This window comes from Enoplosus armatus, chromosome 24 (genome assembly GCF_043641665.1).
Source record: "Enoplosus armatus isolate fEnoArm2 chromosome 24, fEnoArm2.hap1, whole genome shotgun sequence".
Classification (NCBI taxonomy): domain Eukaryota; kingdom Metazoa; phylum Chordata; class Actinopteri; order Centrarchiformes; family Enoplosidae; genus Enoplosus; species Enoplosus armatus.
Window position 1 is genome coordinate 5303920 of NC_092203.1, and position 60948 is coordinate 5364867.

Genomic DNA, 60948 nt, shown 5'->3' on the forward strand with positions numbered 1-60948 from the left:
ACTAGATCCACTACATCCACTGTAGATACTTCCACTGATAGTATTATCAGTATTATTAGTAAACATAACATAAACGAGGACAGTGAGTGATTTGAAAATGCTGAATAAATGATTGTTAACCTAACTCATAGACTTATTGATGTCATGTCTAATCTCAGGTTTCGGGAGTTCAACATTTTGGGGACAAACACGATTTTGATATAATTTTATTGGAGGTTTCTTCTTTCTTTTCCTCAATCAAATAAGGCATTCAACTGTGGGATCAGAAAACTTCAAATCCTTGAAACAGTAAGTTTGACAGAGAGCAGAGTGGTTTGTCTCTCGATGAGGGACGCAGGGATGAAGACCGGCTGAAGTTGAACCGCTGTAGTGAAGTAAAAAGTCATATCTGCCTCTGAGATTTAGTGGAGTTAGAAGTATCCTAAAATTGAATACTCAAGTACCTCAAAGCTTAAGGAAAGTACTTTACACCACTGGTTAGAGGGCAAAAAGCTGAAGAATAAATGCAGAAAAATAAATGTTAAATGTACTCTTAACATGAAAGCGTGCAGATTGGAGACATGGAGACCCTGAGACACTCATTTCTCTACCAACAAAAACCTCCTTTCTAGTCTCTTATTAATCATCAACACGTTTCCAATATTCACCTCATGGTGTATGTTGCAGAAGAGGTTTACAATTTCATCTAATACTAATTTTAGGTCTAAAAGAAGCATAATTACTTTGCGGACAAAACTCTAGTTTTGGTGTTTTTTTTTATTTTTTGTGCGAGTGTGTGAGTGTGTGTGTGTGAGTGTGTGTGTGTGTGTGTGTGTATCTTCCCTTCCTGGGAAAAATGAAAGAGTGGCGTCTTATTTACGCTGGATTTTGATGTGAGTTTGTTGTTGTTTGTTGTTATTGTCGCCCATGCCTCGGCCTGTTGTGGTCTAACGTCTGTCAGGGCCTCCATCCTCTGGTCCAACACGCTGACCACCGAGCCCGAGGTGAGGCCACACACACACACACACACACACACATATTTTATAACCAACACGAAGGTGTCCTTGCTACAAATGTTTGCTTGTCTTTATGAAATGTACGATTTTTTTTATCAAATATTGGCTTCAAAAATCCACGTCAGGTACGTTTAAGATGCATGTTAATCAAGTTTCCTCTTCTTCTCTCCTCATCCTCAGAATCAGAAATACTTTATTGATCCCCGGGGGGAAATTGTACAGTACCGGTGCTCCCATTCAAGAGTAGAAGTAGCATAATTTAGAGGTAAAAGTATGTACAAAATATAAAAATAAGAAACAGAAGATAAAAAATATACACATTTACAATATTTAAGTGAAAAATAAAGTAAAAAATATATACAATAACAATGTATATGTGTGTGTGTGTGTATATATATACGTATGCATTGCACTGTTGTGTATGACTATATATGTATTGCACTGAAACATTTAAGAATAAATAGTGAGGTACTATATGAACAGGTTCTGAAGTTCTTCCTCGCCCCTCAGCTGGCGGTTCTCCTCCGTCACCGAGCGAGGCCTGAACCAGGAGCGACTCAACACGCCGGCTGACAAACCGTTGGGTGAAACCCAAAAGTCCGACTAAAGCCACAGATCGACGCCTCGATTCAACCAGAGCTCAGACCGATGGTAAAATGAAGTGTAATGTAAAACCTGAATGTTCCTCTGTAGGAGCCAAAGCCCAGAGGAACCCAGAGGGACGAATCCCCTGCAGTTCTGCAAGGTGAGCTGGTATTTAATTAAAAATATAGGAAAACTCTGAGGCCTTTTATGATTCTAGGTTTGTATTCTGCAAGTCTGCATTGTATCTTTGCTAAACTAAGCCCCTTTTCATTTGTCCGCCAGCAGAGTGCCAATGAGAAAGCTTCCCCCTTCTGGATGTGGATCGGAGGAATCCCGCACGTGATTCAAAGAGACCTGCTGTCCCTCTGGAGCGACGGGTGAGCGCTGTCGTGGTTGTGCTGCAACATCCACAGGGAGAGGAGTGAACCTCTCTGAGCGTGTTGAGCGTTTTATCTGTCTGTGTGCAGCTCCATCACGGGCTTCATCGGCAAGGAGGGGGTCACCACCACCTGGATCGAACACCACGTCCACGGTGAGCATTACCCACAGTCCAAAGCGACACTTTCACAATGCTTGTTTGTCCGACCAACCATCCAAAACCCGAATATATTCACTTTACTTTTATTTGTGATGAAGAGAAGCATCCAATCCTTACATTTGAGAGGCTGGAACCAGCAAAGATTTTGGATTTTCGCTTAGAAAAAGGAGAAAACATTATTCGATTGTCAAAATAGTGGTCGGAAGTCAACACTTAGGGATTAGACGGGAGGTTTAAAGATGATGTGGTGAAACATAAGATGGATATTACATCCACCCAACATCCCAAAAGACAAGGCCTCTGGGAAGTAAGTCACCAAACTCCAGTGGTACATTTACTACATTTAAATACCGAAGCCTTTTTTTTTTTTTTGGAATGCAAATGAACTCGTTTGAAGTATTCTTATTCTTTCTTGTTCCAAGCTACAGACATTCATTTCTAGAGCATTTTTAAAACTAATTTATTTAAATTACAAACAAAAATCTCCCTACTGCAACAACAGGGTTGCTGTCAATTTTTCAGTACTTATTCATTTTACTAGTAAAGGATCTGAACACGTCTTCCACCACTGCCAAACTCCACCCAACTGATTACTTTACGCTGTTTGTTTAATTAACCCAGTACCAATACGTGTAACATTTTTTTATACAAAACTTCATTCACATTTTTAAAGTTTAACCTGTGTATAACCGACTTCCAGCAGCAGAGCCCACGGACGCAGAGACGTCGACGCTGTGGTGAGTACCGAACCCGGAACCATACCTTTAATGTAAGATCCATGATGCAAAACTGGTGAGGCAAATAGGCTCCTAATGAGACTATTTCCTCAGTAAGAGAGACGGTTTATTTGTAGAGTCATGTTGCTGGGGGGTCATTTTAACTTGAACTAGTAAATATATATAAAATCAAACTTTTTCACGTCCTGGAAAGTTAAAGAAGTGTGGATTCATGGCTCACATACAAGAGTCATGATGCAGCTGCACATGGCTGACATAAAGACTCAGTCACCTTCAGATGCTAAATTGTTGTCACTGCTAACGAGACATTACCCATCCATCCTTGGCTTGTACCTTTCTTTTTTCCTTCTTAAAAAAGAAAAAAGGAAAATAGACAGATTTACTGAAAAAGACTAACTGAATAACCTTTTCTTCTTCTCTTCCCAGGTTGAGGGACGAGTTTCTTGACTTCATCCACGTCTTCACACTGTACTTCCTGTCAGACTTTGTGTTCCTTCAGAGGTCACAAGGTAATATGGCTCTTAATGGTGAAGGCAAAGATACTGTGTGAGGGGAATTTGATTGTGTATTAAAAGTATGATTTTATGTTTGTGGGAAAATTAAAACATACTTACATGTCCTGAAGCACTTGTGTGATGCCCCCCCACCCACCAGATCAATAAAGTATTTCTGATTCTGACTCAACCTGAGCTTTTCGTTTGTTCATTCGCCGTGGTTTCCACGAAGGCGATGAAACAGTGGGAGTGCTGAAGCAACTCAACCACTTGATGAGTTATGTTTTTACTCTTGAAGAAAGTTGGTGCTGATTGTATGAAAAGCAGAAATCAAATGTCCTGTTACTGGAGACGATCCTGTGGACATTTGAGGTCCAACAGCCAGAGGAAAGAATGAAACAAAGAAACAAAGAGCTCAAGGTGTCTTGTGGTGGCTCAGGCTGTTAGAGCCTGACTGGTGTTTTGAGGCTGTGGGTTCAATCCCTGCTTTTAGCTCAGACTTCTTAAGTCGGAAGTCTAAAGGGAAAAGTGAAAAGCTCTAAGAGAGAGCATTCAAGTATCTGAAGTCAAATAGCTCAGTCTGTTGGGACAGTGATTAGGAGGTCTGAGGTTGTAGGTTCAACTCTTATGAAACTCGTGAGTGAATTTTAAAGTCCAACACCCCAAAGTGAAGAAATAAAAGCGCCCGGAGAACATATCCGAATGCGAAGGGGACTTGGTGGCGTGGTGGGTTCGCTTGCAGCCGCAAGATTCTAGCGGTGGCAATGTGTGGTTCGAATCCCGCCCGTGGCTGATAACTGGAGCATCACTTGGTTGGTGGTGGGCAACACGGGCGGTGGGTGAGGGAGGGGGCCGTGTCCCCTCCCGAGGTCTCGGGAGAGAGAAGCAGGGGGTTATGGGAAAGGTGGGAGGGCTTTAGTTACATTATAAATGTGCTTTGCAACAATTACACTGACAGTCAGCCATTTTATGAGGACTGGAGCACATGCTACAAACATTTGGGTGAGTGCCATCGCATTTCAATCAATTTAAATGTGCAAAGAAATGACATTCCATGTAGTGCTTTCATCAACTTGCATATTATGTCAGTATGCATACTGAACTAACCACAAATTGCATTTAAATAATTTAGCATGCTTTAATCCCACATGTTCTATTATTCTGCTAATGCTAACATCAGATGCTACTTTAAATACAAACAGTCTGTCAACATTGAAAACATTCTGCCGTGGTTTAGCGTGTACCTGTTGACCATTGTCAAAGAAAAGTGTCACATGCAGCCAGTTGATTGATAACAAGATTAACGTTTAGTTAAGAGTCAATAAGTTTAAAAAACGGCAGTCAACGAGCCCAGGGCCTCTGAGTCTTAGCATGTTAGCTTGAGCCAAACAATAGAACATGTGGGATTGAAGCATGCCAACTTAACAGCTGAATGCAATTCCTGGTTAGTTCGGAATGCGTGCGGACATAACGTGCAAGTTAATGAAAGAGCTACACATTCAATCTCATTTCTTTACACATTCAAATTGATTGAAATGCAATCGCACTCACCCCAAACGTTTGTGGCACGTGCTCCCGTCCTCCTCACGTCCTGGCAAAATGGCCGACTGTCAAACCAGAAGTGGAAGAATCCATGTCAATTTATACAAGGGGAAGCCTGGACTGTACCAAGTGGGCCAGAGTACAGAGGGGGGTGTTTGGTCTATTTTAATGTTACTTTTTTGGTTTTGTTATTGGAATGTGAAGTGAACACACTGTACATACGGATTAATTAAAGGAAAAGTGACTTTACAAATGTAAACACTTTGTGAAATACAGGCCATTTGTTCCCTTTCAGTCAGAGTCACTCACCTCCAGGCCCTCCAGCTCACTCTGTTCATTCTGCAGCCTGGACAGAAAACACCAACATTTACAAAACACATTAACCCTTCAACACGAGTGTGTCGCAGGAGACACGTTTGCGCAAGCGCACTTTGGATTACGACAACGGTTTCTGAAAGCTGAGACGTTGCGCTTTACAGCCAGGTTTACAGCCAGGTTTACAGCCTCGAAATGTCCGCCTGGACTTTTTTGCTTTTGTTATTTTGACTGAGAGGTGCGAGTGAAATTACCGTAATGACACCACATTGGCAGTGAAGCGCAACGTCTCAGCTTTCGGAAACTGTTGGAATTTTTCCGATAGCACAAACCGTGACGTAATTACGGTAATCCAAACGTGTTGCTGACGACACACTCGGTGTTAAAGGGTTAAGTTCTGCATCAGATGCTCACCAGCAGCAGAGCAGTTAGTGGCACCCCATGTGACTTTCTGCAGCTTTGCACCCTTCTCTTGTTCTTCGGCCTTCAGTTTGTTGCAGACCCACGAGAGCCTCTCCTGCTCTGATAAGACGGACCCCAGTTTAGACTGAGCGAGGAAGAGAAGAGACGATAAATAAAAGTTGCCAATTCTTTAGCTCCTTCTCTGGCTATTAAATTTAGTTCAAAATGTGGTTTGGATTTTCAAGTCAAAGCAGGCCTTGAACACACAAGTCCCACGTTTAAACAGAGCTAATACTGAATCTTCTAAGAACCCATGGTTCGTGTTGACAAATGAGCAGCACGAATGTTCAGGATCACGTGTCTAAACCAACAAATGAAGCGAGTTAGTTTCTAAAGAAAGCAGTCGATCAAAGATCCGCAGTCCACCGGATGAAAAGTCAGGATCAACGAAGTGATTACAGTTCGTCCTGAGGGGAACGTGTATGTCCACGTTTCATGGCAACCCATCCAATAGTTGTGGAGACGTTTAGAGAAGTCAGCGTCTCTGGCTCAGTGGCTCAAGATGCCTCTTCAGACGTCTTGAGGACACGGTCTCTGAACAAAAGGGTCTCCCCCCAAAGAGACCCTTCCGGATCGTACGCGTGGATGTTGTGTAGCTCCCTCACACCAGGAGAAAACTATCTGGACAGTCACGAGCTAAAAGCGTCTTTCTCAGACAAACATAAACAAGGGATACACAAGTTAATTAAACATTCATTTTAAGTTTGCAATCGAATATTAAAATAAAAGACAAAGTTTGTTGATGCACGTCGGTTCTGTTCTTCCAGGAGGTGTTGTCTGTCTGTCCGTCTGCCTGAATCCACGTGACGGCACTATAAGTATAAGTTTTTTTTGCTTGTGACTCCCATCAAATAGCTCAGGCTGTTAGATGACTGACTTGAAGTCAGAAGGTTGCGAGATCAATCCCTTTGCTGATTTTGTAAGTTCAATGTCTAAGGAAAAAGCTCTAAAACAGATCATGCAGAATGTCTGATCAAATAGCTCAGGCTGTTAGATGACTGACTTGAAGTCAGAAGGTTGAGAGGTCAATCCCTTTGCTGATTTTTTTAAGTCCAATGTCGAAAGGAAAAAGTTAAAACCTCTAAAACAGAGCATCGCAAAGTGTCAGATCAAATAGCTCAGGCTGTTAGATGACTGACTTGAAGTCAGAAGGTTGCGAGATCAATCCCTTTGCTGATTTTTTAAGTCCAATGTCGAAAGGAAAAAGTTAAAACCTCTAAAACAGAGCATCGCAAAGTGTCAGATCAAATAGCTCAGGCTGTTAGATGACTGACTTGAAGTATGAAGGTTGCGAGCTCAATCCCTTTGCTGATTTTTTAAGTTCAATGTCTAAAGGAAAAAGGAAAAAGCTCTAAAACAGATCATGCAGAGTGTCTGATCAAATAGCTCAGGCTGTTAGATGACTGACTTAAAGTCAAAAGGTTGTGAGATCAATCCCTTTGCTGATTTTTTAAGTTCAATGTCAAAGTGAAGAAATAAAAGCGCCCAGAGAAGATCCTCATTTGCACTGCGATTTGGTGGCGTAATGGAAAACGTTGCGACTCGAAGATAGACGGGGTTTGAGTGATGAGTTCGACTCCCCCGTGTCCCGGACATTTCTACGGAAAACAAAGACCAGAAGACGGCCGGTGCGGCAGAAGACCACAAGATGGCCGGAGTGACCGAAGAGCAGACGACCACAAGAAGGCCGGTGTGACCGAAGAGCAGAAGACCACAAGAAGGCCGGTGTGACCGAAGAGCAGAAGACCACAAGATGGCCGGAGTGACCGAAAACCCGAAGGCCGGAGTGACCGAAGAGCAGAAAACCACAAGATGGCCGACAGAAGCACCAAGAGATAAAGACGAGCAAGAAAAGAGGATAGAAGGAAAACAAAACCCCTAAAAGGGACAATCAGGTTTTTTATTTTTTATTTTTAATATGAAGAATGTTTTGTAACATAACCCCCCTCCCCCTCCCTGGATGGGAGCACATGCTACAAACATTTCGGTTAATGCAGTTGCATTTCAATCAATTTGAACCAATAAAGAAAAAAGATTGAATGTGTAGTTCTTTCATTAACTTGTAAATTATGTCAGTATGCGTTCTGAACTAACCGCAAATTACATTTCGCTACGTTAGCGTGCTTTAATCCCACATGTTCTGTTGTTCGGCTAAAGCTAACATGCTAAGATTCAAATTGACATTTTCTGCTGTTTTTCCAAACATATTGACTTGTTGGCTGCTGGACTTGAGAGGAACCCATTTATTTGATTTGCTGTGCGACGCGTGCAATCTCCTAAATGTTCACGTAGTTGATTATCAATCAATCATCCAGGTAACTGGCTACAGCCGCATGTTACGGTGATTGACAATCAACAACATGAACGTTTAGGAGATAACACGTCACGACAAATCAAGTAAATCGGTTCCTTTCAATTCCAACAAGTCCATAAGTTTGAAAAAACAGCAGAAAATGTCGGTCAACGAGGCCAGGGCCCCTGAAGCTTAGCATGTTAGCTTTAGCCAAACAACACAACATGTGGGATTAAAGCATGCTAACTTAACTAACAGCTAAAGTAATTTGTGGTTGGTTCAGTTTGCATACTGACATGATTTACAAGTTAATGAAAGAACTACACATTCAGTCTTATTTCTCTATCCGTTCAAATTGATTGAAATGCAATCGCACTCACCCAAATGTTTGTAGCATGTGCTCCCATCCAGGTCACCTCCAGGTGAAATGGCCGACTGTCAAACAGGAAGTGGTAGAGTCCAAGTCAATTTGTACCCGGGGGAACCTGCCCTGTACTAAGTGGGGTGGAGTACAGAGGGTGCTGTTTGGTTGTTGTCAGACTTACAAAAGAAGCTTCAAAACCTGCAAATACAGACATCCAATGGATTTTTATAACTTTTATGAAATGTTTTGATCTGAGAATAAATACCTGAGCTGAAGCAGCAGAGATATACACGAAGAAGAAAGAGAAGGACGCCAAACACGTTACATTCTTTCAATACTGCAATTTTTAGGTTCAGTTTGGTGCTTCTTAGCCAATCCCCTTTAAATGAAAGACTTAAAATGGACTCATCCCAACCTGAGGAGGAATAAATAAGATAAAACGAAACAATCCGACAATCCAAACATTATACAGCGCCTTCTGTTGTGTTTTTAGTGTTTCCTGAGTTCTCTGCAGGACCACGTCTTTACATGCAAACCATCACAATTCATGTGATACATACACAACAGTGACAATAAACAGGAGTGTTACAGCATGAAGTGAGAGGAAGTGATGCAATATTTTAGTTTTTTAGAGTGGTAGTAGTGAGATTTTGTGTCCATGCATCATTCCAAGTTGTTTTAGTTATAATATTATATTTTTTATTGAAATAAACAAAGACATGTTTTCATGACTGCATTCTCTTGGATGTTTTGAGCAAAAGCGTATACATATTTAGTGGAAGTAGAATTTAGGTCTAATTTTCTGTTGTTGAGTGCGATTCCTTTGACAGAATTCAGACTTTGTTTTGGAGTCTTGAACCTCAATCTAAAAAAAGTAAAAGTACAAAACAAACTTCTTATATTTTTACTTATACTTATACTATAGGGACTTTTTATGACACTGTGGTAGATTCGGCTATCTTCTATGCTGTGGTCTGCTGGGGTGGGGGGGGGGCAGCACGGACAGGGACAGGAGGAGGCTCAATAGACTGATTAGGCGAGCCGGCTCTGTTCTGGACTGCCCGCTGGACTCCACTGAGGAGGTGGGGGAGAGGAGGATGTTAGCCAAGCTGACATCCATCATGGACAACACCTCTCACCCCCTGCACGAGACTGTGGGGGCCCCGAGCAGCTCCTTCAGCAGCAGACTGCTACACCCACGGTGTAAGAAGGAGCGCTACCGCAGGTCGTTCGTTCCTACGGCTATAAGACTGTTCAATTGCTCACAAATCTGCACAATTTGTACATACTTTATATTTTCTGTGTATATATTTATTTTTGTCCCCCATATTTTTCATATCTGTATTTATTATTTGTATATTGTTTTTCTTTTTAAAAAAATACTTCTAATTCTTATTGACACAGTGCTTGTCTGCTGTGTGTTTCTGCACCTTTCTGTCTTTGCTGCTGTGACTGTAAATTTCCCCGCTGTGGGATTAATAAAGTCTTAGTCTAAGTCTAAGTCTTATACCTCGTAGTGACCGACGAGACAACTACAACTATACACCTGTACGTCTTTACGCTCATTTATCCTCATCACACACACATACAAACACACCAAAGTGTTTGGGGGAAGATACATTCCACCATGTTGTGATGAAGACATGAGGAAAGTTTCTTTTTTTTTTTAACCAGGGCACAAAACCGTCTGTAACACCTGCTACGTCCCGTTTTCAGCTTTTCAGAATAAAACCAATGCTTTAAAAGTAAATGGCCGCGTCCATTACCTCACCAGCCGCAGCCGAATTTACCCAGCATTCAACTGGCGCCTGGCTACTTCCTACAAAGCTACAAAGCTGGTGACAAAACACAGAAGGACAAATGAAGTAAAAATATTTCCCCCACTCAAAGTACACACAGTAATATAATACAAAACCCGACAACATCTACCGCCGGGAGGAGCTTTTACACTGGAGGGGTGGTGTTTAAGGGGACTTAAGTTTCATCTAAGGGATTTCTTTTCCACTGTGCACTTTATTGCCTGGGTTGTTTTAATGGTCTTAACTGTTCTGTATGTGAACTTCCTTTCTGACCTTTCTCATTTAAGACGTTTTCTTATGTCAAGTGCAAACTTACTTCTCTCTCCCCTCAGAGCGTCCCGTCCAGGTTCTTCTCTGCGTTCTGCTTGTCGGGGGTGGCGCTGCACTGGTGGACAGCGTGGATTACTAATGTCCCCAGTGCTGAAGTGTTACCTGTCTTTGGGAACTGAGTTGACTTTGCAGGCCTCCGACAGGAAGCGAACCACCTCAGCGTGTCCTGAAACACACACACATCATGCACAGGCTCCACAAACACACTGATAACACCGATGACTTATCAATACATTAACAACGACCTCCTCACAGTGTTCCACCTTCAGCAGCTGCCACATGCAGGGCCTGGTCCTGGAGTCCTAGTCCCCCTGCTCCATATCCATGGAGGACGACGGCAACCTGGGCGAACATTGACTCAAGGAACGCAATAACAAAAAAAAAATGGCTTCCTACAATCAACCAGGGGACAAGAGAACAAAGGCAACATATGGGCGAGACACTCCTGATGCTAAAGGACACTAGATTTGTCGGTCCCCAACTCTGCTAACGACCGACGCCTCGCCAACAGCCTCAACGACTTCTACTGTCGCTTTGAAAGACAATGGGACAGTCCTGACACCATCCCCCACACCATCACCCACCAGCTCCAGCCCAACAGCCCCAACCCCCTCATCACACCTGGGGCTGAACTCTCACACCTCCTACCACCACAGCTGCCCCCCACTCCTCCAGCATCGACACCTCTGTCTGTCCTTGAAAGAGATGTGAACAGACTCTTCAAGAGACAAAACCCGCGTAAAGCTGCTGGACCAGACTCCATCTCCCCATCCTGCCTGAAGCGCTGCGCCGATCAGCTGTCTCCGGTGTTCACGGACATCTTCAACACCTCACTGGAGACATGCCACGTGCCAGCCTGCTTCAAGGCCTCCACCATCATCCCCGTCCCCAAAAAACCAGGGCCCACAGGATTAAATGACTACAGACCCGTCGCCCTGACCTCTGTGGTCATGAAATCATTTGAACGCCTGGTCCTGTCCCACCTCAAATCCATCACAGACTCTCTGCTGGACCCCCTGCAGTTCGCCTACAGAGCCAACAGGTCTGTAGACGACGCCGTCAACCTGGCTCTACACTTCATCCTCCAGCACCTGGACTCCACAGGATCCTATGCCAGGATCCTGTTTGTGGACTTCAGCTCTGCCTTCAACACGATCGTCCCGGCTCTTCTTCAGGATAAGCTCTCCCAGCTGAACGTGCCTGACCCCACCTGCAGGTGGATCACAGATTTCCTGTCTGACAGGAAGCAGCACGTGAAGCTGGGGAAACACGTCTCAGACTCGCGGACGATCAGCACCGGCTCCCCTCAAGGCTGCGTTCTTTCTCCACTACTCTTCTCCCTCTACACCAACAGCTGCACCTCCAGTCACCAGTCCGTCAAGCTCCTGAAGTTCGCGGACGACACCACCCTCATCGGACTCATCTCTGGAGAGGATGAGTCTGCCTACAGGTGGGAGATTGACCACCTGGTGACCTGGTGCAACAGCAACAACCTGGAGCTTAACGCTTCAAAGACAGTGGAGATGGTTGTTGACTTCAGGAAGAGCGCAGCCCCACCCGCCCCCATCACCCTGTGTGACTCTCCAGTGGACACTGTGGAGTCCTTCCGTTTCCTGGGCTCCATCATCAGCCAGGACCTCCGGTGGGAGCTGAACATCAGCTCCCTCATCAAGAAAGCCCAACAGAGGATGTACTTCCTGAGGCAGCTGAGGAAGTTTAACCTGCCACAAAAAATGCTGGTTCACTTCTACACTGCCATCATAGAGTCCATCCTCACCTCCTCCATCACCGTCTGGTACGCTGCTGCCTCCACCAAGGACAGACGCAGACTGCAGCGTATCATCCGCTCTGCAGAGAGGGTGATCGGCTGCAACCTTCCATCTCTTCAGGACCTGTACTCCTCCAGGACCCTGAGGAGAGCAGGGAAGATCGCTGCCGACCCCTCCCACCCCGGACACCATCTGTTCGACCCCCTCCCCTCTGGCAGGAGGCTGCGGTCCATCAGGACCAAAACCTCCCGCCACAAAAACAGTTTCTTCCCCTCTGCAGTCAACCTGACAAACTCTCACTGACCCCCCCCCCCCAGAACACAAACACAAGCTATACGTTATATTAACGTACATCACCCCTGTCCCCACTGCGTTACATTAACGCACTCACCCCCCTACTGGACACTTTATCTGGACACTTTACTTTATTCTGGTCACTGCACTGTTTGTTATTTATCTTATCTTATTTTTATTCTTATTGTTATTTTAGCTTTTATATTCTACTTATTTGTTATCAAAACAATAGCACCTTCAGAACACAGCAAATTCCTTGTAATGTATGTTACTTGGCAATAAACAGTTTCTGATTCTGATTCTGATTTGAGAAAAACCTGCAGAAAGAAATGGTAAAGTCTTGGGTTACCTCCTCAGGGCTGAGACGTCGTCATTTACCAAGAAGAAGAAGAAGAAGAAGTTCTCTGTAGTTCAGCCTTTATATAAATCCACATTTTCTCCAACTCATTTTCCAGTTATTTCAAATTCAGTTATTTTCCACCAGGTGGCGCCGTGGATTAAACTCCTACACACAAGGTCACGCAGCATCCTCCCACTGTGGGAGGGTGTCTCACAGACTGTCTGACCAATGTCTTATAGCCTGTTAGTGACATTTTAGACTAAAAACAAACCACAACAAGAGGAAACATAAGAGTACATTGTTGTTAATTTCTTCTTCATTCCCCAGATGTAGGCGATGATCCGATGATGGAAGGAAACTCCGCTGATACTGACTTTTCACATAATATTCTTTATTTGCATCAAAGATCAGGATCAACAGGCATGCGCATCTTAGCCTGGACAGCACCCGTAGCCGAATCAGTACTGCTGCCTCGAACACTGTTCAAGCTCGTCTTTTATACCTTTAGACATACATGGGGTCCTACTACAACACACAAGTCTGTAAACTTCCGCTCCCCATCTAGGGGTCAGGAAAAGAGACCTCTCAGAATGACCTTTCACATACCAAGACCTCTCCTAAACAACAATACATCTTATCTTTATGGGACCCCAACGTCTGCTAGTTGTTTTCCTGGAACATTGCATACGTGGCAACTTTGTACTGCATATCATTTATGAAAAGACTACTTTTATGATCAGTGTCAAATAATACACATCAACATCAGTGTAGTAGGAGGACATCACGTGGTTTCTGTTGAAAGACGATGAAGAAGAAGAGGAAGAAGCTGGGACTCACCCTCTGGTCTCCTCCCTCCCTCCCTGCCAGGATCCAGTCTCAGGTTGTCACAGTTGTCAAGTCACAGAGGGGAAACCAGGTCCTGGAAGAGGAGAGAAGCCGCACTTTAACAAACACGTCATGTCCGCAGGGGACAGACAAGTTGCTGTTGGTCGTGGTGAGTTGATACACAAAACGTATGAAGAGGACAAGTTGACGCTGTCGCCCAGCTTGTCGAGTGGAGGAGACCAACAACAACAACAACAACAACAACGACTACGACCAGCAGGGACCCACCGTACCGACACCTGAACCGAAGGCGGGCGACGTGTTGACGAAAGCGGAAGTCCAAACGTGTTTATCGCTCGAGAGGAGAGGTGGGAAGCGGACCGTCCGGAGAAAGTCGCACATGCCGCAGGAACGCGTCAGACTCTGGGGGCCTTGGACCGGGGGGCGGGGCCGCTCGGCACACGCTCTCATGTGATTGGACAGAAGCCGCCGGCGCTCTCACGGGTCACCGCGACGGAGCCCAGCTGACCGCGGAGAGGAGCCGCCTGTCATATTGTGCCTTTTCCACAGTCTGTATGGGGGTTGTCCCACGTTGGTCTGAGCCCCCCCCCCCCCCTTTACCTGCAAGTGGAAAGCCATGTCTGTCCCCTGAAAGACACTGAAAGAGCAACAACACTGTCAAATGTGAATTATGCACCTTGTAGTCTGGCACTGTGACCTTAGAGGAAATACTCAAATATTAGAACGTGTGCTTCGGAGAAATAAAAGCAGCTGCTGCAGCGCGAGGGAACGACCTCTCGGCTGCAGATGACCTTTGACCCTTACCTTCTCCAGACTCTCGCTCCTACTGGAGACTGGGACACGCACACACACGACTCACTTCAAGTTCTCTGTGCATTCGCATCGCTGCTGTTTTTAAATTGAAAGCCGATCACCAATCACTGTTGCGAATGCGAGGTCAATTAATGGATTGAGATAAGAAGTGGGCGACTGGCTGGGGATGGAGGGGGTGAAATAAGACAGTTAATGGAGCAGCAGTTCACCCACGACTCTCCCGGAGGCCCGAGCTCTGGAGCTCCTCCAAGAACCTCCCTCTCCAAAGTAGGGAACCTGATGATTGATTACCAATGGGGGGGATTAGATCTCATCCTGTTGTACGGCTCCAACGGGAAAAATAAGAGCAGTCTTGGAATCAAACTGTGTGTGTCAGTGTGTGCAGCTCTCCGGCCGTAGAGAGGCGGCCCTAAAATGCTAAAATCAGGTGTCCAGTTCACTGTGAAACTCTGTCGATACCTGCATGTCTGAACCAGTTGTTGAATAAATCTCTTCACTGCTTTTCCTCCCGAGATGTTACAGAGAAGAAAGGGTACGTCTCGAAACCTATATATTCAAGTAATACAACAACAATACTACTGCTGCGACTTCGTCAAACTGGAGGTGAGACCAGACGTCTCCAGTCTTGCCGTCCTGGGAAAACTGAGAGACTGGCTTGTTGTGTGAGTTTGTTCATGATTATTTCCTGTTGTTGTTGTTGTTGTCGTCGGCCATGTCTCTGCCTGTTGTGGTCTAACGTCTGTCAGGGCCTCCATCCTCTGGTACAACAAGCTGACCACTGAGCCCGAGGTGAGGCCACACACACACACACACACACACACACACACACACAAATATATGTTTTATAACCAACACAAAGGTGACATTTGTCACTTCTTTTGGACATTTTACAAACTGGATTGCCTGCAGCCGCATGTGGCTGACATGAAGACTCTTTCAGATACTAAATGATGTTGTTCTTCACCGCTAACAAGACCTTTTCCTTCTTCTCCTCCCAGATGAGTGCAGCGTTTCCAGACAAAAACTGAGTTTCTTGACTTCATCCACGTCTTCACACTGTACTTCCTGTCAGACTCTGAGTTCCATCAGAGGTCACAAGGCCGATCGTGTAATATGGCTCTTGATGGCGTTGTAGACCTCGAGGCTCTCCTTTTTTAACTTTGGATGCAGGTCCGTGCAGTAACCAAGCAGCTTGCAGGAACAATGGAGAGACTAAAGACCCCATTTGGACAGGATTAACATTTTTAAGGGGAGGTGGGAGATAAAATATTGACTGAAATGACAGGATGTGGTCCATATCAGACATTCAGCAGGACAGAGCAGAACATCTCCACAGGGGGGCGCCAGAGAGTTGAAGGGAGGCAAAGATACTGCCAAAGCTGATTCATAGGAAACTGTGTATTAAAAGTATGATTTTGTTTGTGGAAACAATTAAAACGCACTTACATTCCCTGCATCACTCAGCCTGAGCTTTTTATTGAAGTGACCGTATCATCAGCTGTGGTTTTCATAAAGGTGATGTAACAGTGGGACAGTGAAAGCAGTTAAACCACTTCATGACTCAGTGAGTTTTGTTTAACCGTGAAGAAACTTATGTGAAGCAGAAATCAAACGTCCTGTTACTGGAGACAATCCCATGGAAGTCAGCTGGGTTTTTTTCTACTCTGGTTGACTGAAAACCTTTAAAAATGATGCTGTTGTTGTCGTGGTGATAGAGGACTCCTTTAAAGGCTTTGAGTTTGTGAGTTTGAGCTTTGGATAATCTTATGAATTCTGAGAATCTTTGGCTGAATTTTAAAGGCCAACACCCAAAATGACAAAATAAAAGCACAGAAACTGGGGGTTATGGGAAACAAACACTGGCTGAAATATATTTCTAATGCATTATAGTATTAAAAATGTGTGTGTGTGTGTGTGTGTGTGTGTGTTTTGCAAGACATTTGTAATATAGTAGCTTCACACTCCCCCCCACTTCCTTTTTGGCCTTCAGCCATTTTACCTGGAGGTGACAGGGATGAGCTCACATGCTACAAACATTTGGGTAAGTGCCATTTGATTTCAATCAATTTAAATGCATTAACAAATAAGATTAAATGTTCTTCTATTGACTTTTAAATTGTGTCAGTTTGCATACTGAACTAACCAGAAATTACATTTGACTAGGGCCAGATTATACACAAAGTTAAATCAACAAAATAAAGACTAATCTGGTCTAAAGAGAGGACAATTCTTTTGGCAGTTTTAGTTTGTGTTAACTTTCAAATCAGGAGAAATCTACTTAAAACTGAATTTGATTGACTTTTACTCAAATCTACAGGCAAAGTATTAACGAATCAGATGTCTGCTTATTATGTGCATTATGTTCTGTAACAAGTTGGACTAAAACATGCTAATTTAGCTAACAGTAGAAAAAAAGCCCAGGGCCTCTGAGGATAAGTGTGTTAGCTTTAGCTGGACAAGTGGGACTAAAACATGCTAATTTAGCTAACAGATGAATATGAGCCCAGGGCCTCTGAGGCTAAGTGTGTTAGCTTTAGCTGGACAAATGGTTAGTTCAGTATGCAAACTGACATCATTTACAAGTCAATGAAAGAACTCCACATTTAATCATATTTTTTACATGTTTAAATTGATTGATATCAAATGGCACTTGATCAAATGTTTGTAGCATGTGCTCCCATCCTTGTCACCTCCAGGTAAGATGGCCGACTGTCAAACAGGAAGTGAGAGAATCCAATTTGATTTATACAAGGGGGAACCCAGACTGTACCAAGTGGGTAGAGTACTGAGGGGGGTGTTTGGTTGGTTGTTTTCAGACTTGGTAAAATCCTACAAAAAGAAGCTACCCCCCCCCCCCCCATTAACAACTTCTATTAAATGTTTGATCTGTGAATAAATATCTGAACTGCCTGCCACACTCAGTAATAAATCAAATGTTTCCTACGTTTCAACAGAATTTGGGTTGTGTATCGTTAATATCGCTGGTTCAGTTTGTCTGTCCAGAAAAAAACATCCAAACTTCCAACGTGCTACAAACAAACAAAACCTCTGGAAAAACGAGACATGTGCACGATACAGAGGAAAATAAATAATAATAATATAAAAGTTCCTTCTGTTTTGATTTTAGTGTTTCCTGAGTCCTCTGCAGGAACAAGTGTTTACATACAAACCATCATAATTCATGTGATACATTATAGTCAACAAGTTTTCTGCACTAAAAGCCTCGATTTTCAAGAAAGAAAAAAATCTTTAGATTGATAGCAATGACAATAAACAGGAGTGTTACGGCATGAAATGAAAGGAAGTGGTGCACTTCATGATTAACAATATTTTAGTCTTTTAAAGTGGCAGTAGTTGGATGTTTGTGTCACATTATTCCAAGATCGTTACTCAATCCTCACATTTTAGAAGCTGGAACAAGCAAAAGTTTGACATTTTTGCTTAAAAAAAAGACTAAAATGATTATACACAATCATCAAAATAGTGGTGAGAAGTCAACACAGGAGGCGGAAAGATCCCTGGAGGACTCAATTAACTTTAATTCAGTTGAATCCAACACCAAGAGTGGGGTGTCAAAACCGCTCAGAGATATGAGCTACAGAGGAAATACATGGTGGCTCAATGTGTTAAAACGCTCACGAGTGATGTTGAGGTTGTGAGTTCGATCCCTGTTTGACTCTGTGAGTCTTAATAAAGATTCAAACTTATGATTTTTGAGGTTTCTGCAGATACTATGAGGACTTGTTGACTGTCCAAAGGAAAAAGCAGAAGCAGTGAAGAGTGTCAGATGAAATAGCTCAGGGTGTTAGGAGACTGACTACAATGCCTGAGGTTGTGGGTTCGAACCTTATGAAAATGGTTGAATTTTAAAGCCCAACACCCAAAGTGAAGAAATAAAAGCGCCCGGAGAACAAGTTCAAATGCGAAGGGGACCTGGTGGCGTGGTGGGTTCGTCTGTGACCGCAAGATTGGAGCGGTGCAGTGTGGTTCGAATCCCGCCCGTGGCTGGTATCTGGAGCATCACTTCACGCATGCTGGTGAGCACGGGCGGTGGGTAAGGGAGAGGGCCGTGTCCCCTCCCGATGTTTCAAGAGATACAATCTGGGGGTTATGCAGTAGAGAAGGAAATATTTTAGTGAAAGGGTTCATGTTTTTGGACAACACGCCTTATATTATTATATTCGCAACTTTAGTCATGCACACTACATGACACTAACACACCACATGAGTGTCATGACGCATGACTAAAGTCATGCGTCATGACACTAACACACTACAGGTGTAACACACTACAGGTCATGACGCATGACTTTAGTCATGCGTCATGACACTAACACACTACAGGTCATGACGCATGAGTCAGACACTATAGTCATGATGAAGCTTAGTACCTCTCATGGCAGTAGCTTTTTTTTAATTTCATAGACACTTTAGTCATTCAGTTATTCTCTCAGACCATTATAATGATACACTAGTTTGAGACCCCCCCTCCCCCACCACTACTTGGAGGTGACATGGATGGGAGCACATGCTTCAAACATTTGTGCCATTTGATATCTATCAATTTAAATGTGGATGGACTGCAGAGGGGGGTGTTTGGTCGGTTGTTGTCAGACTTGGACTCCTCATTAAGGCGGAACCTTTCCAACAACACAATCTGCAGCGACCCATCCCCGTCGTGTTGCAACAGCAACAGTGTTTTTGTGTCGGCGACCAAATGTGTGAAATAAAAAAGGTACTGCCAATTTTCAATACAATGTATGTGAGTCTTACCAGGCGAGTTCTGTGGGGAGAAGACAGTGGATCCTCGAGGTGAAGTAAGGCATCATTCATCATCTTCGACATCATCTTCATCTTCAAACAGACTGAGGGGGGGGGGGGGGGGGAGGAGGAGGAGAAATTGAATAAACTCAACAGGCTGAATTAAGTTGAAAGCAAGAGAGAAAGTGAGGAGGAAACAAGGAGAGAAATGAGGGGAGGGAGGAAGGACGTGGGTCTCACCTTAGCAGCATGACAAGGTCGGCGTCACCTGACAGCCTGGCCAATCCTGAGCCTCCGTCCGTGCGGATTTTCTATTTTCATTTCTTCCCCCCCTTCTGGTTTCAGAGGAAGAGTTTTGTTATTATGTGCCATACATGCTAGTAGTCCAGTTGACAACAAACATGTCCTGTTAAAGTGTGTGTGTGTCTCACCAGTCGTCGTGGGCTGACCTCCCTGGCACTGTGGCTGCGTTGGCGGGTAGTCAGGAGGATTGAAGGTGGCTGCATATGTATACGCTCACACACACACACACAAGTACTTCTACACATATTTACATACTGTACATATTTATATTTATAAATAAATATTCAAAATATTCATTTCAACTGCATTTCTGTGTCTCCATGGTAATGGCGTAGGTGGCACTAAACTTATTGTAAAGCACAAAAGCGTAGAAATAAAGAAAAGTAGTCTTTAGTAGTCTCTTTTAAAGTTACGTCTTTTATTTGTGTATTTATTTCAGCATTTATTTACGTACTTATCGATGAATTAAGTCCTTCACGTGGGAAATGCTGGTAATGATATTCTATATTCTTAATTTTGCATTCCGTGGCAGGGAATATGAGCCCTAAGATGAACTCAGCACGAGCGTATGGTGGCAGAAAATGCTGTGTCTATCTGATGTCAGATGGGCACGGATGTCCTTATATGGTATCTCTGCTCCAGACACAGACGAGATGAACGTTAGGTTTATCGTTTGTCTTTGGACAAAAACACAAGAAAAGGCAGAAAAGTCTCTTTCTTAGTGCGAGAACTGACACGGAGAGATGCCAGTGCACACTTTGCATGGGAATGTTCCTCTCACGTCGGATTTGTGGCAGAATACAAACACATGCTGGTGGCGTTTTCATTGTAACAAACAACCCCCGACTTGACAGACACTTAAAGTAACACATAAAACATATATTAACCCTTTGCACTCTGCAATCGAAATGGTGTAGTCCTGCGGCCACTCGGGGGCGCCAGCGAGATATGTTTTTTTCACCGCACGTAAAGTCACGTGAAATTACGTCATCACGAGTGTCCAACGTGGTGAAGCGAAAGGCTTGATCCTCACAACAACAACCGCGAAGGAGACGTCGAGTAAAGCGACGAAACCTGACAGGAGAGTGGCGCTGTACAGCACGCGAGAGCGTGTGGAAATGCGCGCCCACGTTCACAAAGCTGATATATAAATGGAGTGATAAATAATGTTGTTTCTTTTGGAATAACAGAGCCCTGCAGCTCACCCGTCTCTCTCCACCACCGCTCCAGCCCCGCACGCCTCCTGGTTCTGGGCCACGCCTCCAGAGGTCTGCATGGACCGCCCTGGCTTCCTCTTCAAATATTCACCAGGACTTATTCTGGATTCACCAAATTCGGTGGGTTCGTATGCCCCCCCACTGCTGGATCAAATTCAGTGAACTGACAGTAGCTTGTATGGTTTCAGAGTGTTTTACTTGTTTTTAGCTTCCAGATTGTGGTTTAAACTAGACTTTTAAAGGTTCTTGCATATTCATTATTCTGAACTTGTGAACTCTGTAACACTGTATGGTTGTGCTTTTAGGCTCGTTGATATCTTCACACTGAAATAAGTTCAGTTCAAAAAGAAAGTGGAATGCAATATTGTATTATTTATGAGAATAATGTGATTTTTATATTGACCTTCATTACGCTTTCCTTGTGGGCATGGCATTGAATATAGAGGAGATTTACATGGTTTTGTCTGTGGGAGCGTCTCATTAAAATCGGAGACAAATCTTCACTTGTTACGAGACTTGTTAAATCCCTGTTGGACTTTTAAACCCATATGTAAAATACTACAATTATTATACCCACACACACACATCAGAAAAGAATCAGAAGAAAGACAAATCGGTTTACTTTAAACACGTAAAAGGAAATATATTTTTAAAAATGAAATAACAAAAAAGAACAACATTTCATACAGAAGAGCTGCTTTTGTCATTTGCAGAGGTAATTTACACAGGACTTGAAATGAGAACACTTTACTTGAAGTGGAACAACAGCAGCCACACCTCACAGTTGAATATTTACTTTTTTAATTCTCTCTCTTTTTTTTTTAAAGACATTTCAACTGATGTGCCTGCATACTGTAGGTTGGGCTGCATTGTGTCACTTCCAGTAAAGCATGAAGAGGTTATGTCACATACTGAGCTTCTTTTTTAAGGATTAATATACACTGGCTCTTGGTAATTCACTCGTATGACGTACGCACCATTGAAACATTTACACACAAAATTTAGTTATTTTCTCCCCCTCAAAACAAGAATACTCCTTTTTATATTTTTAAAGACAACAGTTAACAGTTCCAAAACGGTGGCTCTAGATTGGATTTATCCCACCTACATGAGGCTCTCCCCTTCCACACAGACATTCCTATGAACACTTTCATTTTAGCAAGTGTGGCTCACTATCTGAGAGTGAGGAAAGAAGAAAATGGTTGTCGTGGCGGTCTGCCTGGCAGAAACCAGGGGTGTGCATAGGTGTTACTGACTTCTCCCCCAAGGCTCTGATGATGCAGTTTATTTTTCTCCTTTCCATTAGTTTTTTTTGTTTTTTTGTTGTCGTCCAGCTCTGGAGCCATGTTTGGTGGTGGATGTTGGTACTTTTTCATAGCGGATCGCGCCCCAAGAACGATATTCCAGGTCCACTGACTAGCATTTCATGTATGAAGGGAAAGGGGTAAACGCAGTCAGAGAGTAGGCAAGACCAAATGAAAACTGAGGTGACGAAATGCGTTACATGTTTTCTTCATTGTCCATTTTGTGCAAACTGAGATGTAAACAAAGACCGTCAGAGGTTGGGAAGGGAAGCATGGTACAACAGGCTACAGCAACACACGGAAAGACAGCGTAGAGGGATGCAGTGCACTCCTTCAACAAACTGACAGGCACAGAGGGCCAAAGAAATAAATAAAGGGCTGGGGGTGGGTGAGGGAGAAAGAAACTGCCAAGTTTCCTGTGCTTTTTGCTTCACTCAAACTTGCATGTGGAGCTGAGAGAGTTACTTGTCGCCACTGTAGCAGCTTCTAATGTGCTTCAAAGTTCGGCTTGTTTGTCACAGGGGCCGAGGAGATTTGGAGATGTTGGTGAGGAGGACACGGAGTACCACAAGAAGTGCCTTTTTCTTTTTTTCTTTTTTTTTTAAAAGGTCAACACACAGGCACCCACATAAAACTGCTTTATGGTCATGCTCACTATTGCCTTTCCAATATTACCACCCATCCATCAATTACAAAAGAAAAGTACAAAATATCTACCACACTGCCCCTCACTCCCCACCCTTCAACTATATTAGGACAGAACCATAGTCACTTACTTTTTATCATTTATATATATATATGTATATATGTACACAACGATATGCTTTTGAAGTTGTTGAGAAAAAGGGGGTAGGGGCAGGATGAAGTCTCTGTAGTGAGGCATCAGAGTCATTAGTTTCTTCATTTCCCTCTTTTTCAACAACAGTTTATCTACAGAAATGTATGATTCTGATGAGAGAGACGTGATTCAAGGGGATTTGAGCAAAGTTTAGCATCTGTGTCGGATCAGAGATGGATCGTTCAGGGTGATGCGCTAATTGCCGTTGAGTGTATGTCAGTAGACCCAGGAGACGGGGACCCACTGAGAGGTGGTGGACACAAGGTCTACAGCCTCCTCTAGCAGTCGAATGGTGTCATCAATCTCGTTGTTGATGATGGTCTGATCAAAGTAGTGAGCGTAGGTCTGCTGCAGCATCTCTGACTCCTTCTGGAGCCGCTGAAGAGAGTCGTCCTGTGATTGAGAAAAAGAGTTTGATTGCTTTTGGTGTATGTTTAAGTGTGATGTGCTTCAAGGCTCAATTTGCTGGTTATATAAGTTCATACTAAGATACAAAAGGGAACTCTTGGTGGTTGTCTGGTCATAATGCTCTTAGCATCTGTGAAGTGTTTGCTCAATCCAGGCCAATAGTTTTAATAATTGAATAATCTTTTACAATAATTTTTCATTTTCCTACATATTTTCATATTTGAGGTCTTGTTTTGATTTTCAAATGTTGTTTTTTCTGGTTCAGGTCTTATGTTTCTTTCCACTTTCACATCAGGTGTTTTCAGTTTCAGACTTTTGGCCTTGATCGACTGAGAGACATGAGTGACAGTATAACAACAAAGGACTGAGGACTGAGTCTTACTTTACGCAGTACTGGAAGGTCCTGAGCCTTGTTATGCTGCCAGTCATATTTTCACATTCAGGCATCAACTGAGAGACGTGTGTGTGCGTGTGTGTGTGTGTATAGATGTGATTATAACTATGTATGTGTGTATGTGTGTCACATATATGACCCCACACACATACACATATATAACCACACAAATACACACTTGCGTTATATATGTGTTCATATATAACACGTGTGTATGTGTGTTTATGTTTAAACATATATATGCGTATTTATATATAATCATATATCAACATGTGTTTATACATAAACACATATATAAACACATATGTGTTTACATATATGTATATATATATACATATACATACATAATGACAAATCACAAAATGAAGTATTAAAAGTATTAGTGGCAATCAAGAGGAATAAGGATAGACAAAGCCAGACAACTACTTGAGCTACACAAACATGCCTTTCTACAATAAAACAATTTGAACTCACACCATTTAGCTAGTACTTACAGGCAGTTTCCTGCACCACTTTGGGACCTCGAGTGCAAATGAAAAAAGGCATGCCAAAGAAAATACAAACATGCATAAAGCATACAGGGCACAGAAAGTGAGCAAAGCAAAAAGGATGACAGGAACAGAAATTAAGGCTGTTTTCACACTGGGTTTGTTTGAATTATGTTCATGCTTTTACTTTCTCCAACAAACTGTAGTTATTTATATCACTTTTTGCCAAACACGAGATTGGCGCCTGTTTTCTTGTACGCTAGATAAATGGAGAGTAGAGTCCCATTATCATGTGGTATCAAATTAGGCTTGAATTTAATTGGACTCATTTTCTTGTCAAGTTTGGAAAGTGTTCTTTTTATGAAATATTTAAGTGAAACGCCTCTGAATTCAGACTAAAATGCCAGTGTGAGTGCATTTGGACTGAATGAGAGTTAGTACGTGCAGAAAAAGTAAACTTGAAACTAGCACGAGTGAGAGAAGAAGCAAGAAAGTATTTGTGACTGTACCTCAGTCATGCCTGGGGTGATGGTGGGAGCTGCAATGAAGACAACATAGGGAGCGAACTCAGCTGTCCTGAGGATCTTTAGTGCCTGATATGAGAGAGAGAGACATTTTTTTTTGAATTGTGTAGTTCTTCCACAAAAATGAATGAATGCCCAATGAACTGTAAGAAAACGTTGGTAAAACTAAAATAAAAAGGAGGAGAGTGTTAACTCCTTTGACCAAAAAAAATAGATGTGTCAGATGTGACATTGTAATGTAATGTAAAATGTCTCAATAAAATTACAGACTCATAATTTTGTTAATAAAAACTGCCTATCAGCCCTTTAAGTTACACTGAAATGTTACAGTTTCATTTCCTGCATGATATTTGGCATCTGGTACATGAGAGGGCACGAAAAAACTTTTCTTCCAACTGTGGTTGATCAGAATTTTTATCAATGAAGGCAGACGTGATGGATTTTAAGACTTGATTTGCTGATGAATGTTTATCTTAATGGCTTTGTTAATGACCAACAGTGCCTTAGCCGAAGAAGACATTAGGTTGTGACATCTTCTCCGCATGTTAGAACAGTTTGGTTCATAGTATTTTATGGTTATTAAATATATTGAATTCCTTGTGCATATGAAATGCTACTTAATTGACTTTTAGAATTTCTTACTGATGCTGTTGAGGCGGCTGAATGTGTGCAGCTTTTTCAATGCACTGAATTCAGACATCAGCTGTGTTAAAAAGTTGTCATGTAAAACTGTAGGTGCATTTTTGAAAATGGCTTGTTAAATCCTTACCTGTGGTTCGACATCCAGGATGGAGATCATGCCCTGTGTATGGATCTGCCTGATAGTCTCCAGCCTGGTTCCATACATTGCATCCTCGTGGCTGCCATACTCCAGGTAGTCATTGTTGCTGATGTCCTGCATCATCTGGTCATGAGACACAAAGTAGTAGTTCTTTCCGTTCTCCTCATCCTTCTTAGGAGGCCGAGTCGTGTCTGAGCAGAGAGACAGATGGACAGTTAGGAAGAGGGAATGGTGTGTTTTCATTTTTGTGCAGCAGGTGTAAGGTATTTAAGACTGAGCAGCAAAGATGTGTTGCTTATGATTTCCTCTTTGGTTTCTAGTTGGGGGTTGACACCTTACCGCCACAGGACCTTCAAAGGGTTTATATGAGTCAGTTTATGCGTCTTGTTACACTTGTGTAGTTGTTCTGTGTGTGTGTGTGTGTCCTTACGAGGGATAGGGTAGGCGAAGCGGTCAGGATGTTTGGTAATGAGTGTGTTCTTGATGTGCCTCCTACCAACTCCATGTGCACCTGAATGAGAGGAGACAGCAGACAATTGAATTAAACAACTATCCAGTAATAGACAGTAGAGAATCTTGCAGTCTTTCTGTTAATCTTCAACATTGCCTGTCGATATTAAAAAGTAAATGACTCAAATGGTTTGCTCAGTTGTCATGTGATAACAGGTGGTTGTATATGGGGGAGATTGGAATCCCTTTGTCTGTTCAAGGGTGGTCTTGGTCTGATGTGAATTGCCTCTTAATCTTTCTCCGGCTTTCCCCTGACTCCTGGTTGAGGACTTTGACCCCTTTCTAGTCAATGCTGTGTCTAAACACTGGAAACATCAGCTGTCAGTGAACACCAGACCAAAACCAGTCTATTGTTTGGTGTTCCTGCTGTTTCACAGTGTAGTGTCACCCCCAAGCTATTGCATGTGAACTCATACACCAGTCCAGTTTTGTCTTTAAGATGGACCAGCAGAGATCTTAAAGGATCGGTTTGGATTTTTTCTGTGTTAATACTCTCATGCCACAGGACTTAAGGGTGGCTATAACATTTCTCCTGCCCATACTGTGACGTAATACTGCCATAGAGGGACTACTCTGTACAAAAATGTGTTCAAAAGTTCAGCTGAAGCCAATATGAGGCTTCTGTCTGACTTTGCTACATTGATTCACATTTGATTTGTCTAACTCAGACTACTGAAGCTTCTTATTCACTTCGGGTGAACTTTTAAATGTATTTCTGGACGCAAAAACTGTGTATTTTGTCCTCAGTTTCTTATATAGTAGTCTCTCTACAGTGGTATTGTTTCACAGCCAGTATAAAAAAGCAAAACATCATTCAATGACTTAGTAGCGTCCATCATGGTCGCAATCAGGAATTCTTAACCTCTTATACCTCTTTGGCTTGAAGTTTCCCCTGGATGTGCTGCCTCGCTCTGTCTCCTCTCTGTTAAGATGTGATCCTTGAAGTTTATGGTGGAGTTAAACTTGAGATATTGGTCTGTGAATATGTGTCCTGTAGACTCAGTGGTGTAATATCTTTATTTATAATAAATAAAAGTCAGTGATGTCTTGTTATAATGCAAACCTGCAGATTGCCACCACTCCCTGTCCTACACAGACAAATTAACACAACTTTTACTGTTTTCACTTACCAAGTAAAACTAGTGTTTTCCTCTTGAAAGATGGCAGTTTGACCACTTCCTCATACGTCACCAGATCTAGTTGGTCAAACACTGCAAAACAGAGGAGAAACATTAGGTTAGCGTGGCTTCAGCTGTAAAGGGCTAACATGTAAGTTAAGTTCAGGGGTTACAGTAAGTTCACTATTATATAAAAACATTCTTACAATGAGTCTGTGGATAAATTGTGAAGCAAGTGGTTGATATACACTCAGCCACCATTTTTCTTTTTAGGTACACCCAGCTAAACCTAACACAACCTACTACAACAGTCCTGCAGTAACTCCTACTTCATGAAGGTTATATTGTTGAGTTTTTGTTTCACCTGTTTCACAGAGGTGTTGGTTCAACTTATCGGTTATTTTGGTGTTTGCTTGTGGTGCTGTTGAATTGTATTGGGTTATATCCTGAGAGGTATTTTTCCACTCATCAGTATAATGGAATACAACTCAACATCACCACAAGCCAACATCAAAATGACCATTAAGTTGAATAAACGGTTAAACAAAAACTCAACATTGTAACATGACGTTAAGATTTATTACAGGGCTGTTGTGCCTAATAAAACGGCACCTGAGTGTACATACTCCACAAAACGTATCTCAAATGAATGCAGACCTAATACAGATTCAGAGGAGACACAAGAAATGCGAATGAGATTAACATTCATTTCAATGTTTTCAAATAACCATCTGCTAGTTCAAACAAGCAGGCCCGATGAAGGTCTTTGAGAAAGCATTAACACTTGCACTAACCTTGGTCAGATACAACATAACTACTCTGACTGGTTTATTAGTAATGCAAACTGACGAGGTGCCAAACAAAGAAGCCATCATTCAAAAGTCAAGGAGACATCAGGAAGAGAACGAGGTATAAAAGCACAAAGAGGAGGAAGAAAAACACAGAGGCTGGATGCCAGCTGTCTGGAGTTACTTACATGCAGCCATGTCATTGGGTAAGAGACAGCATGAAATATGGACAAAGGGTGGGAGCGGAAGGGTTAATAAAAAGACAAATTGAACAAAAGACACCATAAAAAAAATTGTAAACATCAAAAGCTGTTAATTGCAACACTGTTAGTTACTGAAAACAGGGCAAAATTGAGAGAGCAGTAGGAGAGGTCTGTCAGAGGGAAAATGCAACAGGCGTGCAGCAATTACACATACCTGACGCTACAAAGGTGCAACAACGGGATTATTTATACCTAGCCACTTCAATCACACCATCTGATTTTTAAATGGTACAAAAATACTCATCACTCGTAAGACTGTGCTCAAATTGCGTGACACATAGCTAGTAAATCCCTGACAAAAGGTGTTACCTTCAGCAGTGCTAGTGTAATTTGAGAATGGATTTCTTACACTTTTTTAATTAGGATCAACTGCCTCTTTGCTTTGAGTTACACTGTTTTGCCGTAGTGAGGTACCAAATTAAATGCTTGTAGTGGGTTAGCTTAGCTCTGTTGCACCATTTATTTGTACGCCACGATGTTTTGTTGACTTACCCGCATTGTGCTTGGCCAGGTATTTGTCTTTGTACTGTTTCTTCTTTTTGCCAAACCAGGTACAACTGGCCTGCTGTTCCTGTTTGGTCTTCTCCATCGCTATGCACGCCACACGCCTGAAAAGAACACATGTATTGTTCAATTAAATGGCCTTGTCGGTGGCTTTACATTATAGATGTTAAAGACCCGAAGGGTACACAGAGTAAAAAAAAATTGTAGCTGTTAATGTACACAGATACAAGGACCAGCATTGGTTGAGCGTTGTAGTGAAGCTATTCATGAACTCCTGTGGTATATTGGTAACGCATCTGTCACATGTGATAGAACTACCAGGTTCAAGTCCTGGCGGGAATGTTATGAGGTGTTGAAATTACTTTACATTTGTTCCCCTAATTCTCAATCATAACTTATAGACTACCAAACTAAATTGCCAGTTTATGAAGTTCACCTAGCTAAAACTAATGGGGTCTAATATCAGAGCCTTGCATTAGTTTTAGTTGGGTGTACCTAATAAACTGAGTGTAAATATGCCCAGAAATACAGCACAGATGAAGGGTTTACTTGTTTGTCAGATGTTCTACTCACCACTCCTGTAGCTCAGGTGAGGGGATGAGGCCTGCTGTGCCGTTCTTGGTGTTCTCCAGTTTTCCCTGCCACCAGTTGTGGTCATCCTTGGAGATGATCTGAATGATGTCACCCACCCGGAAGCGAATGCCCGCCTCCTTACATGGGATGAGGTCATCTTTCGCCGGGTCATACTCAAACTGAGCACGTACATAAATCTGTAAGGGCAAGACAGTGAGACAAAAAAATGTGTTAGGTGCTAACAGATGGGCCGAGCTGCCCATAAGAGAGGAGACTGGCTGCTAAATCGTTAAGTTGTCAGGAATGTGGCACTGACGCTTGTCATTAAAAGATAAAAACACAGCAGAGGGAAAATAAAGAGTGTATAAGCTGAAGCAGGAGCGAGCAGACATTTGGATAAATGAACAGCAAGACAAAAATGATCCAACGCGCTTTACCACATCTCTGGGCGTATCCGTTTTTTGTTTTTTTTTGCCTTTTTATGTCCGCTGATGAACCAGGTATGAAGACTAAGCCTTGACAGCTAGCATGGGATCTAGACACCACTACGATGAGGAACCGAGGTTTGCGATGGGGGTGGGAGAAGTTGGGATCTACTTCTACGAAGGGTCCACTTAGAGACATCTTACCTTGATGGACAATTTGTCCTTGATGGCAGGTCTGGAGATCTATGGGGTTGAGAGCATCACACACACTTACACATATATCATGCAGTAGAAAACGTTGGGGGGGCATAAACAAAGGAGGTGTGATGAGGGACCCACAATTGGATGCTGAATCTAATATACCACAACGTTTGTACTGCATTTTCTGTGTGATCTTGACACAGACAAAAATGGCTGAAATCAACTAATGATGAAGTTGTGACCAAGACAAATCAGGGTTCCTAACATTTCTCATCTGAAATTTCGTTCCTTATTACAAACTAATTTCTTAATACAATGTAGCAAGGAAATATGTCTGTCCACAAGGCCATATTACACTACAATGTAATATTTTCTTTACCAGGAAACTTTAGTTTTTTTACAACCGTGTAGGAATCCTTTCCAATGTTCAAGGGAGGCCAAAGCAGACTAGAGCTAAGGCCTGACATTGGAGAATACTCGATGTAAACAAAATAGATGTAATGGAAGAACGCATGAGTGCTTTTCAGTACATACATGCAGATTGGTACTTGTCGGGATGAGTGTTAGTTTGTCATATCAGTAGCAGATTGTAAGGCAAAGGGAGGAACACATAAGTGAACTGGAGGAGTGCAGTGGTGGTGTAAAGAATATGGAAAGCTCACCAGACGGCCTTTGGGCTGGATCGTCGATGGCAGGTCCTAGTTGGGATGACAGAAGAAAGTTTTTGTAGAAGTATTTGTTTCTTACAAACGAAAACATAAAAACAGAGCAAAATTAGCTTAAAATGCTTTTGTGATGACATATGCTTTTATTTTGATAGGTACCAGTTGAAGGGGAACAACATGTGACACTGATCCTGGTCCAGATATAAATCCAAGATATGATTTGACAGTATCTTATCCCATGAATGACTAACTTTGATCTGTATGCTGTTAGATCATAACCACGACAACAACAATAAAACCTTACAAAGACACCATGTTTAATCTTTCTTTCTTTCCTTACTGTGAAACGGTGTGTGTGAGACAGTGAAAAGGAGAAGCAGACATACCAGGATGGAGCTAGTGACACTAGCGTGACCATTTGCAGGTGACTGTTGGGACAAATCTGGTGACTCTTTCTGCAACAGAAAATACAAAATGGATGGGTTTCTCTCCCCCCCACCCAAATATGCCAAAATGTATTCAAGTATGTGTTTTTGATTCCCTACCTCACAAGACATGGACTGGGACCGGTAACTAGGTACAATCTTGAAGGTGATGCTACCCCTCATCTCCCTCTGTGCAGACAATGAAAAAATACATGTTACGCATGAGTTTTTAATGGAAACAATACCTAACAATAATAGCAACACCATACAGAAGCTGAGAGGGTCAAGTGACACTACTACTACTACTACTACTATTACACATAGCAACATCTTTTGGAGTAAATCAAATATGTCTAAAATAAATGCTAAGAATACTGGTTGGATAAAACAAAAGAACACAAAAGTAAAATAAACAGAAAATCAGCCTGCGCAGTCCACATGATGGAAAGTCAGAGGAGGAGAGAGTCTAATCTGAGTGACTTACCAGCATCTTTTGGAGCTGTTCTACTGTCTGATTGGCAACGCTGATGCCGTTAATCTCTCGGATCTCATCTCCTACATGCAGAGTCCCTGAAGCGGAGAAATAATGAATTAATAAAGGCAACAAATGAGGCTCTTGGGTGTTTGAAACATCAGCGCTTCACAAAACAGAGGCCAGAAAACCCCCAGGGGTTATTGAGATGGCTCCAAGGGGAGTCCAACTAATGTAAAGGAAGAGTTTCATTTCAGTATTTCAATAACCAGAATCTACTTTATAATCTCTGTGATTTATCTTATTTTTTAGATCTCATCACATTGACAAAATGAATGGCTGAATGTGCCTGTTTAAATATGCATGCCTGGTGTAAGGTTGCAGGCAGTATTTTCATATGGATGCGTACCTTGTCGATGAATCATTCCACCATGCATGATTCGGGCCACAATACAGTGGTTGAGCTCGTTCATTTTCAGAGTAATGCCCTAGAAGAGACAGACAGAAGGTCAGAGGGAAAACCGATAACAGATCATAACTCAGGTTGCATTTCAGTTACTTTCATGTAACTGCTGAAAAGGTGTGAAAAGTACTTCTGATGTTTGTACTTCACTGTGAACTTATAAGGAAATAAAAGAGCCTGACGGTGAGGATGTCAATTCACCCGTATCTGAAATGTAGTGCAATCTGCGATGTGTGTCTCTGTTTCTGTCTACACACCATTGGCTCATCAGTGTTCTTCTGAAACTGGACCAGGCGAACCCTGGTGACGTTCTCCAGGTCCATGTCTCCGTTGGTGCTGTCTGGGGAGTCTCCGTTCAGGTAAGGTGAAGTGGGTGGGGGGGTCACTCTCAGCGCCTCGTCGCTGTAGACCTCGTGGGCCACCACATCATGGGTCTGCAGCAGAGCCTGGAGAGTACACAGACAGTCGTGAATGTTGGGACCGATGCATCCAATTGCACAGTATCCTAGGTAACCCTGTTTTACAAAACACTGTGTGAATAAGCAGTCAAGAGGAAGGTACACGTGGTTGCACACACACACACACACACACACACACACACACAGTATCTTTGTGTGTATGTGAGTGGATTGCTCCAACGTTAGAAAGAGTGTGGCTTACACTAATCCTCTTTGGGTACTAAGCATGTTACTGACACACAGTGTGTTTTTACAAAACACATCTACTAGCTGCGTTTGCCAAATGATCACATCTGCTTGACAGAGAAACAACATGTTTGCTGATGATGCACGACAGCCATGGAGAGCTGAAACAGCTGGCACTAAAGGCTTTTGACTTATGGTGAACATTACTGTGGCTGAGAAGAACAACAATTGGGGAAAAATTGTGTTTACAAAAGGCATCAACAATGGTATTTGACAATGAATACCAACAAAATGACTGAATACTAGGTTAATAATTAACAGGAACAAAGGATGCCCTTGGATCATTGCTTCATAAGTAAAGTCATGCACTACACAGGAAAAGGTTTAAAATAAAAGAATTGGAGAGTGAGACAGGTTTCTTCCCATGTGCAACCATGCAAAAGCCCTTCACACCCATTTTTCTAGCAGCACTGTTAAATGTCTGTGGCAACCCAGCCGCTCAGGTCAGAGAGCAAGACGGGCTAATTGGATTGAACCAAACCCGAGGTGTGACAGCTCCAGTAAGTGTCACAGACTGAATCAGCACAAGGAAACACCTCAGCCTTGTGCTTCTAACTATAATAAAAGCAAAAGAATGCATCTACAAAAACAACTTACATACAGTAAAAGTCTACCACTTTGCTATTATACTGGTGTAATAACACTTAACTGAGATGAAAACTGCAGCTACAAAACAAGCTACACTCCTTCAGCTTTGGCAATTACAGACACCAACGATGCTATACCTTTACATGAAATCCACCACTAATTCCTTCTGCCTCAGTTTTCAGTTTCCATGTCCATCAATAGTATCCTCTTCTTGTCTCAGGTCTGTTTGAGCCAATAGACTTATCTGACAAACATGGCGGTGCTGCAGTGACCGCAAAAGTAACTGTATATCCACACCGAAGCCCCTCAGCACATTTTCTCTTCAGCTCTTCCTACCGCTCTAATGCTTCTGTCTCTGTTCTTTTTCTCTGCATGTTTCTATCCCTGCCCGCCAAGCTCAGGTGCTAAGCAGCTTTGTGGCAGAGGGAGTTATGTGGATTGTCAAAAGAACCCCACTCGTTACACATTAGATTGTAATCTCACACACCAATAAGTATGCTCTACATGCAAAAAAATCTGAACCTGTCAAAACAATAAAAACATGTACGTTATTCTGTGTGTGTGTTTCTGTAATGTCTCACCATGAAGTGTGGCTGTGTGAGGATCCTCCTGAGCTCCTTGGCCTCCATGTTCTCTGGGTAACATGAGATGGTTTCCAGTACCTGGTGAAAAAAACAAAAGACAAGGGGAGAGAGGTGTGAATCTGAAGAAACAATATGTCACAACACAGTGTCTGATTCTGGTTGTTGTTGATGAATAAATCAGATTAGTGATTTAAAAGCCACATAAAGGAGATGTGTTGTCTCATCTTAAAAATTGTCCCTTTATTTAGTGAACAATGGCAGGGACGTCCTCACCTCTTTGGCTCTCTGCACTCCATCACTTGGAGGATTTCTGATCTGAGGGGATGACCTGGTGTTGATTTTGTCATAAAGCTGAAATGACAAACAATAAGTAACATTTAATTAAGCCCAACTGATAATGCAAGCGTCAACTGTAACAGCACAGTAATAGTAATAAGTAGAAGGTACATGTTGGACAAATAGCTGACTCTTGACTTGTCAGGACACCTACTGGACACGTTTGGTATTACAGTGTGGTTTACTCACATCTAACAGGGTATGGAGGTGTTGATCCTGGAAGACACTGTGGAGGAAGTCCATGTCTTTCTCACTGCAGTCAGTCAATGCATGAATCTCCTCTAGACTGTCCAAAACCTGTGACACTGCCCCTGCACACATACACACACATAAAGAGGTTATACACTCACATATAGACTGAATCACAAGCACACAGATAAACTCACAAGTACATCAAGCAGTCCCAGCAGACATTCAACACTACACAAAATGCAAACACTGAACATGACGGACAGACTTATCCACAAACACACAACCTCTTACACATCCACAAACAGGCAAAAAAACGACAAATGCAACAAAAAAAATAACACCAACAAAAGACAAACAGTACAAGTCACAACAGAAACCACATAAAACACATACAAACACTCAGAACTATTTAACCCCAAGTACCTGCTGCATCGCGCACACATGCAGCAAAACCAGAGAAACAGCGGTACATTGCATCAATACAACATCAGAAGAAAGTCAGTTCAGAAAGTCACAGTGTGGATGATAGGTTAGGAGCAGTACACCCAAGAAAATGCAAAATAGAAAAAAAATGGAAAATGCTAAAATGTAGAGTAAGAAGTAAAGAAAGAATTCAAATCTGACAAATAGTTTCTTAAAAAGTGTAGCCTTCCCACAAATTAAACATGTACTGTAATAATATATCAAATTAAAAGTCTGTGTGTAGCCCACTTAATAAACAAGCTCCTTGGTGATAAAGAAGATGTGACATGTTTAGATGATAGACAACAGTGCAGCGTGGTCAGAATACATTTCCTCTCTCTGAAATTAACTTTTAAAGTAATTTAGAGATGAGCGTTGATACTTTTGAACCCACAAGCCAATCCTTAAATGACCACAGAATTTATTAGCGGTAGGTGAGATGATTTTTACACGACTATGATCAGAGTTTTCCAAGGCCTCTACAGCCAAAGCAGGGAGTGACCTCTATCTCTTACAAATTATTTCATAAATATTTCATGTGTTAAATGTAGAGACTATTGATTACTCCATCCTTGAAACTTTCTAATCCTGCACTGACTCTTGAATAGGACAACATGCACTGCCTTAGAGGAGGCTGAGTTCAGTTAACAAGAAAACTCTACAAAGAAGCCCTGGAATAACAGATGTAAGACACATACTGAGAAAATAATCCCAATTACATACATATATAATATTGGGTTAATAATGGGCTTTGAGAAAAGAACAAATGAGACTTTGATTCAAGTTTTACTGTGAAGCATGAAAGAGACACAGCAGAGGACAAAACATGCTATTTAACATTGGGAAAACTTGTTATAGGTCTGTTTACATGCATCATACTACTCCAAATAAGGCATACTAATTTTAAACAATTTCCTGAATTGATTTTCAGCCATGTACAGCTCAATAAGCGGTTAATCAAAATGCATGCTATTCCTCGAGGAAGTTAAGTAAACAAAATAGTATTGTCGCTTAAAATGACTGCCCCTGCTCCCACTCTGTGGTAATTATTCAACAGAAGGCCAAAGAAAAATGTAAGATTTAACAATAATTCTGCTCAACTTACTTTTCTGGAAGACATATCATGTGACTACACGTTCAGACACTTAAAACCTAACCATAACGAAATAACCTGCAGTCTGCAAATGTCAAATAGTAGTAAAATGTGCTGCCCTGACAGCAACATACTTAAGAGGTCTTACTATTCATTCATCAATTACATCCCTCTTTAAGACACACAGCTTTTGAACTAACACCTGAAAGTGATATACAATACGCTGTAAAGAAAGGCTTTAGCAGAAACCTCACTATGATAGAAAATCCAAATTGTTAATTAGGAAACTGAAGCATGTGAGCATCTTATCCTCTTCCCTTTTGATTTGTTCGTCTCACAAGGTAATTATCAGAATATTTTGTTAAACTGTGTTTGCATAAAACTGTGATTGGTATAATGAGGATGCATGTAAACAGAACATCATCTTTACAGGTCAAGAGGAAGCATTTGCATTAAAAGAACACTCATCAAACCAAATGGGTTTTCTTAAAGGGAGACAGGAGAGAAGACAGTGGGAGACACAGAGGAAGCCATTTTGAAAGATCAGGACCCACATTATCCAATACTAAGAAAAAAATGCACATGATGATGATGATGATGATGATGTCGTAATGATTCACACATCGAGATTCTATGGGGAGGGGGATACGTACTTTCAGCAGCTAGCAGTCCTAGAGACAGCACAGCAGAAGAAAAACGACACCGAAGAAAGAGAGGCTGAGATTAGAGGAGGTTTACAGCAGTTATGGATGTAGAGGTTAAAAAAGAACTTAGTCAGACAACAAAGAGTCAGAGAGACGGCAGTGTGAGGAAGCATGAGGGCAGGTAGAGAATAAAAGGAGGCAGAGGGGAAATAGAGGAAAGAGCAGCAACAGAGAGAGAAAATCAGCAAGAGCAGCAAAGTCTATGAATAATCTGCCAAGCTGCAGCAAGCAACTACTGCATCTAAGCATCTATACTACACAAGTCTATGACTGTAGACACGTCTGGAGGTCTGCAATGGTAAAAATAAACCAGTCACCAGGAAGCATGCCTGCAACAGACTGCCAGCCTCAGCAGAAAGGACATATGGGGGCTATAAGTGTATCTGGCTGCAGCAGCTACACATACACCTGAGGATGTGAAGAGCTTAGCTCATCGCACTGATTCATTAGGTGATGATGTAACACACTGGTCATTTTCTACTGTTTATGACAGCAGGTTTCTGTATGCTGATAACCATTGGCAGGTTCAGCCTGCAGTCTTCTTATCAAAGGAAGTGAAAGTCCGTGGCTGAGACAGGGAAGCGAGGCTGTTGGGCAACATCTGTCTTCATTCAAACAGAGGAAGTTCTACACAGACAGCTGGAGATCACATTAAGACACTAGAATAGATACCACGAGAATAGAAACTGGGCAAGAAAGTGAACGTGTTCTTTGGTGCAGATGCATGTTGGTGAGTTTCATGTTTGCCCTTATGTGACACATCAGTGGATACTTACATTTGTGGACAACTAAATAGTAGATATAAGGTTTGTACATTAATCACTACATTACCATAACACCATTTGAATCTAAATGACACTACTTTATTGTCCTTATATTATCTTACAAATCAGTGTGTGTTTTAAATTCTTTAGGTTGCTTATCCTACCTGCACAAACTAGTAACTAAATCTCTCTGTTATGAAAACATTTTGAAAGATCCAAACCAGGATAGGGTTCTGTTGTGAGATTTACCTGAGGAGGTGGGGTCATCTGAGAAGTCATGAAGCTCCTCTGGGGGGTCACCATAGTAGGAATTAAACTTGTGGCTTGAAACAGCAGCCAGCACTGCACCCTGGGATACAGAGTAAGGATAGCACAGCTATTACATAAAGCTATACATGTTGTGGGGTGTGCGTACACGCTTTTTATGTGTTTGCATATGAGGCCTTAAGGGGACAGGCCTGTTGAGAATCTTAGAAAACATTTGACAAGAAATTAATCTGGGTCAGTCGTCAGAAACAGCTGCAGTGTGGAGGAGGTGACACTTCCTCTCATCTCTAATTTCACTGAATCTGTAGATTCAGATTGACTAACCCTCAGAATTTAACATCAACACAGTGCTGACCTTCAGCTTCCTCCTGGCGTTGAACTTCCTCAGCTGCTCCACTGTTTCAGGCAGGTGGATCTTGTAGGCATACCTGTCCCTCTCCTAAAAACAACAAACCATATCCACAAAAGCACAAGTAGAAACCATAAACACACTGGTGGGGACATTAGCACACCCAATGCACACACGCACATTAGAGCAGTCACAGAGCGGATGTGAAAGCATAGCTGTGGTTCCAAACCGAAGGAAGTGTGTCAGCATCAGTACGGCCAGTGGTTTAAAGGTGACTTTGAGATGCCAAAGCGTTTTTTTAATCAAAACAGCAAATATTCACATCACACTTCTTCTTTTTTAAATGTCACACATGATCACAAACGTTCAAGGACAACCTGCTAAAGCTGGCAACATTTACAGTGAGAGCTCCTAACCTGTAGTCAACTCATTACTAGCAGTTGTATGTGTGTGTTTCTGTGTGTGTGTTTGTGTGAAATCTTGCCTTCAGCCAGGGGTGGTTGAGGGCCTCGTAGACAGTGATTCTCTCAGCAGGGTCCAGCATTAGCATGCGTCTCACCAGGTCCTTGGCGCTCTCCGAGATGTGGGCCCACTGGCGTGGGTTCATCTAGACAAACAGAAATTTTCAGAAACATGTAGAACATTGGCAACAAAGATCCCTGTTGATCACTGTTGTCTCCAGGTCGGCAATGCAGGTTGTAAGGGAAAATGAAACCAATTTATAATATATATAATACATTTTTTGCCCCTTTTTTTATTATGGATATTTTTATTATGGACTTGTTTTGAATATCACTGTCTAATCTTACTGTAAAGCCAAGTTGCAGTGTTGGGAGAGCTCATTATTTACAGATTTTATGTAGAAAAATAATTTAGCAGCAGCTTGATGGACGATAGCACAGTGTCGTCCATCAGGCTGCCTGCCGTGACTGCATCTGCCACAGATTAGTGCACCAAGCAGGAAATCCATACTCTCAGTTGAAAACTGAAAATCTAACAGGCCTTTATCTCAGTATCTTCCACTGACACTGTTAGGTCATGCATCACCTCTTACTGGCTTTTGTAAAGGTGAGAAGTAACTATTACCCATTTGATGCACTCAGTTCATCATCAAATGAGGAACACATATGATGAGGTAATAGTGATGCTAACATGCCAAAGACTGAGAGATGCTGTTATTCAGTCTCATATGTTACGTTTGCAGAACAAAGCTAAAATTGTAATTAGGGACACTCATTTAGATTTTTTTTTCTTTATTCAGAAATAGCAAAGTGTCTGTGGGGTTAGTCTGGTGCGTGACTGTGACTGGTGCCTCGCCAGTACCTCGCTAATGCGGCCAGCCTCAAGAAGCGTGTCTGGATATTTTTAACACTAGTTATGACAATCCAATGAGGGAGGATCGTCTCTCATATAGGTGGTCCACCTCTGCTTCTGGGTCATTAGCTTGATGAGGGGTGCTGTAGTTGAGCTCCGAGGACCAACATCGTGGCTATTAATACATTTTTTTTTTTTTACTGTTTAACTGATAGTATTAATCGGTCAAAATTACGTATTGTCGGTTAATGGTTAAACGGTTAATTACTAACATCCCTAATTCAATTTAATGAAAAATATCAACATTATAGCACACACACTGTTCAGTTCAGTTCTCTGTACCCCAGGAGCTCAACCTTGATGCACAGTGACAAAGAGGAGCTTACTATTGTGCTTACCTGCAGCTAAAGGGCACAGCTGTGGTGCAGTGATGAACATATTCAGCGTGCACACTGACAGACAAGGATGGTGTCAGCTCTCACCTTGTATTTCCCCTTAATGATCGCCTCAAACAGACGCTCTTTGGTGCCGTAGAACGGAAGGCAGCCAGACAGGAGGATGAAGAGGATGACGCCGCACCCCCACACATCCACCGGTTTGCCGTATGGCTCCCTCTTGACTACCTCTGGGGCCATGAAGTGGGGAGTGCCGACTCGACCTGAAGAGAGCAGACAGAGAGACAAAGCTGTTAATGAAAAATGGAAGCATGGTGGAAATCTGAAGCCAGAACTGGTGTTACAAAGATATGAGGACACACTGGCTATATGTAGGGCTGCAACTAACAGATTTTGGGGGATTCATCTGGTGCTGAGGATTTGCTTAATAAAATTACTTGATAATCATTTTCTGACTCAATCAGTTTGTTTGATTGAATCATTTATACTTAAATCTAAATCTAAGCCTGGAGAATATCCCATCATCCATTGGGAGAAAGGCAGGGTACATCGTTGACACTCCAGCTCCAACACACAAACTAATTTACATTTTCCAATTCACCTAATCTGCATGTCTAGTGACTGTGAGAACAAACGGGAGCTGCTGGAGGAAACCCACACAAAAGTACTTACTCATGTCTAAAATACCGCTCATCTTGTTACCACAGTCATAAGTCATTTTCTCTGAAAATGTCTTGCCTAGTCTGATTCACAGCCAAATCAAGCCAAAATATAAATTTTGTAATAATATGTCAATTTAAATAATCATTATAGTAATTTAAGATTAGCTTGCTTAAACAATTATCAAAATTATAAATCAATTAATTTTCCATTTTTTGGCTAATTGTCTATCGTGGGAAGGCATGCATGAATGTTTTGAGGTATAGAGAGAAAGAGGAACAAACAGTCCTACTGTACCTCCAGCTACTAAACCAGACTCTCCCAGCTGTATTGCCACTCCAAAACCTCCCAGCTTGACCGGAGCAGAGTTCTCCTTTGAGGCCAACAGCACGCAGTGAGGCTGCAGAGGAATAAAAGGGACAGGTCAAGGTGGATGAAAAAGATTTTAAACAGTAGATTTGTGATCCATATATTTCAACAGGTTAAATGAGGGACCGTTCTAGTAGGACTTAAATTCTATTCACAGAAAGAAGAAATCATGTATTTGCAATCTACAGTAACTGTGCAAAGCATTGCTTTGCTCTATCTGTGCAAAAGTGCAACATCCCATATGTTCATTTGCTGGTAAGTGAACCTCGGTTTCACAATGACAAGCCAACTCGCACAAGTATAACCACAATTTTATAATGATGCTCAGAAAGATATGGCTCTCAGGGAGCTGTAGAGCAAGGTGTTAAGTCGCATTCTACCGACTTAGTCAACTTAGTTAATAATTTGACATGAACTTGTGATGCTATTTACAACATACAGTAGACAATTGTTTTTGTTGAAAAAATAGACAGGCTAGGAGTCACTGACAGAGAGAGGAAGGCGAAAGCGAGAGAAATGTTAGAGGACAGGCAGCAGATATGTAGGCTATAGTCCACTATGTGTCCTGAACTATGTGGTAATGTCTGTCCCTGTCATCCCTTTTCTGTTTTAGTATGTATTTGCACTTAGATGAGAATATGTCTCCAACACTGTTTTCACACTTGAACCCTATTTGTATAGGATTAATATTGCAGGAGGAGGCAGGTCATAAATGATTTGCTGTGCCCCAAAGTGAGTAAACCCATTTTACGGGATAGCATTAGCCACTGCTATATTGCAACTAATAATCAGACATACAGTATATTGTATGCACTCAAGACAAGATTAATGTCACTGATCTGTGCATGCAATATTAAAAACACTCCACCTCCCTTACAGATGTTTAAATGTAGTATTCCTGCCAATTTCAGTCATGAAATTCAGTACTGAGGAGAGCTGCATGATAGATGAATCTCAGAAAAAGGCTAAGTGTGTGAGAGTGAGTGGCGGTGGTGGGCTCACTTCCTGTCTTCACATTTTTGTACTTCTCGTAACAGGGGAATTGAGAGGTATGGAGGATGTGTTGACACAGGCGGTGCGAGATCAGAGAGACGCAGAGAGAGAGAGAGAGAGAGAGAGAGAGAGAGAGAGAGAGTCGCAGAGAGAGAGAGAGAGAGAGAGAGAGAACAAGAGGCAGAGACAAGCATACTCGACAGTCATATCTGTGAGCGAGGGGAGTGGAGAGGGTAAGAAAAAAAGCTTTTCAATAAAGAAAGAGAGGACAAGGACCAATACATAAGAAGACTGAAGGCAAGCTGAAAAAGAGTCTGCAGGATTTATGACTCATTGAGAGACTGAAGAGAAAAGTACAAAGAAGAAGGGGTACTAAGGACAAGGACTGTAGTTGTACAATATCTTATTACATATCTAACTCAAGTTTTTCAACAAGTTACAGTTTGATGGAGGAAAAAAAACACACTGAACTTCTCTACACGATCCTACACATCTAAACTGCAGCTGTGCTGAATCTCCTACGGAAGGAATATTGATGGTGAGTGTTCTGCCTTAATCCAAACATCTGTGCGTAGCCGTCAAGACGGTGACTCTGCAATAGCGTGCATGCATGTGCATCTACACTCACACTCCTCTGCTTTATTGTAATACCACGGACCTGGAATTTAAGTGTTAAATAGGCATGAAAGCTTCGATTAGTCATGACCCCAGCTCTCACTGGTAAAAAATGTAATCTGTGAACTACAGAAAACAGACCTGTTGTTCAGAGGGACATTTCTACATTGTCCAGCTTCTGGAGCTCCTCCTCTCCTCCACCTTTTTCATGGCATTACATAAATTACTATAATTTCCATTTCACAGCGAGTATTACACATGTGACCTTTAAAACTGCAACCCACATATTACGTATCTGTCTGTGCATTACTCATAAAATATGTGAGTGCAGCGTCACAATGAGGGCATTTCTTGTTGCCTTTGGCAAACAATGAACTGACATTTACTTTTCTTCTTTTTCAGAGCCTAATGATAAACAACCCTGAAGTTGTCACTCCTCAGACACAATGACAAACTCCTCCTCTGCCTCCTCTTTCCCCTTCTCTCTTTCAACTTCTGCTTCGTCTAACTCCTCTCTTCCTATCTCTACTTCATCCCTCCCTGTTTCGATGTCATCCCTCTTCTCTGCCACCTCTCTTACACCTCCCTCTGTCTCCACCTCTTCAGTGGCCCCAAACCAGACTGTGTGCTCATTTGACGACGAGGCCCTCCGTCTGCCGCTGGCAGTCCTATACTCCCTGTTCTTTCTCTTTGGCCTTGTAGGTAACCTCTTCGCCCTGTGGGTCTTCCTTTTCCTACACTCAAGCCGTAACTCTGTGCGGGTGTTCCTTATCAACTGTGCTGTGGCTGATCTGGTCCTCCTGGCGTGTCTGCCCTTCAGGGTTTTCTACCATGTTAATGGAAACCGGTGGGTTCTGGGATCTGTAGCCTGCAAGATGGTGGGGAATCTGTTTTACATGAACATGTACATCAGTATTACATTACTGGGGTTCATCAGCTTGGACAGATACTTGAGGTTAAAGGGGAAAGGCAGAGTACGGAAACGCATGAGGATGACGCTGTGGGGGCACAGCCGGCCTTGGAGCTGGGTGGCATGCGGGGCTCTGTGGGGTCTGTCACTGATGGCGCTGGTGCCTATGATTGCTACAGCAGAGGACAGTGAGGACAAAGACATATGCTTCCAGTACAAGCAGCGTAGCAGCAAAGCCAAAGGGAAAGCCTACTTCAACGCGGTGCTGGTGGTGCTGTTCTGGGTCGTATTCATCATGCTGGTGGTCTCCTATGCAAAGATCGCTTCCCAGTTACTGAGGGTGTCACGGGACAAGCCGGACCTCCCCAACGCACAGAGATATCAACGAACCGCCAAGAAGTCCTTCTTTGTCCTCTTTCTGTTCACCATCTGCTTTGGGCCCTACCACGCCTTTCGGCCCGTCTACATCCTCTCCCAGCTCAGCACAACAGTACACTGTGAGTACTTGCAACTGGTGGACCGTACCAACGAGGTGATGCTGTTATTCTCCGCCTTCAATAGCTGTCTGGATCCGGTCATGTACTTTCTGTTATCTGGCTCAGTGCGCAAAACCGCCCTCCAAGCACTTGGACACCGACTTGGCAACCGGCTTCTCTTCCTAAACGACGCAACATCTAACAGCTCGACAATGGAGTTCAGACGACTGTCTGTGCCTATGGCCTTGCCTAACCCTGAACTTAACACCCCCTCAGTCACCCCCAGAACAAGCATCTGTATCATCAACTCCACCCTCCGCCGCACAGGACTGACCACGCTTCCACATACTGGCCAACAGTGATGAACGGTTTGTCTGACTACAAATAATGTCAACCTGAACACTGAGGAAATATATATCTGACATTTCTAACATAGGTGCCAGACTGGTCGGCTAATTCTCTGTGAAGCTGAGCAAAGCATTTCTACACATGCCTACTTCTTTTGTTTAAAGAAAAGTTGTTGTTTTTTTTCACTACTGAGATATTCTTACTATGTTAGCTTCTGAAGATCTATGCTTGGAGGGAATCATTGTTTCAATTCTAGTTTAATGCCTGAGTGAAAGACTGACAGTACAATCATGTCTGAGGAGATACACTTCAGTGACTTCTGTGAGAGCAGCTTTTCTAAGAATACATACTGGGTGTATTTCCCATCAGAGAGAGTGCTACAATGTTTCTGAAAGAAGTAAATGTGTATATTGGTAATAATGGATTGTGTGTATCTGATACAAACTTTTTGCCCTCTTTTGTGGAAAAAAATAATTTCTAGTATTAATATAAGATCTAAGGTGTATTTGGAAGACACATAGACAGATAAAATACAGATCTGAAAGTATATTGATTGGACAGAACAATGACTTACTAGACTCTTTCTGAATTATCCTGATTGTGCTAAAAGCCACCCATCTGGCACTCTAAGTGAGTTAAAACAAACACTAGCAGTAATGTGCAACTACCATTTCACCCAGGTTTGACCCAACAGCACACACAGCTATTAGTTTTACAATAAAAACAAGGCTGTGTTGATCCCGTTGGGGACTGTCTCGTCAAATGGCTGGTGTGTGGATCAAGGGCCTGGTTCAGGCTGCTCCATCTGGACTGGTAGTGTTTGTTGCCTGTGTTAGATGGCTAATCCTGTTGGAATCACTGGTTGATGCTAATCTGACTATAAGAACTCTTAAAAAGGAACGGACTAGCATTTGACATGCAATGACGCACTGGTTTGCAAACTGGAGAGACTTGCAGGTGGTTAGACTTAAAACATGTTCGTACTAAAAGCCACATAATAACTAGAACTTAATGTAAAGAGCGGATGTTAATGGGAGGGGTTTCTGGTAAACAGTAATGCTTTCGACCTTTATCTTCCCACAGACCATACAGATAAGTATCTTCTCACAGTTGAAGACAGTCACATGAGACTCTGTGGTATAAAGCAGTTTATTTTTGTTTATTACCCTTGTTATGCAAAGGTTTAACACCTCAGTTAACTGGTGTCAGTTAGGTGATACGTTTGGTGTTTTCAGTGGCTTAGTCTGGGAAACAAAAAGGGAGAGATCTCACCTTTACATCGCGATGAATCACATTGTTGTCGTGGCAGTACCGAAGTGCCTCCAAAATCTGCCTCATGTAGTGGCTGGATGGACAGAAAGCAGAAACAGATGAGGGGGAGATCATTTAGGGCATCCACAAATTGTTGTTTATTTCAAGCTTTATTAATATTTAAAACGCTCTACCCACAGTTCCCAGACTGTGTGTCCTACCTGGCCACTGCTTCGCTGTACACAAACCCAGCATCAGCTCTCTTTACGATTTCAAAACACAGGTCTGCTCCGTCCATACTGTTGGTGAGAGAAAGAGGAAGAAGACACCAGGGTATATATTATAGATAACAGATGAGCTCGCAACTGTCAAAATAGTGTTTAAAACAGAGTGCATCAATCTACATCCATCATGGAGCAATTTTATGACCTGCTGTCACTGGCATAAACAAAGAGGCACTATATTTTCATTATAGCACTTTTTAGCCAGATTTACACATCCGCATCAACCAGGCATGTTGATTAAGAAGATTATATTTACAACAAAGGCAGGGGAGAAGCAGAGAGCTCAATGTCTCCTGTGGATTTTATATTGAACACTGATGCTTTAGACTACAACATGTTATTTTTTATCATTACTGTGCAATTAGGCATGGCTGCAACCTAACACAATCTGACAGATTCAGTATGATTTTGTTATTAGTTGCCATATGAAGACCTGTCCTCTCAGCAATTGCCAATCAGAGACAACATATCAATCATCCTTTGACAAAAAAAGTGTACTACATACCACTCTACATACATATAGCACTGGGTGATATGGGGAAAAAATATATCCTAATCTTTCTTATCTTTTTAATAATCTCTTTATTTATTCCTCTCCAACAAAACATATGCATATGTATACCATTAACACGTGAAATTTTGCCCTTCAGATACATACTACTGTAAACCAAAATGACATCAATGACTACTATCTGAGCTTTAACACCTTACCACTCATCCACATTTTGTCAAGGCCCATATTAAGTCTGAAACCACTAAAATGAGGGGGCTGGTAGTGTTGGTGGAGATAGGGTGTAAAATTAAATGGTAAATTTGGTCTGTGGCTGTTACATTCGTCTACTTTACAGGTACTTAAGCAGGTTGCCACACGCCATCTACATGTTTTCTACTCTTGAAAAGAGAAAAAGAAGAAGAAGAAAAAAATAAAAATAAATATATATACATATATATGTATATATGTATATATATAGCAGATGAACAGAAACAGTATCTGGTATGTGGGACTGATCAGCAGACGTGGTGGTGGCAGATCTTTTCTGTCCGGGTTAAGACCAAGTAAAAGGTACAAAATCAAATCCTAAAATGGTGTGAAATGCACATGCCTGGCTACATGATGCAGAGTGTGCAGCACAGACTTACAATTCAAAGACCATGTACAGCATGCCATCAGAGCTATAGGTCTCCAGCAGCTCCACGATGTGGGGGTGTTTCAGCATGTGGCAGATACTGGCCTCTCGCTTCAGATCTGGCAGGTAGAAATAAGACAGGTGAGACATTGTTCACATCCAACAATTCGTTTTTCACTCCAGCGTAATTATATTTCCATTACAGGTTGTGAAGGAAGATGTTAATTCAATTTTATTTGAATCTATAATTTCTCATCTTTCCATCGCTAGTGATAAGAAGTTTTGTTTAATGTTAGTATAACATTAACTGTAGTAACCTGACTTCTTAACTTTATGACCAAGATGTGGCCGTGCTATTGTTAAAGTGAGCTTAATCCCCCAAACATATGTGCTGTAAATCATGATTTATCCACTGCACGCTGAAATGATCTTGCTGATTTATCTTTTTAATTTCATAGTGTTCATGCTTTCAAATGGGAAAATTTCATTGTGAGCTTCCTCTATTGGCTCATTCAAGGACTTTATGTTTTGCTCTTAATCTCCTTGTCATTTTCCAACCACTTTAATTTATTTTAGACAAATATGCTACTAAATGTGAGCACTGACAACAGGTTTGGATTTGCCATCAGCAGGAGTCAATCTCGGCCCTACCAACCCTGCAGGTAAATCCAGTACTTGGAACATTGGAAAGCAGGTAAGTGATAAAGTTACTACTTTCAATAACTCGCACATTTGACATACATTCACATAGCTTACCATATAGCATATATTGGTAACTATAAAAAAATATATTACAATCACAAAATAACTTAGCCTACTTTACCCCCCCCATACTTGGTCTAATCGTGTGACATCAGTGATGATGTCACCCAGAGCATAAATAGAGGAAGTGGTTGGTCACCTCCTTCCTTTGTCTATGGAACACATGGTGGGCATGGTAAGTAGCAAAGAAGGAAAATAATTAACTTATGGAAAACTGAATAAACAATAACTAACCTTAACAATACTGGTCTCTGTTTAGTACTTTAACCAAAAATGCAGATGTATGTGAACTCCAACCAAATATAATGCAAAACACAAACAGACCCGGGATAGCAGCTCAGATATTGCTAAAGCAAACAAGCCTGGTTAAACTATAGTGGTGAAAATGGGGACAAATGGCATGTTCTCACCCACTTTGTCACAGTATCTATATTTCAATTTTTATTTTTATTAAAAGGTGTAAAATACTAAGAGAATGCATCAAACAAATAAGTAAATCAAACATCAGATAACCTTGGATTGAGAAAGATCCCTGACTATTTGAGAAAGACCGCTACTCTGCTGAGATGCTCGTTTGTTTGCTGCCTTGTTAAATCCTTTTTCGTCCCTTGGTGATGAGTTAAGGAGATGAAAAGTAAAAAGGACATGCCCAGCACGCCCCCTCCTCGTTACACACCTCAACAGGCCTGCTACATCTCAACTTCACCACCAGAGGGAGTGACAGAGCATTTCATCTCCAGACAGAGGGACTCCAGTCTTTATAGTTACTGAACAAACAAGGTGAGTTTTCACATGTTGGGCAGACAGATAAGCGAGCTAACAAGCTGGTATCTAGCAGAAAGACAAGATGTAGCACCACTACAATACCCTTTTTAACTGCACATTCAAATGTACATCTGGCTCACGCTCAACATCATCCCCTCATCACCACATCCAGATCACACTGCAAATACAATTACTACATGACTGCGGCATTCCTCGTCTTTTGACTGCCTCATTAAAGAAAACACTGAAGGGAAAACGGTAAGACGAGTGGACACACTTCTCTTTAAAGGAAATATTGAATGGAACGACAAGTGGTAAGACCGAGATTACTGAGGAAGGCTGACAGACATAATGTGCTGTTGTTGAACTCCTCACTCCATTAAAAACCTCATTTACACACTCCACTCTCCATCTGCAAGTCTACTGATCTGTGTGTGCGCTCATTGTGTCGTGACAGACAAGTATCATTATGCAACACAGAGAAACGACAGTGTCCCCACTACAGAGCCCCCATTCTACTGTTCCTTTGCTTTCATTATTTCTCTACGCTCGTCCTCGACCCGTCTCATCGTGTATCTATTCTTGAACTCAACAATGATGCCCAGTGTCTGCACGGCAACGAGGAAACCACTCAGACAGAGGGAGGGAGCCAGAGAGGCCTGGAACACTGAATGAAACCAATGCCATTTACTGGGCCTATTCCAAATCAATTCTTACATAGAAGGTCTAGACTAGGCTTTGTGATGCAATGTTAAATCATTTCACTCATGATAGTTTGGAGGAAAAGGTCTTTACACCATTTGCATCTGATGTACTCATGACTGGGGGACAAAACCAGCTTAAAGAAATCACAGAAGCAAAAAATGCTTGGTCATCTGTGGTTAGTTTGTCTGGGATGTTGGTGAACTACATTTCCAATACGTTTCTTACCTAAATTTACTATACACATCTAATAATAATGCAAACTGTGTTTTTCTCTGAAATTCAATACCCATAAAACCTTAATGTTGTGCTCACCAGTTCACTTTCTATATTCATCTTCATTCAATTCCAAAATTTCAAACACTCATTCAGCTTTTGCTCAATACTCCCAAACTCTTAATTACACCATTTATCATTTGTTCTTCTAACTCAGTCACATGCACACACATATTCATACATAACTGTTTGTTACTCAGCTTGTAGCAGCTCTGTCTCCTTTTCACTCACATTTACGCTGACGCAGATTCTTTAATAAGCTAAGGTATGTGGTCTCAGGAAAGCACTCTCCAAATCTGGCTGCACTCCAATTCTCTGCCATGCCACTTTGGGTGGCCCCTTATTTCTTCTCTTGTGACTTTTTAAAAAGGTCAGAAATGTGGGTGTCAAAAAGGCACTAACCTTAGGTGAAAGTTTCGCTGTGAATATTAATTTAATATTTAGTATAGTCAAGAATTCAGCTTATGAAATGATGCATGTTAGTGCCATTTCTGTTTTGACAACATCCCATATACTGGCCATAAGAAACGTGATACTTAAAGAAAAATACATAACATAATATGGGATACAGGATAATAGTTTAATAAAAGTTGTTTTCACATGTACATCAATTAACCACAACACAACAACCAATAACATTATTCCAAACTATTCTAAATGTCCAAGGTGAAGGAAAGCTCTTCAGGTTTATTTAACTTTTTAATAAATGAATACATTTAGTTCCAGAATAATGATTACATACTAACGTCCAAAATTATGTAGGACATGGACTTTGTTTTGGGAAACACTGTTGTAAATCTCCACTTTTACAGTTTCTCCTCCCTTGGGTCATTTCCTTGTCTTGCTGTTATTGGCTACCAGGCTTAACTCTGACTGGGGCATCACAGATGGCACATAGTGAACGCCAACAATAGGACCAACACACACACACTCACACACCTATGATCTTTGTCTCCATCTCTCTCTCTTAGACACACACAGATCTCAGCATGACAAAGCCCAAAAACACATGGTGAGACATGGCATGCTTCAATATCTCACGCATACTCACCACCACTAACCAACCAATACACACATACACACAAACAAATGCAGTTCCAACATATTATTCATCTGTTCATCATTTATTTGTGTGTGAGAATGCCATTATACACTGTGTTTGATATCTTAGCCAAACAGTATTTGCAGATTATTCCCATTTGTTGTAACCCACAAGAAAAACAAGGTGGGTGGGGTTTGTATTACAGAACAGAAAACGATTCACACTTTAGTTAAACTTTTCACAGATGTAAGTAAGTCTGTTTCAAAGAGTAATTCTCTGTGACTGACAACATCCCTGACGACTATCCTCTCTTGTCCCGATTCTGTTAAAGCCATCCATCTGGTGCTCCAAGTGCACGACAGCAAACACTAATTTAACTACAGCCAAAGTTCAAACCAGGTCTGTTGTGTTCCTCACCTTCTGTGCTGAGGCCAGGGCTGGAGGTGAAGCTGGCCACATCGACGATCTTTACAGCAAACTGCTGGCCCGTGTCCCTGTTGATGCAGCGCCTCACCACGCTGAAGGGACCCCTGCAACACACACAAATCTCAGACTTAGATTTAAACACCAAAACAGCTCTAAGTTCAGTTAACACTTATCAGAAACACAAGTACACATATTCACATGCACACAACCACACACATACACTAGCCTAATGCCATGGGCAGACAGTGCCACTTTTGAGAATATTCTGGATTTACAGTGGGTGGTTAGCTACGCATCGTAGCCTTCGTGCTTGTGCCAGTGGGAATTATAGAGCGGTGGTGTGCAGCACAGCTGTAAAAGCTAAAATAAAACTCTTAAAGGTTTCCTTCTGGGCAAATGAGGTGGCAGATATTGTAAGGTTGTGTTTCTTGATATAACTGCAATGGGCCTGACATATGGAAGCTATAAGGCATGTTTTCCTGCCCTGTGTTCAACAGGATGCAAGAAGTTCTCAAAATGTTGTATTAAAAGGTGAACAAAGTAGTCCAGCCATGACTTGCCAACCCAGAAGTTAGCTCAAGGTTTGTGTGGCAGATGTACCCAAACAGATTAACCACCATGCAAAAAAGTTTGTTTTGCATTCAGTCATTACATTAATCATTAATTCCTGGTTTTAATCACGGGTTTGTTGTATACAACCCTGGACCTTCCTACAGACCTTCTATGAGTATTTGCGCATAGTCCAAGCCACACTAAGTGACACTCCTCACATGAACACACAGGTCAAGTCCATGAAGAAACAATAATACCTTTCATTTCATAATTCTTTCTCATTTTGCCAAAGCATCAAGCATGAGATTAAATCTGTAACAAAGTGGCGGGAACAGACACTGAAAGCTGAGACATTTGCACATTTTCTGTCTCCTACCCCACTGAGAGTTACACACAGACACACACACATACCCCTGCCGTGTTACAGCTGTCTCTACATCTCCCAAAGTCTACAATCCTCAAAGGCGGAGCCAATGCTACTAGACACACACACACACACACACACACACACACACACACACACACACACACACACACATTTTGCAAAGTGGTGGCCATTAACAGGCATTGGTTTAACTGAATTAGCAAATGAACTTGCTTGACAATGTCAGAGTCAACCCAACAGTAAAAGCAATCCAGTTTAAGCGAATGTGCATGTTGTGAGTATGGAGGCTGCAGCTAATTCGCTCTCTCACATCTGCTGTAATGATTAACCCACACAAACAAACAAATTCAGGCCGCATGTGCACGCTCTGGGCCGAGAGAACCATAAAACACAACACCCTTCCCTTCAGAGTTCACAGGAATCCTGCTGATGATCTGACAACCCCACTGACCTTTGCCCTCCTGGGGTGATGTGCTGTAGCAGCTGTGTTTCCTATTAAAAAAGGACCTCAGAGGTGTGGGGTGCTTGTTGAGTGCATGATGGAGCTTCTGATGCCCCCATTCCAACCTTACAATAGTTTCAGATGTGTGTAGGGCTGGTGAAGGGGGAGTGAGAGGCTGCAACCACCAGAAATGATGCAGTGAGGGTAAGGCCATCTTGGCACTGATCTAATGTGTGTCAATAAAACTCATTACCGCCATTAAGCAATGAGGTGGGGTTGGGTGGACCTGCCAGATTTTATGCATCAACCCCATTTGTAATCTTGGCTGTCAATTCAAGGGAGCTACATGGAGAATCAATTCCTGAATGGGGTTTCTACAACAGTTGTGTATTGTATAAGCGAAAGGGGGTTGGGGACGCTATTTAATAAATTAGAATGCAATTCATCTCATCATCTGGAAGAAAAAAAATTAAATGACCACGTACAGTAGCTATTATAGAGGCATTACAAGAGAGCAAGTAAATGTAAGAGAAAGAGAGCGTGTGTGCCTGAGCATGAGGAAGCAGAGAGGCCGCATGCCATACTGACATCACCGCAGCTGTGCTGAGTGGGCTCATACAAAACGCCCACACATGGCTCACATCCGACAGCGGCAGTCATCAAACATTAGCCCAAAGTGGCATCTTTACAGACTGCTCCTTGGCTCATTTCAACTCTCTACTCTATGTAAATAAAAGTCTGGCTGTTACGTGCATCTTTAACATCCATCCTGGCCATGAGCCAATTTTCCTCTCAGGTCTCTGTTTTTTTCCCTCTCCCAAACAGGGACAAGACACATCTGTAGCTGCAGACTCAACATCACCAGTACAGCTCTCCTGAGAGAAACCATCTTTGCTTAAAGCAGCATTTTGCTCTTGAGCTGTGGCCAGCAGCTAGCATAATTCACTCAGTTAGTCTGTCCCAAAACAAATAATTTGTAGGAGTTTCTCAGGTAGGCAAACTATTGGTGATGTTCCCAGATCGTAATCCTGTGCCAAGTAAATTGCATCTTATCTGGTCTGCCATGGTGCACATTATTATCATTGGCATACAGTGACAAGCCTACACCGGCAATTTTCTCTACAACACAATTTTAAGCATGTTTTGAAAAACCCACTGCATTCAGCAAACCTCACAACTAACATGCAACACATTTATGATTAACAACACAGTGAAATCAATAGCCATATGTCTTTAAATATTTAGTGGCCGCAAATGGGTGAAATCAAAGTATTCTGTGATTGTTAAATGTGTAAAAAAAAAAAAAAGGATATTTCAACGTGTATGTTAGTGATATGATTTCAGAGTTAGTGGTGAAGCCTATGAATACACAAAGCTGACAATTGTCTAATCATACATTTGTACAGAGGCATGTGCTTTGAAATAGGAAGAAACAACATAAAATTGATTCCAACAGCAGGTTTCTAAGATAAGTGCTGTTTGCTCTACTGCCCAAACTGAGCTCAAGTGCAAAGCTGTTAATTTAACAAGTTCAACAAAGTTCAGTGCTGCTCAACTGTGGTCTGTGAATGTCTAAGCAACAATAATCCAGAGTGCTTCCTTATGCAAATTAGAGAAACAACCCCTTTGAATATTAGCGGGGAAATTAGCATTCTGGTTGCAAACTGAAATTTAGAGCAGAGATACCCTCAGGAGGTTCTAAAGCTTTGGAAGAAAAGATTTCCCTCTGCATAAGCCAGAAGAGGATCCAGGTTTGTACCACCCTGTAGAGTCTGGCTTTGTAGTCTGAGAGAAAGCTTCAACTTTACACCATCCATTCACAACTATTGATCTGCTGTGTGTGGGCAACTTAAAGGAGCATGTACTGTACATGGAGAGGAAAGTTCAAAAGAAAGACAAGAAGTGCTCTAGTGAAGGAAAACAATTAAGATTACTCTCATATTTAGGCTAGACAAAAAAAGAGCAAAAACAACCTGGCACAGATATCACATTTAACATTTTCCCTGTTTAAGCCAAAGACAACCTGAAAACATTACTTTTTAATGACACAAACGCTACTCTCTCTTGATATTTCCCTCTACTAAAACAGATGGGAAGATGACACATTCAATAATGTGATACTTTATTGATCCCAGCAGGAATTCAGTGTCTTGCTTCAGGACACTACAACCAAGTGGATGCTTGCCAAGCTGGGGGCTTGAACCCTGGGTTTTCCTGAACGACAGTCTCTCCAACTCATTTACATAAACGAGGGAACAGAATACTAGAAGGCTATCTTCATATGGAATCCAAAACAGCACAAACACCAACTATGGCCTCCCAAATAACGCTTAATGAAGACAGGATTTACTGCCTGTTATTGCAAGGGATTGTCTTAAACTGTATACAGGTGTACCTAATAAACAGGTAAATATTGCTGGTTGTAGGCCTAAAATGCACTCAAGATATTCTCTTCTCATCGCATGATGAAAGCTATATCAAGCTGAAAGGGTAACATTAAATATTTCCTGAATAACTGTGCCTTTTCTATTTTGCTGACTAAACAAGCTTCTAAAAAGATCTGATAAGTGGCAACAAAAATGTAACTTTAAATGCTAGTTAAGTTAAAGTTAAGACAAAATGAAGCAAATGCTACTGGCAGCTAAACAATTTGGCCTTCCTGCAGCAAAGCATTTAGTGTACGATTTGTATGCTAAAGGTTGCAACTGTTTAGGGAGAAACTTTCATTAGACAGCTAAAATCTACAAAACAATGTAAATTTAAGATTTAGATGTCGTCCAAGCAATTTAATTATCCAACCCAGAATAAGCCAGAGGACTGATCACTTCATTGGTTTCGAGTGAGTCGCACATCCCAATATTCTTGGCTCTAATGAGCACCCCAGGGCTGAAATAAAGAGCACTGTGACTCCAATAGTGCTTCTCAACAACCTAAGTCCTATTCAAACAGAAGATTACAGACAGAAACGGATTAAATTGCTTCAGCGCTTTGCCAACACTTCAACTAAAGCTGAAATCTCAAAAGCAGACCTGTGGTGAGTGCATTATGTTCACATCACATCATCATCACATATTTACAATGTAAACTACATACAATGACCACATTATGAGCAGGGCCTGCACTGCCTATGCCTGTTCAATAGCTCGTGTCATCTTTCACCAGAGTTAATCCAGTCAGAAGTTAAACTGACACCTGACCTGTCTGATCTTCCTCTATTGAAATAAGGCTAGTTTAACCACAGGGGAGTTTAATTAACATTTATATGCATGAGCTGTAAAATAAGTCCTGTGTGTCTCTTTATAGCAATGCTACACAGACATAAGCAGCACTTGCTGTTGCCATGCAACTATAAGCCCTGATGAATCAGGGGTCCGACTTACTAAAAGTTCAAATATTTTTGACTTTTTGTTCTTTGGCTCTCAGTTCTGAAACCTTGCTAAGCTCTCAGTGCTGCCAGCAATGCAAAAAGCACATCTTTCTGGTGAAAATAATGAGAAAAAGAAAGCAGCACTGGAGGAGAGGATCCCGGTGGAAATGAGCCTATGTTGGTAATTACACATAATCAAAACTCAAAGTTCCATGCCTTCACAGAGACCGTTTACATCTTGAAAAAGCTAATAAAGAAGACACCATCAGGAAAATTAGATCAACTGGAAAATGTCAATATAAAGTCCATAACTTCATACAAAAAAACTTTCTCCAAATGAAATTACTAACCGTCTCTCTGTAGAAATCACCCTAAACATGGCTCCATTTACAATCCGAGTCTAGAGGAGATGATTACTGGAGAGTGATGGCGTCCCCAATGCTCTCAATCCCACCCAGCCAGATAGCTCCTCTCTGACACAAGCCGATCAGGGACAATAATAGACGACTGCTCTGAGCAACAATAGAAGTCTGAAGGAGGGACAGACTGGATAATAGGGTTTATGTACAAGTTTGAAAGGAGCCAAGGTCGAAGGTCAACAAGAGACACGCGAGTATACAACAGCACTAAGTCATCCAATAATCTGAGACAATCACGTTGACAACTCTTAAATTATATGGCAGGAGGTTACGGACAAACTAATTACAACAAACTTAATCGAGATTAGTTCACTTCACTAACTCTCTCAATTATAGTATGCCCTGATAAGACACTATTGATGAAACGTTCGTGTCAGGGCCAGATTTTAAAAAACAAATTCACCAACAAATATTCTATGTAGATTGGACATTTCTGAACTAACACATAAGTCTCAGATTCAGTCAGAAAAAGACAGTAAACAAACTTTTCATTCAAGGTGGAAGAACATGAAAAAACAAAGTAATGAAAGCCTAGAGGAGGTCTTCATTAACATAGTATTGTCAATCCATTTAACCCAATGAATGGCCAAATTATCATCCTGCCTTCAATCCATTTTGTGTGGAGATAAATCTGACTATCACCTTAGGTGACAAAATGTTCTTGCTTCTGTTACAAAACATACTTATGCTAAAATGTATGAGCAGGAATATCCTCTAACGAGAAAAGATAACATGGAATCCGTTTTTATGATGTTTCCTGTGGCTATAAAGCATTTGCATTTGGAATTTTAATTAATTAACATCCTCAGGTTTCAGCTATCTGCCATGTTGTCCACTACCTACAGTACAGTAGTGCTGACAGTAAAACATAAGGTTAAAAACAAAGTGGGAGATGGCAGAGTGCTGCAGTCAATGTCTGCTGGCATTATTTATATCCTTAGCCTCAGGGCCATCCCATTCCCAACTCCACTTGTCTCCATTGATCTGCCTCAGCCTCCCTTCCCCTCCCACCTCAGGGCTGAGGAAAAATGATCCCCCCCTTCTTCCTGCAACACATCCCAAGACACCAGAACTCAACACACTTGATCCATCAACTGCAGTTTCACTAAAGAACTGGCAGGATGAGAGGGATTTTATTGTCTTTTCTGTGACATGAATGTGGCAGCTCGTTTCTTTACTAAAGCTTAAGATATGCTCCAGACTATTATTCGCTCATGTACTACTTTTCTACTGACCTGTCTGGACTGTGTGACCATACCCTGCATAACTGCTCAGCACACTCAAGAAGTATTTGAAAATACTGTATTTCTTAGTGTGGCTGCAGGGAGTACCAAACTAGTGGAGGTTACATTTTGGCTATAAAGACATTATGTGGAAGCTGACATCTATTGCACAGCTTATATGGCAAACACATCTGACAGTTAAGGTGGATAAAACAAACTATCAAAAAAAAAAACAAGAAATTCTAATCTTTAACCCAGGCCTGGGGTCAAACAAAGTACACTGAAATGGGGAAAACACGCTTTTCAGCTATCATTCACAATGGCCTGTGAATTCAATAAAATCCTTCCACTTCCCTGTATTTACTACTTTAGTCGATTATTGTTAAATTAAACAATACAAACTTGCACTGTTTCTGCACCAACTCTTGCCAGCGGCTCCTTGTATCTGTTACTGGGACTCCAAGGTAGTGGTCCTGGACACAACTATCAATTAGTAACCAAGGCAACAGGAAGTCTCAGGATAAAGGATAGGGCCTGAGGGTCTGGAGAGAGTGTCCCTCTTTCCCCTAGAACAAACTTAATGGACCCTCAGACCTCCAGTGTGTGAAGCTTGCAGGGGGGAGGGGACTGACTGGTAGCCCAGAATTGTGATGGGGCTGTCAGCTTTCTAGCCTTACTTCCAGCAGAAGTTGAGGAGCCATGTCTGACCACACAGAAGTAACATGCATACTGAGGCAATTTTCAATTTTCATGGCTCCTTGAACCTTTGCATGTCATGGTTTAAACACACCTCTGTCAGTCTCCTGGTTTATATGAGGACATAACCACCTCACTGTTGAATCAAAAGAGCTATGCCTCCTCTGACACCGTTTGACTGGCTTGTCAGTCTGCCTGTAACTGTATCCAGGTATGGCTCCTGTCAAACAGGGGGATTAGGAGGAGGAAAATCCTGTCTGCAGACATTCTAGATGTGCAGCCAGATGATTCTTCCACGTCCTGTGTTTCAAACCCAGACTGCCAGTCTGTCAGCTAAGAATATGAATGAATTTCTTCACCAACTGCAATAAATGAAATTAGGGAAAACATAAAGTAAAAACAATCAACTACATCGTATATCTATACAAGGCAGATGGACACCATGAGCTGTACTACTCCACTTTTTCAACCAGTAATCAAAAAAGTTAATGTCTGACAGACGTTCCTACTCAGCCTTACTAATTCACCCTCCTGCAGGGAGGTCATGGCAGTCTGCACCTCGTCTGCATTATGTGTGTTTGCTATTAAATCCGATGTAAAGTTAAATGGCAGTGCACTTTAAAGAGACTTCACCTCACCCAATCAAGTGAACTTTCCCCTTGGAAAATCTGGCCTAAACATGAGAACAGCACCCAGCCGAATTAAGCAGCTGTGTGTGGCAAAAGGAGAAGATGCGGTAAAACAACCAAAATAGTCAAAGACAAACAAACAAACAAGGGACGTGGTTCATGTCAGTACTTACTTGCCAATCACCTCGCACAGCTCGTAGACATCCTCGAACAGCACGTCGTCGTCCGCCATGGTCATAAAGGTAAACGAGGATGCTCTCCTCAAGATATCCCACCCACACGGGGTTTGGAGGAATCAATGATAACGTATTTTCTTGCTGAATGTAGTTACTGTTGTGCCAGGATGCACACTCCTGGTAATTTAAACCCCCCAATGTCAGTGACAGGAAAACAAGCGGCCCCTCAAGAGTCCAAGTTAGCCGGCTAGCCACATTAGCTGGCGTCCAAGGCCGTTACACCGCGGCCCCACCTTCACTTGAGCTACTCTCCCGGTAGGCTGGCTAGCCAGCGAGCTAGCTAAACAGTAACCATAGACCAGACCCCAGGGCGTGGAGATTTCCTCGCTCGTTTGCAGAAAAATACCCCTCTTTGCATGCCTCGGGTTTGAATCTTACTGTTGGGTACTGCCAGATACAGGACTCCCTCAGCAGCATCCACGGACACTTCCCAAACCGACCAAGATGCTCCCTTCACCGCAAGCTAACGGGGCTCTCGAAAATGGTCTGCTAGCTGGGTTAATATGAGCTAGCTGTCGATGGAATAACCGGTTGGCTCGCGCCGTTATTGCGCTGTGCACACCCAGTGTATCACAGATGGCTTATCCCACCGAAAACGTAATGTGACCGGGCTGCAATATGCTTCAGCTTCCCGAGCCCAAACGGAAGACCTTCACGTGCATGTCGACGACTACTCTGTTGCATTCACCGTCTGCGCTGGTAAATATTGAAAATATATCGTATTCCAACACAGCCGACCCTTCGTCCACCGTTGCTCCAGTTCCTACGCTGGCTCAGATGCTGGCTGGCTTTGACTGGCTGTTTCTCCGACTTCCAGAAATGCCAGGCTCCTCCCTCTAACGTCCAGGAAACTGCTCCGACAGGAGCCGAAATGGCCCGGGAGAGTCGGCCCAGATTCGTGTTTCAGCCTCGTTCGAGCCAAGATGGCGTGCGGGGGTGGGGTGGGGGGTGCGATTTAGGCGCAGTTTCCTAATCTCCTCCAATGGTGGCATCCAGTGTATACCGCGCAGGCGTCGACCATCCAAACCCCATCACCTTACGTCAGCCTTTCCCCGTCTTATCTCCATCATTTTAACATGCAGTTTCTGTAAATTGTCTCCTCTGACAGTAAAAATGTGTGTCCCACATATTGACTGCCAGCCGCACGAATAAACAGGTGTATTTTCCCACACAGAATATTAAACAAGAAGATTGCAATTTGCAGTGATTCCCAAATTCCCATGGGTCCTTAGGGAGGTTCCTCAGCAAAACGAGGGAAAGCTTTGTGTCTATATTATTTCAATAATTTTACGCTGACAACAGGATAGCGATGACACAGGTGATTTTGGTATTATGAGCTTCAATACCCCCTGGAATTTGTGTGATTATCTAGCAAATCTCAAGTATTATCAAATGGGTAATGTTTTGGCAAAAGGCTCTGGAGAACTGTGTTAGGGGCGATTAGTGTGTAATAATGTCCGGATTAAGTCGATGTGCTTTCATGTAATCTTTCGGCAGGTGCAGGAGTTGCTCTGGTGCAGGCGGCAGGTGCAGGGAAGCAGGTGGAATTTTCTCAGGTGTAGGAAGACTAGCCCTGATATGTGTTGGTGATGCCCCCTAAAGGTGATGAAAGGAATCACATACCTCCCCCTGCTCCATCTTGAACATCCTCTAATGTACTGTACATTTCAACACAACATGGCAAAAACTGAAAGAAATCAATGTGAAGTTTTAACTGAGATTCTTAGAATAAAGCAGAAAAAAGGGATAGCATCACTTTTTAGAAGAACAATGGTCTAACTCGATCCATTTTTACCTTCTTTGTCATGAATAATATGTATAATTAACTAAAATCTGTTTATATATGTTCAATTTTCTGTAAGCGATACAGAATTCAGCAGTTCACCTAATATACAATTATTGTCCATTATTATTTTATAAAGTGACTAATTGCTATTTGTTTATTTGGGGAATTAAACTTTTCCAGTACCTACAAACATACACATACAATATGTTTATCAAAAAAACAATGTCAAAAATTGTGTTGGTGGAGTGATTAAATGTAAAGTTTGACAGTCATGATTTCATCAAAACTATAGATTATTATAAAAATATAATAAGAATAATAATTTCAAGTATGTGTGGCAACCATTTAATGTTAATTTGTTTGACCTAGCAGTGCAAAATAGCAGTGAAAACCCTGCCAATTCAATATCAAAACAAACTAGCAATTTAATAAAATAATATTTGATATTGAGGACAAATCAGACAGGCCTTTCTCCAGGGCTAAAACAGAAGTTTGAGCTGGGAGACAAGTAAAT

At 42.0% G+C, this 60948-nt stretch overlaps 2 protein-coding genes and 1 long non-coding RNA gene across 7 annotated transcripts; 1 reads left to right on the forward strand and 2 right to left on the reverse strand.

The window, feature by feature from the left end:
• Nucleotides 1-18031: 18031 nt before the first annotated feature.
• Nucleotides 18032-20821, reverse strand: LOC139306507 (uncharacterized). The gene is made up of 5 exons (XR_011599478.1): nt 20786-20821; nt 19709-19777; nt 19518-19612; nt 19290-19381; nt 18032-18617 (listed from the first exon to the last, which is right to left on the reverse strand). It is a non-coding gene; the product is annotated as an uncharacterized lncRNA (long non-coding RNA).
• Nucleotides 20822-23146: 2325 nt separating this feature from the next.
• Nucleotides 23147-58644, reverse strand: LOC139306828 (peripheral plasma membrane protein CASK-like). 5 transcript variants are annotated; one of them, XM_070930784.1, is made up of 27 exons: nt 58586-58644; nt 50691-50803; nt 46740-46845; nt 45537-45614; nt 45337-45409; nt 40651-40753; nt 39781-39956; nt 38469-38591; nt 37991-38074; nt 37618-37717; nt 36554-36571; nt 34343-34464; nt 34091-34168; nt 33815-33895; nt 32199-32387; nt 31888-31966; nt 31491-31576; nt 31127-31195; nt 30968-31036; nt 30579-30614; nt 29291-29487; nt 28706-28821; nt 27175-27240; nt 25965-26045; nt 25523-25725; nt 24739-24822; nt 23147-23332 (listed from the first exon to the last, which is right to left on the reverse strand). In XM_070930784.1, exons 1-27 carry the CDS (start codon nt 58642-58644, stop codon nt 23156-23158), a joined length of 2766 nt encoding a protein of 921 aa, XP_070786885.1. In that variant the 3' UTR covers nt 23147-23155. The 5 variants fall into 5 exon arrangements, with proteins under 5 accessions (XP_070786885.1, XP_070786884.1, XP_070786883.1 ...); XM_070930783.1 differs by having other exon boundaries at nt 27175-27255; XM_070930782.1 differs by lacking the exon at nt 36554-36571 and having other exon boundaries at nt 27175-27255.
• LOC139306829 (probable G-protein coupled receptor 34) lies at nt 42777-44510 on the forward strand. Its single transcript, XM_070930787.1, has one exon. The coding sequence runs from the start codon at nt 42777-42779 to the stop codon at nt 44076-44078; it is 1302 nt and encodes a 433-aa protein (XP_070786888.1). The 3' UTR covers nt 44079-44510.
• Nucleotides 58645-60948: the final 2304 nt, after the last annotated feature.

Bases quoted from the DNA above. Each gene is read 5' to 3' on its own strand.
- LOC139306828 (XM_070930783.1), bottom strand. From the start codon at position 58,644: ATGGCGGACGACGACGTGCTGTTCGAGGATGTCTACGAGCTGTGCGAG. The intron at 31,196-31,490 runs GTAAGTCACTCA...TTGTCTGCACAG, and splicing joins AACAGCTCCAAAAGATGCTG to AGGGAGATGAGGGGTAGCAT. The intron at 26,046-27,174 runs GTAAGTGAAAAC...CCTCTCATTCAG, and splicing joins GAAAACACTAGTTTTACTTG to GTGCACATGGAGTTGGTAGG.
- LOC139306829 (XM_070930787.1), top strand. From the start codon at position 42,777: ATGACAAACTCCTCCTCTGCCTCCTCTTTCCCCTTCTCTCTTTCAACT.